Source organism: Salmo salar, chromosome ssa18, assembly GCF_905237065.1.
Source record: "Salmo salar chromosome ssa18, Ssal_v3.1, whole genome shotgun sequence".
NCBI classification, from domain to species: Eukaryota; Metazoa; Chordata; class Actinopteri; order Salmoniformes; family Salmonidae; genus Salmo; species Salmo salar.
The window spans coordinates 68931507-69003595 of record NC_059459.1 but is presented as its reverse complement, the minus strand read 5'-3'; the positions used below and the strand labels follow the sequence as shown (position 1 = coordinate 69003595).

General features: G+C 45.2%; 1 protein-coding gene across 1 annotated transcript; it reads right to left on the bottom strand.

Moving 5' to 3' along the window:
• Window positions 1–13536: 13536 nt before the first annotated feature.
• On the bottom strand, window positions 13537–33162 carry LOC106577836 (coagulation factor XIII A chain). Its single transcript, XM_014156198.2, has 15 exons — window positions 32967–33162; window positions 29048–29235; window positions 27775–27963; window positions 26245–26493; window positions 24222–24340; window positions 23847–23954; window positions 23256–23430; window positions 22630–22768; window positions 21771–21874; window positions 21467–21555; window positions 18812–18968; window positions 17561–17836; window positions 17185–17345; window positions 16621–16757; window positions 13537–14311 (listed from the first exon to the last, which is right to left on the bottom strand). The coding sequence occupies exons 2-15, from the start codon at window positions 29202–29204 to the stop codon at window positions 14170–14172; spliced, it is 2202 nt and encodes a 733-aa protein (XP_014011673.1). The 5' UTR covers window positions 29205–29235; window positions 32967–33162; the 3' UTR covers window positions 13537–14169.
• Between the last annotated feature and the right edge of the window lie 38927 nt (window positions 33163–72089).

Below are 72089 nucleotides of genomic sequence, written 5' to 3'. Positions count from 1 at the left end.
TTAAAGTTGCCCAGATGCCACGTACATCCACTTATATCAATACATTCTAAAAACCTAACCATTATGAAATTTAAATTTGATCAAATAAGACTCACTTAGCAAATTAGCAATCCCATTTTCTGCAGACCAAATCTGACACTCTCATAGGCCTATATACAAAAAATCCCTACTTGGTCTGCTTATTGCTGTATTCTTGCATGAATAGACTTTGATGGGAGAGGAGCCTCTCGCTTAGCTTCTTCCTCTCTGCTTCAATTCAGAATGACCCCAACCCATGTATTCAAAATGGGTTCATGACCCATAATCCCTGACCAAAATTTACAGGCAAAAATTATTGCTAACAATTTTTGCATACCTGAATGGTTCATTAAGTAAATATATAATGCTTTATTAATCACAAAAAAAGTAATTCAGTGTCACACAGCAGAATAGGCAACGGAAGAAAATACATAATACAACAAAATATAAAAGTGACAAAACTGACCAACATTTACTGTAATTTATTTTTTGGAAATGGCATACCTAAACGGTTAAATATATACAATATAATGATTTATTGAACACTGAGAAATAATTTCGTTTCACGCAGCAGAATAGGCTATTTAAGACAGTTAAAAGATACATTTTACATAGAGTAGGCTAAGACATCATTAACTTGCAAGTTATGTGAGGAATATTGTCTTCTCTGAACAGTATATTTTGAAAAACGCTTTACCCCTCTGAATACATGTCTACAGTCAACTGTCTCTGAAATAAATCCCACTCATTAGAAATCGACAGGTTCTTCATCCAGAAGGAAGCACAGATCATGTCAAACATAACTGGAGTACTGGACAGAGTGGTGTCCTATTCCGGTTGAGGTCGGAATCCTTAATTACACACCAGCCTGCTCTGGTCAGGATGTCTTCTCTTCCAGGTCCTTTACCAGGAAAGGATCTGCTTCTTTCAGAGCCTGGTAGAAGTGGTCTTGGGCGCAAGCTCCCTTCCACACAAACATATCCAGCAGGGTTTGCTTCTGTTTGGTCTTGGTGGGTTGGCTGACCACCTCCTCCCTCTCCTGGTCCTTCAGAAACCTTTGATGGTGGAGATACATGAGTATGGGCTGCAAAAGTCCAAGGCGGGTCTCAGCATTAGAGTGAGTAGAAGGGTCTGTGTGGTCCAGTGGTTAAAGCCGTGGGATGAACAGAGTCGGCATTGGTTCAAGTCTGACCCATGCACTGATGACTCGCAAACTCCCCTAGACCTTCCATATGCAATATTTTGAACTGATATACATATTCCTACATAACTGTTATACACATTAGACACACGCAATTATATTAATGTATTATTTTAATGATTTGATTTTGCATTGAAGTCAAAAGAGACAACAAAAAATGACATTTAACATTTAACTAATTTTATAAATGATGCATTTTATGGTTAATATTCTTATTTCACAGGTATAAAGTGAAAACAAAACAATTACATTGAACTACACTAAATGTTGCATAGTTAGAAAATGTTGCCTCTTTTATGAAGCTCCATGATCCATGTACTAAAGTTAAGAAAAACAACCCCAATCTCTAAACTGTTGCTAGCTGGGCTGGATCCTGTGTTGCTCAGGGCTTGACCTGGGCGCACACACACAAAGACCTACTTATTTATGTTTACATTTTAGCAGACACTCTTTTACAGAACAACTTACAGGAGCTAGTAGTGTTAAGTTCCTTGCTCAAGGGCACATATGTTTTTCACCTAGTCAGCTCTGGGTTTTTTATTCCATTTTTTATTTCACCTTTATTTAACCAGGTAGGCTAGTTGTTCTCATTTACAACTGCGACCTGGCCAAGATAAAGTAAAGCAGTGCGACACAAACAACAACACAGAGTTACACATGGAATAAACAAACATACAGTCAATAATACTGTAGAAAAAATGTGTATATATACAGTGTGTGCAAATGAGGTAAGATAAGGGAGGTAAGGCAATAAATAGGCCATAGTGGCGAAATAATTACAATTTAGCAATTAAACACTGGAGTGACAGATGTGCAGAAGATGAAAGTGCAAGTAGAGATAAAGTGCAAGCAAAAATAAATGACAGTATGGGGATGAGGTAGTTGGATGGGCAATTTACCGATGGGCTATGCACAGGTGCAGTGATCTGTGAGCTGCTCTGACAGCTGTTGCTTAAAGTTAGTGAGGGAGATATGAGTCTCCAGCTTCAGTGATTTTTGCGATTCGTCCCAGTCATTGGGGGCAGAGAACTGGAAGGAAAGGCGGCCAAATCAGGAATTGGCTTTGGGCGTGACCAGTGAAATATACCTGCTGGAGCGCGTGCTACGGGTGGGTGCTGCTATGGTGACCAGTGAGCTGAGATAAGGCTGGGCTTTACCTAGCAAAGACTTATAGATTACCTGGAGTCAGTGGGTTTGGCGAAGAATATGAAGCGAAGGCCAGCCAACGAGAGCATACACACAGTGGTGGGTAGTATATGAGGCTTTGGTGACAAAACGGATTGCACTGTGATAGACTGCATCCAATTTTCCAATAGAGTGTTGGGGGCTATTTTGTAAATGACATCGCCGAAGTCAAGGATCGGCAGGATAGTCAGTTTTACGAGGGAATGTTTGGCAGCATGAGTGAAGGATGCTTTGTTTTGCGAAATAGGAAGCCGATTCTAGATTTAATTTTGGATTGGAGATGCTTAATGTGAGTCTGGAAGGAGAGTTTACAGTCTAACCAGACACCTAGGCATTTGTAGTTGTCCACATATTCTAAATCAGAACCATTCAGAGTAGTGATGCTGGACGGGCGGGCAGTGATCGGTTGGAGAGCATGCATTTAGTTTTACTTGTATTTAAGAGCAGTTGGAGGCCACGGAAGGAGAGTTGTATGGCATTGAAGCTCATCTGGAGGTTAGGTAACACAGTGTCCAAAGAAGGGCTTGAAGTATACAGAATGGTATCGTTTGCATAGAGGTGGATCAGAGAATCACCAGCCGCAAGAGCGACATCATTGATGTATACAGAGAAAAGAGTCAGCCCGAGAATTGAACCCTGTGGCACCCCCATAGAGACTGCCAGAGGCCTGGACAACAGGCCCTCCAATTTGACACACTGAACTCTATCAGAGAAGAAGTTGGTAAACCAGGCGAGGCAATCATTTGAGAAACCAAGGCTGTCGAGTCTGCCAATAAGAATGTGGTGATTGACAGAGTCAAAAGCCTTGGCCAGGTCGATGAATACGGCTGCACAGTAATGTCTCTTATCGATGGCGGTTATGATGTCGTTTAGGACCTTGAGCGTGGCTGAGGTGCACCCATGACCAGCTCTGAAACCAGATTGCATAGCGGAGTGGTCGGAAATGGTCAGTAATCTGTTTTATAACTTGGCTTTCGAAGACCTTAGAAAGACAGGGTAGGATAGATATAGGTTTGTAGCAGTTTGGGTCTAGAGTGTCACCCCCTTCAAAGAGGGGGATGACCGCGGCAGCCTTCCAATCTTTGGGAATCTCAGACGATACGAAAGAGAGGTTGAACAGGCTAGTAATAGGGGTTGCAACAATTTCGGCAGATAATTTTAGAAAAAGAGGGTCCAGATTGTCTAGCCCGGCTGATTTGTAGGGGTCCAGATTTTGCAGCTCTTTCAGAACACCAGCTATCTGGATTTGGGTGAAGGAGAAATGGTTGGGGCTTTGGCGGGTTGCTGTGGAGGGTGCCGGGCAGTTGACCGGGGTAGGGATAGCCAGGTGGAAAGCATGGCCAGCCGTAGAGAAATGCTTATTGAAATTCTCAATTATAGTGGATTTATCAGTGGTAACAGTGTTTCCTAGTCTCAGAGCAGTGGGCAGCTGGGAGGAGGTGCTCTTATTCTCCATGGACTTTACAGTGTCCCAGAACTTTTTTGAGTTTGCACTACAGGATGCAAATTTCTGTTTGAAAAAGCTAGCCTTATCTTTCCTATCTGCCTGTGTATATTTGTTCCTAACTTCCCTGAAAAGTTGCATATCACGGGGGCTATTCGATGCTAATGCAGAACGCCACAGGATGTTTTTGTGCTGGTCAAGGGCAGACAGGTCTGGAGTGAACCAAGGACTATATGTATTCCTAGTTAAAAATAAAATTGAATGGGGCATGCTTATTTAAGATGGTGAGGAAGGCACTTTTAAAGAATAACCAGGCATCCTCTACTGACGGGATGAGGTCAATGTCATTCCAGGATACCCCGGCCAGGTCGATTAGAAAGGCCTGCTCGCAGAAGTGTTTTCGGGAGCGTTTGACAGTGATGAGGGGTGGTCGTTTGGTCGCAGACCCATTACGGATGCAGGCAATGAGGCAGTGATCGCTGAGATCTTGATTGAAAACAGCAGAGGTGTATTTGGAGGGGGAGTTAGTTAGGATTATATCTATGAGGGTGCCCGTGTTTACAGATTTGTGGTTGTACCTGGTAGGTTCATTGATCATTTGTGTGAGATTGAGGTCATCAAGCTTAGATTGTAGGATGGCCGGGGAGTTAAGCATGTCCCAATTTAGGTCACCTAGTAGCACGAGCTCTGAAGATAGATGGGGGCAATCAATTCACATATGGTGTCGAGGGCACAGCTGGGAGCAGAGGGTAGTCTATAGCAAGCGGCAACAGTAAGAGACTTGTTTTTGGAAAGGTGAATTTTTAGAAGTAGAAGCTCGAATTGTTTGGGTACAGACCTGGATAGTAAGACAGAACTCTGCAGGATATCTTTGCAGTAGATTGCAACACCGCCCCCTTTGGCAGTTCTATCTTGGCGGAAAATGTTACAGTTTGGGATGGAGATTTCAGGGTTTTTGTTGATTTTCCAAAGCCAGGATTCAGACACTGCTAAGACATCCTGGTTGGCAGAGTGTGCTAAAGCAGTGAGTAAAACACACTTAGGGAGTAGGCTTCTAATGTTAACATGCATGAAACCAAGGCTTTTACGGTTCAGAAGTCAACAAATGAGAGCAATTGGGGAGTGGGAGGGGAGCTAGGCAATGCAGGACCTGGATTAACCTCTACGTCACCAGAGGAGAAGTAGGATAAGGGTACGGCTAAAGGCTATACGAACTGGCCGTCTAGCACGTTCGGAACAGAGAGTAAAAGGAGCAGGTTTCTGGGAACGATAGCATAGATTCAAGGCATAGTGTACAGACAAAGGTAAGGTAGGATGTGAGTACATTGGAGGTAAACCTAGGCATTGAGTAATGAGAGAGATATAGTCTCTAGAGACGTTTAAACCAGGTGATGTCATCACATATGTAGGAGGTGGAACAACATGGTTGGTTAAGGCATATTGAGCAGGGCTAGAGGCTCTACAGTGAAATAAGACAGTAATCACTAACCAGGACAGTAATGGACGAGGCATATTGATATTTGAAAGAGGCATGTGTAGCCAATTGAACATATGGGTCCAGTGATTGGTTGGGCTGGCTGGGGACACGGCGATTCAGACAGTTAGCAGGCCGGTGCTAACGAGCTAGCAGTTAGCAGGCCGTGACTAACAAGGTAGCAGTTAGCAGACCGGGGCTAGCAAGCTAGCAGTTAGCAGACCGGGGCTAGCAAGCTAGCAGTTAGCAGACCGGGGCAAGCAAGCTAGCAGTTAGCAGACCGGGGCAAGCAAGCTAGCAGTTAGCAGACCGGGGCAAGCAAGCTAGCAGTTAGCAGACCGGGGCAAGCAAGCTAGCAGTTAGCAGACCGGGCTAGCAAGCTAGCAGTTAGCAGACCGGGCAAGCAAGCTAGCAGTTAGCAGACCGGGCAAGCAAGCTAGCAGTTAGCAGACCGGGGCAAGCAAGCTAGCAGTTAGCATACCGAGGCTAGCAAGCTAGCAGTTAGCAGACCAGGCTAGCAAGCTAGCAGTTAGCAGACCGGGTTAGCAAGCAGTTAGCAGACCGGGGCAAGCAAGCTAGCAGTTAGCATACCGGGGCTAGCAAGCTAGCAGTTAGCAGACCGGGGCTAGCAAGCTAGCAGTTAGTAGACCGGGGCAAGCAAGTTAGCAGAAGGGCCTTTGGGGGACGTTGCGATGGAGGTGAGTCTGTTTTTGCCACTTCGTGCGGTGACGTCGATAGACCAGTCGTGGATTAGTAGGGTTCCAAGTAGCTCTAGGTAGCTAGCAGGCCGCGGTTACGCAGAATGGGCCTTCACCGGACGTCGCACCTGAGGGGCCTGTTGGAATCCTCGGGCAGATTATGTCGGTATTCCAGTCACAGAGGATCGGTGGGGTTCCGAGCCCCGTACCGGAAGTAGAAGGGGTCCGGATATTGTAGCCCAGGAGTGGGCTTCGGTGGTAGCCCAGGAGCCCTAGCCAGGCTAGCTTCAGGCTAATTGGTGCTTGCTCTGGGATGGAAAACGCTAGCCAGGAGTAGTCACCCGGGATTGCGGTTAGCTAGTTGCGAAGATCCAGATGAAAATGTTCAGAGTTTGCGATAGAAATCCGGGGTTATGGAGAGAAAAAAAATAGGTCCGTTATGTTCTGGTTTGAGTCACGTTGTACGAACTGGCGAGAGCTTTCCGAGCTAAAGGATAGCTGATGACCGCTAGCAGTGGTTTCCTGACTGTTAGCTGGTAGGTGGTTAGCTGGCTAGCTTCAATTGAGGGATTCCTGATCTGAAGTAAATAGAAATACTTTAGGAAAAAAAAACTGATCCACGCCACATTGGGTGAGGCGGGTTGCAGGAGAGTATTTAGAAGTTGAGGTTTAGGAAAATATTTTAAAAAGATATAAAAAGATTTATACAAGGGACATCTTGGATCTAAGAAGGCCTATGCAACTGCAGGCCTAATTAAAAATGTACCTACAGTCTGTCATCACTATTATGTTGATTGATTAATTCCAGTTAATAATTTGATTGAAAAGGTCTCGGCAGTCTAGCCAGCCCAAGTTTGCATATTAATCAAATTTGATCCATTTCACATTTTCTCCTGACACACAAATAGACTATAAATACATAACGCTATCAATTAGTTTACCCTGACCAGATGGACAGGGTGCATAGGCTGTATGCAGCTGCTATTATTAGTAGCCTACAGTTGATCAGACTGAACAATTATCTTGTTTTCATCCCATACAGTATTTCCCCTACAGACTAATGTTTAGGTGTAGCCTAGGCTGTTGCAACATTTATGTAAATAGTTTTTGCCTGTGCCTGTCCGGAGTGATTTTGTGTTATCACCTTTGCTAAATAAATACCGGTGGAAAGTAGAAAGCCTGCTTGAGCGTGCGTGAAAAAATGCCTACGTCAACCTCTCTTTTTAATCTCACAATTAATGGATGATGCAATGAAAGCGATCAAATCATTCTGAATTGATAAAACATCCCAGAGAAGACAGAAACTTCCATATATTCAGCAAGCATCATAATGTGCAATTATCTCTGCAAGCTCCTTGTTGTTACCCTTGTTAGCTGAACTGTCCCTCTCGTCGTGACCCTAAGTAAAAACCAACTCTTGCCAATAAGCTGCCTGTGACCTTGTTTCTTCTTACCTTCACGTTGTGTTGCACAGTTTGAATACGCAGACATTCATCCATTACATGATCGATGCAAATCTTTCCAAGAAGCTTGAATCTGATGTGGGCAATGAAACGGGTTCTTCAACAAAAAAATCCACTACATTATTGTTAGCATTAGCTAGCCATTCTGGCGGAGAAAACTGCACTCTGGTAGCTAGCTAGTGACTTGCTATGAAATTGCACTAACTCAACACAAAAATATATAAATATCTAATCTACCTCCTCAGTCTCCTGTAGTTTGAAAAAACTAATTGGAATTGAATAATATCCCAAAAATGCTAAACTAACACGGAAACCAAACCGGCTGCGCACGTGCGCCATTGTGCATACATTTATTTTTTCCCACCACACCAAATGCGATCACAACACGCAGGTTAAAATATCAAAACAAATTCTGAACCAATTACATTAATTTGGGGACAGGTCAAAAAGCATTAAACATGTATGGCAATTTAGCTAGCTAGCTTGCACACGCTAGCTAATTTGTCCTATTTAGATAGCTTGCTGTCGCTAGCTAATTTATCATGGGATATAAACATTGAGTTGTTATTTTACCTGAAATGCACAAGGTCCTCTACTCCGACAATTAATCCACACATAAAACGGTCAACCGAATCGTTTCTAGTCATCTCTCCTCCTTCCAGGCTTTTTCATCTTTGAATTTATATGGTGATTGGCATCTAAACTTTCATAGTATTACCACGACGACCGGCAAAACAGTTCGTCTTTCAATCACCCACATGGGTATAACCAGTGAGGAGATGGCACGTGGGTACCTGCTTCTATAAACCAATGAGGAGATGGGAGAGGCAGGACTTGCAGCGCGATCTGCGTCAGAAATAGGAATGACTTCTATTTTAGCCCTTGGCAACTCAGACGCTCGTTGGCACGCACGAGCAGTGTGGGTGCAATAATTGAATAACATGGATTTCTAAATTTATTTTGCAACGCTCGCGCACACGCCGTGTCCAATCTGGTCAGCATGTGACACTCTTCACTCTCAATCTCTATCTAATATGTCACCAACTCAGCAAACTTCTCAACACATAGAACCCCCATAATGCTCTTTGGCACAACCCCAATACACCACACTTTTTTGTTCTCTGATCCTCATCCTATGATTGGATAGACAACATGTCAGTTCATATTGCAAAAGCTTTAATTGGTTGGAGGACGTCCTCCGGAAGTGGTCATAATTACCAAGAAGGTCTATGGAAGGGAGTATGGCCTACGGACCTCCTAGGTTTTGTATGGAAGTCAATGTAGCCAGCCAGAGGACAGAAATAGCTGTGCTAATAATAATGTGCTAGCCTAGAGTGTGTTGTTGAGACTACTGTGGACCTTTATTGCAAAACAGTGTGTTTTAATCAGGTATTTGGTGACGTGAGAAAATTTGGGTGTGTTCGTAAATTCAATCTGGAGTGCCAGAGTGTGCTCAGAGCGCACTGGACACTCTGCCGTGGAGTAGGGTTGATCCGAGCATTCTGACCTCCCAACGGCAGTAAAGCAGCCAAGCTAACTGGGTAATGCTGGCTAGCTTGCTAGCTACTTCCAGACACAAATGAGAGAACACCTTATTCTGACCGTTTTACTCGCCATAGCAGAGCTGGTTAAGCTGTTTTCATGTTATCTAGAGCGTTGGTGACTGTGACTGTGCTGATGGCAACAATTTAATTACTTTTTTTCCAACATTTACTTACACCGTCATATTCAACGGGGGTTGAGCGTAAGTAAATTCATCAGTTATTCTGCCCTCTGGCACACTCAGACGAGAGTGCTCTGAAATCGAAGTAGATAACCAGAGTAAATTTACGAACGCACCCTGTGACAAACAGAACACAGAGCCAGATAGAACACTTTGACAAACAGAACACAGAGCCAGACAGAACACTTTACAAATCAGGTCAAACAACACTTTGACAAACAGAACACAGAGCCAGACAGAACACTTTGACAAACAGAACACAGAGCCAGATGGATCACTGAACCAAACAAGTAGAACAGATACAAAAAAAGTACTGAACCAGTTTGGCAACACAATACTCAGAAGGGTAAAAGATTTTGGGGACATTATTAAAACTTATTGCAGGTGTTTCAGACAATCCACGTCCATTAAGAGATGTTAATGGGAGTTGAGCATCCACAGTTATGTCTGTCATTTGTAAGTATGCATTTTGGACATAGATACCATAGATAATACTCTATTGACTACAAGGTTGAGACATTGTCTACAATTTCCATCCTATTTCTCTCAATCACGACATACAGGGCTTCAAGCGCCAACCTCAGCTCTTTCCTGATTTGTTTTATTTCAGTGTCATACACCGATTACTTCCCAGCCTATATGGGCTTTTAGGACACTATTTCTTCAAGTATGTGTGCACTTAAATAATAAAATGCATAATTAATAAATAAATGGAAGTACAGCTACCGCCTTTTCACATTAGGGCAAACAAATTCTTTGCGGATAGTCCAGAAACTTTAATTGAGTATAAGGTCATGGAAACAGATCACGCTAGGCAGAAAAAAATTATTGATATGGTTTATTACAATGTAAAAAAATGTGCAGTAAGTTATGACAAGAAGGGCTGTACCACAAATTTCTGCCTGCTCAAGAATCTTGCTGAGAAGCCAGTACAATGCAGCTGGGTTAAATACACAATCTAGTTAGAAGGATATCACACACTTTATATAACTAATAAGGTAAGGCACAGCAAACGGAACAGAAGCCACGCAATAGTTACAGGTGAATATTACAGCAAACAGTGCACAGTGAGAAGCCCATACGGGGCTGCAATAGTTAGTTACACTAAGCGGAGCTATAAGCAAATGTTCTATACAAATGTTAGCCTTCCACCTTTTAAAGAGTATATGTTAAAATACAAGCAAATCAACAGGTTGTGCTTTACCTTGTTGGGCTTGAGAGCTGCCACACTAATACACAAACAATTAGTCATTGTACTATGACAAATCAAATAATGATAAGTGTATTGGATTTCTAAAAAAATACAACTTTTACATTATCGTGTAGTTTACCAGTACAATGGTCCAACGGTGAAGTGGACATACTTTGTAGTCATATCCCGAAAGAAAGAAATTCTCACCACAACACATTTTTATAGCAAGTTAGCCAAATGAGATAAGATTTTGCTACCATGGAAAGGCCGACACCTGTGTGATGGAAATGTTATGGTTGTGCTGTTCTAATAACCAATTTTTGTGTTCATGCAAGTGACTGATTGAACGAATTCTCACTATCAGTATATGCAATTTAGCAGTACGCCCACACCCTTGTTTTGAAAACGAAAGATATCTCAGTTTCAAGGTCTCAGCTTTGAGAGAAGAAGCCTTGTGAGGTATTGGTCTGTCACATGCATGGACCAGTATTGGTCGGTCACATGAATGAAGCAAACGTTAATGATGAATTAATTATGAATTATGAATAAGCTAAATAATGCAAATATGACTTTTCTGGAGTATATAAGAGATCTAACAGCCCAGACAAAATCAAACAGGCCTATTTATATAATGAATATTAATTCAGAGGGCAGAAATGAAATATTAAAGCATTGGACCTCTCACTAAAGGCTTCAGTCATACCAAAACTATACTTAAATCTGAACTGGTTCTGTACCAGATTAGTAAGAATGTCTCCCCCCGTGTTCAAGAATGGCCCTTTTCCCTTCATTCAGATTACATCCTCTCACTTTCAGTTATTTGAAAATGAAATAATCTCCAAAATATCACTATTTTTAAAACAAGCCATAGAAAGCTGGTTGCAATTTCAGTTTAATCCACCAGAAAAGACAGAACAAATATTATGGTTACACTCAAATATACTAATTGATAAAAACTTAGGCCTACTTAAAATAAATATATATATATTTGTAATTGATATCATAAATAGGACTAGTGTAGTTGTCACACATGCAGTTAACAAAATACAAACAAAATGCTCTAATCAAAATTACAACCAACAGATTAAAGCATTGCCGCAAAAATGGAGAAGGCAAGTGGAAAGGGGAGAAGGTAAGGAACTTGACTGTCATCCCTGCATTAAAGAACAAAATTGGCTAAAGAAATTGTGAGAAATAAAAAGTTTACCAATACATTTATAGCTGCGCCATACAGGTTACAAAATAGTTGAGAGATTTTTGATGTACCAATTCCATGGCACATGGTTTATGACCTGATATGACCACAGCAAAATGACCACAGATTCAAAACTTTGAGTTTAATTTACCCTCTCTGGGCTAGGCGGGACGAATTCGTCCCACCTACGCAACAGCCAGTTGAATCCCGTGGCGCGATTTTCAAATACCTTAGAAATGCTATTACTTCAATTTCTCAAACATATGACTATTTTACAGCATTTTAAAGACAAGACTCTCGTTAATCTAACCACACTGTCCGATTTCAAAAAGTCTTTACAACGAAAGCAAAACATTAGATTATGTCAGCAGAGTACCCAGCCAGAAATAATCAGACACCCATTTTTCAAGCTAGCATATAATGTCACAAAAACCCAGAAGACAGCTAAATGCAGCACTAACCTTTGATGATCTTCATCAGATGACACACCTAGGACATTATGTTATACAATACATGCATGTTTTGTTCAATCAAGTTCATATTTATATCAAAAACCAGCTTCTTACATTAGCATGTGACGTTCAGAACTAGCATACCCCCGCAAACTTCCGGGGAATTTACTAACAATTTACTAAATTACTCACGATAAACGTTCACAAAAAACATAACAATTATTTTAAGAATTATAGATACAGAACTCCTTTGTGCAATCGAGGTGTCCGATTTTAAAATAGCTTTTCAGTGAAAGCACATTTTGCAATATTCTCAGTAGATAGCCCAGCCATCACGGCTAGCCATTTAGACACCCACCAAGTTTAGCCCTGACCAAAGTCAGATTTACTATTACAAAAGTTTGATTACCTTTGTTGTCTTCGTCAGAATGCACTCCCAGGACTGCTACTTCAATAACAAATGTTGGTTTGGTCCAAAATAATCCATCGTTATATCCAAATAGCGGCGTTTTGTTCGTGCGTTCAAGACACTATCCGAAATGGTAAATCAGGGTTACGAGCATGGCGCAATTCGTGACAAAAAAATTCTACATATTCTATTACCGTACTTCGAAGCATGTCAACCGCTGTTTAAAATCCATTTTTATGCCATTTTTCTCGTAAAAAAGCGATAATATTCCGACCGGGAATCTCCGTTTAGGTAAACAGAGGAAAGAAAACAAAGCATTCGGTCGACGCGGGCACGCGCCTGAGTCTCACAGTACTGTAAGCAGCCACTACCCAAACGCGCTACTTTTTTTCAGCCAGAGCCTGCAAAGCCACGATTCAGCTTTTTGCCGCCTTCTGAGAGCCTATGGCAGCCGTAGGAAGTGTCAAGTAACAGCAGAGATCCTTTGTAATGGATAGAGATGGCAAAGAAGGCCAAGAAATGGTCAGACAGGGTACTTCCTGTACAGAATCTTCTCAGGTTTTGACCTGCCATTTGAGTTCTGTTATACTCACAGACACCATTCAAACATTTTTAGAAACTTTGGAGTGTTTTCTATCCAAAGCCAATAATTATATGCATATTCTAGTTACTGGGCAGGAGTAGTAACCAGATTAAATCGGGTACATTTTTTTATCCAGCCGTGTCAATACTGCCCCCTAGCCCTAACAGGTTAAGTTATTATACAAAATTTGTGCAACCAATAGAATGTTATATATTACATTACATTTTAGTCATTTAGCAGACGCTCTTATCCAGAGCGACTTACAATACAATTTATTAAAAAATTTTAAGTACTGGTCCCCCGTGGGAATCGAACCCACAACCCTGGCGTTGCAAGCGCCATGCTCTACCAACTGAGCTACAGTGAGCTACAGAAAGGATCTTTCACTTTGCCTCCCATCATAAAACTGCACTTTACACTATGATGAATCACTTTGTTGCTTCATTTGCATGTGTACATCACTGTTTTACAAATAGAAGTGCACAGAATATTGCCAAACCATTGTGTATTCTTTTATTTGGGTGATATAAAAAATGTTGTGCTAGAAGTCAAAAGTTAAAACAAAAAAATGACACTTAACTTGTCCTTAACGTCATTACATTACATACTGTAGTTCTATTTTGTGAAACAACATGATCATAGATGCATTCATTAATATTTAACAACAAAGCAACCCAATCTCTAAACTGTTGGTAGCTGGGTTAGAGTAGCTACATGTATTATGTAGTTGTCTTTTAATTGTAGGCTATAGAAGTCATGTGAAAACAAAACAACAGCATTGAACTACACTAAATGTTGCATAGTTAGAACATATATATATTTTGTGAAGCTACATGATCGGTGTACTAAAGTTAACAAAAGCAACAATTCAACCCTAGAGCTCTATTCAATCTGTATTGCTGAAGCGATATCGATTCCGCGATAAGGTCATTTCCGATTGAGCCGACATATGCAGCGTTTAACGTGATTGCAGACTGCGCTAAAGGGGGAACATTGCCTTTAAATTTTAATCACTCAGTAAAGCTGAATTTCCTCGATGCGGATTGAATAGAGCCCATAATCTCTAAACTGTGACAAGCTGGGCTGTAACAAGGCTGTAACAGGGCTGTAGATGTGTTGTCTCCTGTGTTGCTCAGGGCTTGACGGTGAGCTGGGCCTGTCCGTACACCTGTCTGAGGGCAGCACAGTCCAGAATGGCCATCAGCTTAGTTGGCCCCGCCCTACGGGGGGTGAAACCCTCCGTCCACATCAGGGACGAGCCTGCTGTGATCATACTGGAATAGAAACATACATACAGTACATGAGTGCAATCCCACACAAGCCCACACATACACATGCACACACACACACACACACATGCACACACACACACACAGGTAAGCTAAGGACCCTGGGACTAAACACCTCCCGCTGCAACTGGATCCTGGACTTCCTGATGGGCCGCCTCCAGGTGGTAAGGGTAGGCAACAACACATCTGCCACACTGATCCTCAACACTGGGGCCCCTCGGGGGTGTGTACTTAGTACCCTCCTGTTCTCCCTGTTCACCCACGACTACGTTATCAAACACGATTCCAACACCATCATTAAGTTTGCTGATGACACAACAGTGGTAGGCCTGATCACTGACAACGAAGAGACAGCCTATAGGGAGAAGGTCAGAGAACTGGCAGTGTGGTGCCAGGACAACAACCTCTCGCTCAATGTGAGCAAAGACGAAGGAGCTGATCGTGGACTACAGGAAAAGGTGGCCCAACAGGCCCCCATTATCATCAACGGGGCTGTAGTGGAGCGGGCCAAGAGTTTCAAGTTCCTTGGTGTCAACGAACTAGTTTGTGTTACCAACAAACTATCATGGTCCAAACACACCAAGACAATCGTGAAGAGGGCACAACCAAACCTTTTTCCCCTCACGAGACTGAAAAGATTTGGCATGGGTCCCCAGATCCATGTATCACCGCCTGGTATGGCAACTGCTCAGCATCTGACTGTAAAATGCTACAGAGGGTAGTACGTGCAGCTCAGTACATCACTGGGGCCAAGCCTCAACGTCAACAGTGAAGAGGCAACTCCGGGATGCTGGCCTTCTAGGCAGAGGTCCTCTGTCCAGTGTCTGTGTTATTTTGCCCATCTTAATCTTTTCTTTTTATTGGCCAGTCTGTGATATGGCTTTTTCTTTTCAACTCTGCCTCGAAGGCCAGCATCCCGGAGTCGCCTCTTCACTGTTGACGTTGAGACTGGTGTTTTGTGGGTACTATTTAATGAAGCTGCCAATTGAGGACTTGTGAGGCATCTGTTTCTCAAACTAGACACTCTAATGTACGTGTCCTCTTGCTCAGCTGTGCACCGGGGCCTCCCACTCCTCTTTCTATTCTGGTTAGGGCCAAGTTTGCGCAGTTCTGTGAAGGGAGTAGTACACAGCATTGTACGAGATCTTCAGTTTCTTGGCAAATTTTTCGCATGGAATAGCCTTCAATTCTCAGAACAAGAATAGACTGACGAGTTTCAGATGAAAGGTCTCTGTTTTTGGCCATTTTGAGCCTGTAATCGAACCCACAGATGCTGATGCTCCAGATACTCAACTAGTCTTAAGAAGGCCAGTTTTATTGCTTCTTTAATCAGGACAACAGTTTTCAGCTGTGCCAACATAATTGCAAAAGGGTTTTCTAATGATCAATTAGCCTTTTAAAATGATAAACTTGGATTGGCTAACACAATGTACTATTGGAACACAGGAGTGATGGTTGCGGATAATGGGCCTCCTTACGCCTATGTAGATATTCCATAAAGAATCTGCCGTTTCCAGCTACAATAGTCATTTACAACATTAACAATGCCTACACTGTATTTTCTGATCAAATTGATGTTATTTTAATGGACAAAAAATGTACTTTTCTTTCAAAAACAAGGACATTTATAAGTGACCCCAAACTTTTGAATGGTAGTGTATATAATAGGCGGTGTCAGAGGAAAGCCCATAAAGTTGTGAGACTCCAGTCACCCAAGACACAGACTGTTTTCTCTGCTACCACACAGCAAGCGGTAGCGGAGCGCCAAGTCTAGGTCCAAAAGGCTCCTTAACAGCTTCTACCCCCAAGCCATAAGACTGCTGAACAATTCATCAAATGGCCACCAGACTATTACATTGACCCCCCTCCTCCATTTGTGTTGTACACTGCTGCTACTCACTGTTTATTATCTATGCATAGTCACTTCACCTCTACCTACATGTACAAATGACCATTTACTAACCTGTACCCCCACACACTGACTCGGTACCGGTACCCTCTGTATATACCCTCATTATTGTTATGTTATTGTGTTACTTTTAATTATGTTTTACTTTTGTTTATTGGTAAATATTTTCTTAACTCTTCTTGAACTGCACTGTTGGTTAAGGGCTTGTAAGTAAGTATTTCACAGTAAGGTACCTGAATACCTGTTGAATACCTGTTGAATACCTGTTGAATACCTGAATACCTGAATACCTGTTGTATTCAGCGCATGCGACAAATAAAGTTTGATTTGATATACACACACACACACACACACACACACACACACACACACACACACTGCTCACCTGTAATGTTTATACTTGGGTGGCATGACTCCTGGCCCCTCCACACGAACATACACATCCTCCAGGTTAAACTTGAATGGGTTTGTGAACTCCACGGTCACCATCATCTCCTCACTCACCTTGGCCAGACCAGACACCTACAGGGGGGCGGATGACAGTTTAGAACAGTCCTGACCCTAGTCGCGAAGACCCAGCTAAGATCGAGAAATGCAGCATATTTGTAAAATCCACTGTACTTTATATACAGAACAAATTGATTCATTTTGTGCTTTCCACGATGTTCAAAGTTACCACCAGGTGACCAGACCAGGAAAAAGTCCATCAAACCAGGTCAGGTCACATGGTCAGGTCACATGATCAAATGGTCAGGTCACCATATGGTCAGGTCACATGGTCAACAAAAATTCTTAGCCTCAGATGAGTGTCAGCAGCCTCAGAAGAGTGTCCTCCTATGTGGATGAGTATGTTTTTTTATTGAATGTAATTTCATTTAATACAATATAAATTAATGGTTGAACATTAGTTGGATGGAGAGTTTGACGTATGTAGCATTATATGACCTACCTCTACAGAGAGTTTGGGTGTGTGTAGGGTGACGACCCTCATGCTGGTGATGATCTGGCCGGTCTCCTTGACCTTCCCGGTGGCAATGAAGTGGAGGTTGGCCTGCTCCACCAGTTTTCTCATGTAGTCCTGGGAACGCACCGCCATCACCTGCTTCTCAGCTGGGAAAACACACAGGGAAGACTTAGGATGTGCTTGTCTCCTTGAGTTTTATTTTCTTTTTCATGTTTTTTTCTGGGGCTCCTGCTTAAGAAATATTGTAGAGCAACTAGCTTGCTCCTAGTAGAGAGAATGTTGATCTTACATGCACCCCTTAACACATACGGACATACACACACACACTCCTCAGCCCCTCCTCTTCCCTCAACCCGCCTACCTTTCTTGGGATCCAGAATCACTCTAGGTGTCTTGAAGAGGAACTCAGAGCTGGTGACTCCAGTGTAATACACCACGTTGCCACTGACGTACACGTCCACGGTACGCGCCTGGTCACTCGTGTTGTTGAACTCCAGCTTCAGCTCAAAGTCGTCCCCCACCCTCACCTCCATCAGGGGCATGTCCAGCTCCACGTCAGCCTCCGGAGGGGTGGCCTTCTCACGATGACAGCCGTACTCCTCCGCCTTCTCCAGCACCGTGCGCTCCTCGGGACTACCTGTTGACGTGGCGAGAGGGAGAGATTATAAGGTCTCTCTCAGAAGTTTCTAGAGTGGTGGTACCCCATTTACAAAGAGACAAAACCCCTTCTTTTTCCATTTTGTTACCTTCTTTAGTGGGTGTCAGAACAGAAATGACAAGATTATGTTGTAATTCTGTTATTGCATCAAATGCTTGTTTTATGCAACAGAATAAGGGGTTGTTAGAACACTGATCTGTGTGTGTTCTACTGAGGAGGGGCCTCTGGAAGATTTACGATGTCTTTGGGTGATATCGCATTCCAGAGCATGAGTTAATGTTTCTGTTCTATAAAGTAACAGGGAGAGATGACTCCAGGGCCAGACCTTGGTCTCTACACAATAAGAACTGTTTTTGCAGCAGCTGGGAAGCTGTGAATTATAAGTATCTTTCATACAAATCTTAACCTTGTGACCCATTCCAAACAGCTGTTGTTCATCATGTAGCCTGAAGGGCGTGTATCTTGGCTATAAAATACCTTTGTACTTTTGTCTCGGGGTTCTCAACGAATGATTCGTCGACCAGCCATCGGTAATGTATAGCACTCAATCGATTCTCTTTATATGTGTGTGTTGTATTGACCTGCTCCCTTATTAATACGTGAATACAGATTTAGTTCAAGTATAACTCTGACTTGTGTGATAAGTTTGTCTCTCCTCATTTGATAGTAAAGAAATTAACCATCACAGGGGTAAGATTCACGTGATGGAAAGTCAGATATGGCGGGGTGTTAATACTTTTTATGGCACTGGAGTAAGCAGGAACTGACAAAGACTGACACTTTTTGAGCCGGTATCCTAGACAAAGCCTAGTTCTGAACTTTAAAACACTGGAGATTCTCCATCGAGCATGCCTTTTAGTCCAGGACTATAGGCTTAATCTGTGTCTGGGAAACCGGCCCTTTAAGTGTTTGCTCTGTGACTCTCCCTCCATCCCTCCACCCCTCCTCTCCTACCCTCAGGGAACTTGTACTGATCAGTGATGTCACGGCGAGCATCCTGGCCGGGCACTTTGGTCACCACCATCCTGCCAACATGGCTGCTGTTGACCTTGACCGGCTCCAGAGTTCCGTCCCTGGGGTTCCGTGAGTAGAACACCACATCACTGTTCACCTACAGCACAGGAAGAATGGAACACGTTCATCATGTAAAACCACTCATTAGTCAATTAGTCATATATTTGGTCATATATTTTGTCATTATTGTAATGACGTAATATATGGTAATATACAGTGCATTCGGAAAGTATTCAGACCCCTTTCCCTTTTCCACATTTTGTTATGTTACAGCCTTATTCTAAAATGTATAAAATAATCTTTCCCCTCATCAATCTACACAGAATACCCCATAATGACGAAGCAAAAACTGGTTTTTAAATTATTTTGAAAAAAATAAAAAAACGGAAATATCACATGTACATAAGTATTCAGACCCTTTGCTATGACACTCGAAATTGAGCTCAGGTGCATCCTGTTTCCATCGATTATCCTTGAGATGTTTCTACAACTTTTGATAGAGTTCACCTGTGGTAAATTCAACTGATTGGACATGATTTGGAAAGGCACACACCTGTTATATAAGGTCCCACATTTGACAGATCACGTCAGAGCAAAAACCAAGCCACGAGGTCGAAGGAATTGTCCTTAGAGCTCTGAGATAGGATTGTGTCAAGGCACAGATCTGGGGTTGGGTACCAAAACATTTATGCAGCATTGAAGGTCCCCTAGAACAGAGTGGTCTCCATCATTCTTAAATGGAAGAAGTTTGGAACCACCATGACTCTTCCTACAGCTGGCCGCCCGGCCAAACTGAGCAATCGGGGAAGAAGGGCCTTGGTCAAGGAGGTGACTAAGAACCCGATGGTCACTCTGACAAAGCTCCAGAGTTCCTCTGTGGAGATGGGAGAACCTTCCAGAAGGACAACCATCTCTGCAACACTCCACCAATCAGGCCTTATGGTAGAATGGCCAGACGAAAGCCACTCCTCAGTAAAAGGAACATGACAGTCTGTTTGGAGTTTGCCAAAAGGCACCTAAATGACTTCTCAGACCTTGAGAAACAAGATTCTCTGGTCTGATGAAACCAAGATTGAACTATTTGGCCTGAATGCCAAGCGTCACGTCTGGAGGAAACATGACACCATCCCTAAGTTGAAGCGTGGTGGTGGCAGCATTATGCTGTGGGGTGGTGCACAATTGGCCCAGCGTCGTCCAGGTTAGTGGAAGGTTTGGCCGGGGTAGGCCATCATTGTAAAATATGTCTTCGTTCTTAACTGACTTGCCTAGTTAAATAAAGGTTCAATTAAAAAAATCTAAATTCAAACGGCAGGGACTGGGAGACAGGATCGAGGGAAAGATGAACGGAGCAAAGTACAGAGAGATCCTTGATGAAAACTTGCTCAGGACCTCAGACTGGGGCAAAGCTTCACCTTCCAACAGGACAACGACCCTAAGCACACAGCCAAGACAACGCAGGAGTGGCTTCGGGACAAGTCTCTGAATGTCCTTGAGTGGTCCAGCCAGAGGCCTCACCATCCAACGTGACAGAGTTTGAGAGGATCTGCAGAGAAGAATGTGAGAAACTCCCCAAATACAGGTGTGCCAAGCTTGTAGTGTCATACCCAAGAAGACTCAAGGCTGTAATCTCTGCCAAAGGTGCTTCGACAAAGTACTGAGTAAAGGGTCCGGATACTTATGTAAATGTGATATTTCAGTTGTTGCTTTGTTATACATTTGCCCATTATGCGGTAGTGTGTGTAGATTGATGAGAAAAAAAAAAGATTTAATCCAGTTTAGAATACAGCTGTAACATAACAAAACGTGGAAAATGTCAAGGGGTCTGAATACTTTTTGAATGCACTGAATATGACCATATGTATTTCCATATATATAACCATATGTATTACATATATATTACCATATATATAACCATATGTATTACCACATATATAACCATATGTATTACCATATATATTACCATATATATAACCACATGTATTACCATATATATAACCACATGTATTACCATATATATAACCATATACATCTATATATGTTGCACCCTCGACAACCGCTATGATTATTATTATTTGACCATGCTGGTCATCTATGAACATTTGAACATCTTGGTCATGTTCTGTTATAATCTCCACCCGGCTCAGCCAGAAGAGGACTGGCCACCCCTCATAGCCTGGTTCCTCTATAGGTTTCTTCCTAGGTTCTGGCCTTTCTAGGGAGTTTTTCCTAGCCACCGTGCTTCTACACCTGCATTGCTTGCTGTTTGGGGTTTTAGGCTGGGTTTCTGTACAGCACTTTGTGACATCAGCTGATGTAAGAAGGGCTTTATAAATAAATTGGATTGATTGATTGAAATATTACCATATAAATAACCATATGTATTACCATATATAGATAACCATATGTATTACCATGGTAATAACCCCCCAAATATGTATAGGTACTGCATATTCACTGTTAGACTAAGAGTTCAGTGATTCAAACTTTAAATGAGCTTTCTTGGTAAGTGGCCAGTAGGGGTTGTAACATTTTGTATACTGTCCTGTGCAGTTAGTGTCCTGCTCCACTAGGATGGTTCATCGTTGTAGTCTTTACCTCGGCAAACACGAATGGTGCGTCGAACGGGAAGCAGATCTGTCCGTGTTTGATGGCCTGGACGGATGCAGGACCACACCTGTACATCCCTATAGAAAGACACATTAGGTATTTTATTACAAATAAGTATCAGTACAGTATAACATAGCACCTCTTAAATTAGCGAACAAAATGTAGAAATTGTATAACATGGTCAGCAAGGTCAGTAAAAGTGTACACGCGCATGTGTGTGTGTGCGCATGTGAATGTGTGTGTGGGCACGTGGGTGCACTTGCATGTAAACGTGTGTGTAGGAACACCTCACCATCGCTGGTCTCCTGGGGTGTAGCATCCACAGCCTGCCAGCCCCCAAACCCTTGAGGAAGGTCCGGCCTGCTCATGTAGCACTCGTTCCAGCAATGGTAGTTCCTACGACAACACAACCATCCCATCATTTCACTGTAACATCCAATGATTTTAAATGCAGTGTGTGTACTCTTTAAATGCAGTGTGTGTACTCTTTAAATGCAGTGTGTGTACTCTTTAAATGCAGTGTGTGTACTCTTTAAATGCAGTGTATGCACTCTCGTGGATGAATTGTGTTTTTAAATGGTCAATTCAAATCAGAAGGTTATTTCAAGCATTGTCTGTCACTAAATCAGTTCTACCAAATGAAGTAGTGCTGAGCGATTCACCAAAATGTTGTTTTTTGGGAGGGTTACTTGAATTCCATTTACAATAGTTCACAAAAAAATTAAGTTGAACTATGTGGGACGCTGGCTGAAGGGAGTTGAGGTGTTCATTAAGCAAATATTCAAACTAGTTCAGCGCAGAAACGTGGTAATGAACTACTTAAGCAATAATACATGAGGCCATGTGTTATGACATTTTATCATGACTGTGATGTGGTCATAGCCACGAGGCGAAGCCGAGTGGTATTTGTTATTTTATTAGGATCCCCATTAGCTGTTGCAAAAGCAGCAGCTCGACCACCACAGCCATGATAAAAATGTCATAACACATGGCCTCAAGTGTATTATTGCTTTTATACAACGGGTTACCAGCGTTAGAAATCAAGATTATTTCTCAAACTATCAATTTTTACACCGAATATGATGTTACATTCACTAACACTGATTGTCAAATGATTTCAATTATCGTCTGTCGCTCTGAATCAGTTCTACCAGATGGAGTCCTTGGTGCGGTGCTTGTCAATTCTGCCATTCTCATCCAGGATAACATCAGTCTTCAGGTTGCCGTCGTTGTCGTGGGCAGAGTAGAAGTTGGTGACAACCCTGGCGGGGATGCCCAGACAGCGCAGGACTGGGGAGTGGGAAGGGAAGGAAAATGATTTAATCAGCAAATACAAAGAAATATAAGGAATTCTGCACATCAAAGAGGGGAATAAGTTATTTCAATTCTGTTTGTTACAATAAACTAAACAGCAGCAACTTGTCAATCCAAACCGTAGACTACTACTGAACCCCACCCACCCCTATTCAAACACTCTTCATTCTCTAATAATGGGTGGTATAGCCATTCATACTTAGGCAATGTCTCCCAATCCTAGTCCTGGGGACCCAAAGGGGTGGACATTTAAGCTTTTGATCTAGTACTAAAACAGCTGATTCCACTAATCATCTCATCATCAAGCCTTTGATTAGAATCAGGTGTATTAGTGCTAGTTGCAAAAACAAAAATGTGCACCCCTTTGGGTCCCCAGGACCAGGATACCTTAGTATGAATGTCTTGGAAAACACTGGATTGGAAAACACTGTACTAAGGGATGAACGGTGGTGTTGTGTCTCACAGGTGTTGAAGACGGCAGCATAGACCCAGCACTGGGCGTAGCAGACGGGTGTCTTGCTGCTGGAGTAGTTGAGGAGGATCTCAGTGCTTCCTGTCCAGGAGGTGGGGGCCACTCCGTAGGTGTAATCACCGCTCCAGTTCCCCACCAGCACCCCGTCGTCGTCATGAGAGTTCAGCTGGGAGACAGAGAGGTAAATATGCTGTAGTTTGAGTCTGAAATGGCACCCAATTCCCTTTATAGTGCATTAGTTTGACCAGAGCCTTATGGGCCATGTCAAAAGTAGTGCACTATATGCTAAGAGTGGCATTTTGGATGCAACAGTAGCCTTTTACATGCCTACATTGAGTTGTAAGTACAAATCTGTCTTCCGTACAAATCTCTCTTCTGTACAAATCTGTCTTCTGTAAAATCTCTTCTGTACAAATCTGTCTTCTGTAAAATCTCTTCTGTACAAATCTGTCTTCCACGTATGGCTTTTTCATTTCTCCATTGAGTTTTACTTATAAATGTACTATGGGAAAAGTTTGTAAGAATGTTATCTGAAAGGGTTCTCTGCGTTGTATTGACTGGTGGTAACCACGTAACCCTCACCATGGCGGAGGCCTTCCGGGCTACTTTGATGGCGTCGCCCCGGTTGGTGATGGGCATGGCAGCTTTATCCATGATGAACAGACAGGCATCCAGCACCCCATAGTCAAACTGCAACAAGCAAAGTTTAAAATTGAGGATTAACTTGTAAATATACGTATGAGGGTTTTATGGCCAGTCTTTGTATTCAAAGCAATACATGAGTGGAAAACATCTCGTGTGGAACATGTGTGGAAAATCTCTGCTGCACGGCCAACCAACCCCATTTATCTGTGACTATATTCACGACACAGCATGGCCTCTTGGGCTTTATTAACAGACATAGTCGATGAAATTGTGTTCGAAATGATTGTCCAAACAATGTAAAATGATTTGTACCTGACCAAAGTTCCAGGGCCGCTCAGACATGTCGTCATACGCCCCGTGGTAGATGACCCCCACCTCGTTGAGAACACACTCCTCCCTCTCATCGTCATCATCCAGGAACACAGAATCGCCTGATGGAAGGGAAAACAGAACGCTAGAATGGAATTCAAAATTCTATGATCAGAATGTACAGTTGAAGTCGGAAGTTTACATACACTTAGGTTGGAATCATTAAAACTCGTTTTTCAACCACTCCACAAATTTCTTGTTGACAAACTACAGTTTTGGCAAGTCGGTTAGAACATCTACTTTGTGCATGACAGAAGTAATTTTTCCAACAATTGTTTACAGACAGATTATTTCACTTATAATTCACTGTATCACAATTCCAGTGGGTCAGAGGTTTACATACACTAAGTTGACTGTGCCTTTAAACAGCTTGGAAAATTCCAGAAAATGATGTCATGGCTTTAGAAGCTTCTGATCGGCTAATTGACATCATTTGAGTCAATTGGAGGTGTACCTGTGGATGTATTTCAAGGCCTACCTTCAAACTCAGTGCCGCTTTGCTTGACAACATGGGAAAATCAAAAGAAATCAGCCAAGACCTCAGAAAAAAATTGTAGACCTCCACAAGTCTGGTTCATCCTTGGGAGCAATTTCCAAGCGCCTGAAGGTACCACGTTCATCTGTACAAACAATAATGCGCAAGTACAAACACCATGGGCCCACGCAGCCGTCATACCGCTCAGGAAGGAGACACGTACTGTCTCCTAGAGATGAACGTACTTTGGTGTGAAAAATGCAAATCAATCCCAGAACAACAGCAAAGGACCTTGTGAACATGCTGGAGGAAATAGGTACAAAGTATCTTTATCCACAGTAAAACGAGTCCTATATCGACATAACCTGAAAGGCCACTCAGCAAGGAAGAAGCCACTGCTCCAAAACCGCCATAAAAAAAGCCAGACTACGGTTTGCCACTGCACATGGGGACAAAGATCGTACTTTTTGGAGAAATGTCCTCTGGTCTGATGAAACAAAAATAGAACTGTTTGGCCATAATGACCATCATTATGTTTGGGGGGAAAAAGGTGGATGCTTGTAAGCTGAAGAACACCAGCCCAACCGTGAAGCACGGGGGTGGCAGCATCATGTTGTGGGGGTGCTTTGCTGCAGGAGGGACTGGTGCACTTCACAAAATAGATGGCATCATGAGGAAAGAAAATTATGTGGATATATTGAAGCAACATCTCAAGACATCAGTCAGGAAGTTAAAGCTTGGTCGCAAATGGGTCTTCCAAATGGACAATGACCCCAAGCATATTTTACCTTTATTTAACTAGGCAAGTCAGTTAAGAACACATTTTTATTTTCAATGACGGCCTAGAAACAGTGGGTTAACTGCTTTGTTCAGGGGCAGAACAACATATTTTTACCTTGTCAGCTCAGGGATTCTATCTTGCAACCTTTCGGTTACTAGTCCAACGCTCTAACCACTACGCTACCTGCCAAGCATTCTTTCAAAGTTGTGGCAAAATGGCTTAAGGACAACAAAGTCAAGGAATTGGAGTCACCATCACAAAGCCCTGGTCTCAATCCTATAGAAAATTTGTGGGCATAACTGAAAAAGCGTGTGCGAGCAAGGAGGCCTACAAACTTCACTCAGTTACACCAGCTCAGGAGGAATAGACCACAATTCACCGACCTTATTGTGGGAAGCTTGTGGAAGGCTACCCGAAACGTTTGACCCAAGTTAAACTATTTAAAGGCAATGCTACCAAATACTAATTGAATGTACGTAAACTTCTGACCCACAGGAATTTTTACTAGGATCAAATGTCAGGAATTGTGAAAAACTGAGTTTAAATGTATTTGGATAAGGTGTATGTAAACTTCCGACTTCAACTGTATGTTTTTAAACAAGATAGAGGTAGCTTGATCAATCAATCAATCAATCAATTAATCAGCGCAAACAACTGATGTGGGACCAGACTAGTGGGATAGCTGTCATCAGTCAGTGTCGATCACAGACCTGTTGCCCATGCGTTGAAGAGGACGTAGAGGTCTCGACTCTCGTCCCTCCTGGTCCTGCGGATTCCGTAGGGCGTCACCACCGCCACGTACGTGCGCCACTTTCCCACAATGCAGTCTGGCGCGGGGGTGATGCCCACTGTGACTACGTTGTCGGTGCTGTCCACCACCCGGCCGGCCCACGGGCTCTGGCGGTCCTTGGCCACAGACACAGGGATGTAGGTGCCCTTACTGAACTGGGGACTGCCCCCTGGTGGATTGGTGGAACAAGAGGAATGACATGTCTTGCTAGCTTGCTAACACTGTGACTTCCGCTCCGGGGATGAAGTTTCATCTAGGATCAGCTCCCCCTTCCCCAATCGTAACCATAAAGGCCAGGTGCAGTCAAAAACTAGATTTTATTCTGTTTTATATTTATTTCCATGCTATGAGGTTGGAATAATACTGTGAAATTATGACATTTATGATAACGTCCTTATAGTGTAAGAGCTGTTTGAAAATGTTTGAAATTTCAGCCTGTTTTGCTGGGATGGGGTTTTGGCCTTCCATGGTAGCATCACCAGGTGTTAAATGAGTTAATAAACCACTAAGAAAGAGAGTTCCAAACCTCTCTACCAAAAACAACTCATTTTCAGTTTTCCCCTCCCCACTCAAACCACTCCCAGACAGTTCTAGCAAAATTCTTGTTTGAGAAATTGCTCTTTGCTGAGAATCTATTTTGTATTTTTTTTTACCATTTTCATTGAAAACAATCATAGTATGGTACTTCCTTGTTACCCAGAAATTATTTGATATTGAGATACAAATGGCTGCTTTGGACCTTTAACCATTAGTGGGGAGTACGCAAAACTGACCCCAGATCAGCAGCATCACCTTACACCGAGCCTTCGCATTAAGCTATGGTAACACCCTGAACTAGAGATGTGGTACTAGAGACATGGTAACACCCTGGACTAGAGCTATGGTAACATGGAGCTATTGCAACACCCTGGACTAGAGCCATGGTAACACCCTGGGCTAGTGCTATGGTAACACCCTGGACGAGAGCTATGGTAACACCATGGACTAGAGCTAGGGTAATACCCTGGACAAGAGCTACGGTAACACCCTGGACTAGAGCTACGGTAACACCCGGGACTATAGCTTCGGTAACACCCTGGACTATAGCTTCGGTAACACCCTGGACTAGAGCTACGGTAACGCCCTGGACTAGAGCTACAGTAAACCATGGACTAGAGCTACGGTAACACCCGGGACTAGAGCTACGGTAACACCCTGGACTAGAGCTATGGTAGACCTAACCACTGATTCAATAAAGAAAGATAGATACAGTACTACATGCACACTGTTGAATCCCTCCTTAGTTTGATTATGTTTCAAGCTGTTAGATTAAAAACTGCAGGAGCATTTAACAATGTACATTTCTTTCATGACATTACTTTTGAACTCCTTCTAAACTAGTAACTATGGATACAGAGTGAGATGTTTTTGATTCTGGGAAGCTTTTTAGGTGGGGGTTTATTTATCTCACCAATGATGAACTCCACAGCGAACTGATCATCGGAGGGTTTGTAAGGACGGTCAAAGGTCACCTTGAGCTGGAACTCCTGGCCCCTGCGGACAATGAGGTGGTCACTGGCATACAGGTGTGTGCTGTGCTGTGGCGTATTGACCTCATCTGGCCTCCGCAGCATGTTCACGTCCCAGATGTCCAAGAACTCTGGAGGGAGGGAGAAGGGGAGGGAGGGAGAGCGAGAGAGGGAGAGCGAGAGAGGGAGAGCGAGATGGGGGAGAGCGAGAGAGAGGGGGCGAGAGAGAGAGAAAGGGCGCAAGAGAGAGAGAGTGGGCAGGAGAGCGGGAGAGAGGGGGCGGGAGAGAGAGCGAGAGAGGGGGCAGGAGAGAGAGCGAGAGAGCGAGAGAGAGGGGGCAGGAGAGAGAGAGAGTGGGAGAGAGAGGGGGCAGGAGAGAGAGAGAGTGGGGGAGAGAGGGGGCGGGAGAGAGAGAGAGAGGACGGGAGAGAGAGAGGACGGGAGAGAGAGGTGCGGGTGAGAGAGAGGGAGAGGGAGAGGGATAGAGACAGGGGCGGGAGATAGAGGGGGCGGGAGAAAAAGCGAGAGAGGGGGCAGGAGACAGAGAGAGAGAGAGAGAGAGAGAGAGAGAGAGAGCAACCTCTCATCATTATCTGGCTCCAAGGAGCATTCCTCGGAGACGAGGCCATACCCCAAATTATTCAACCTTTGTTGTCATTCAGTTAAGCCTGGACTTGATTGAAGTGCATTTGAGATTTAAAAAGGCTTCTGAAAGTTTGTAATTTCCAAAATGTCAATTACTTATAATTCACATTTCCTGTTGCTGCAGGATTATTTTCCTGCAGTAGCAAATGTACTCAAATTAAGACCCCACATTAAGAATGGGAAGCATTGTTCGAAGTGGTCCGAAGTAGGGCTATGACCCCCCCCATCCATACATTTGAGAATGTTTCATTTTTCAAACACCTGAAACAGCTTTTTTCCTGTAATCTAGAGCCATAATCGTTATGCTTAATTCTAAGTAAAAAAGATGTATATTTTTCAGCATATCTAAGCATACCTCTTGTGCTGTCTGTATCCTCCTGACTGCTGGTTCTTTAAAAAAATATATAAAAAAGAAAAGGCTTTTCTGCATCTCTGCTAAAATCTGGGTAAAATATTGAAAGGAATATGAGTTTTATTCAGTATATTTATTTATTGCTTTTCTAAAGTCTACCAACCTTGCCAGCAGGCATGCCAGCTAAGATAGTTAGACAAGCTCATTCTCCTCCTCACCCCTGAGTGGAGGAGGTCCTCGGGGCCCAATTATGCCGAAGGAATCAAACTCAGGCACCTCCTCCCCCTCTGCATTGGAGCTGGCGATGGGGGCGGCGCTGCGGCCGCGGTGGGACACCTGGGGTAGCGGCTGGGCTGCGGGCTCCAGGTTAGACATGGTACTAGCGCTGAAATGTCACCTCACAGGCCTTGGACACAGACAGATGGACGGACAGACAGACAGACAGGCAGGCAGGAGGACAGACAGACAGGTAGACAGGCAGACAGACATACAGGCAGAAGGACAGACAGGCAAGCAGACAGACAGACAGGCAAGCAGACAGACAGAGTGATAATGATATACGATACCGCAGAACAGTTCAGAAGTTCATAAAGAATAATATGAAATGGGCAGGAGGGGATCTGATCCCAGATCAGCAATCTGAGATGCTTAATGAACACCGGTCCTAAATTCCATCGATGGTAGCATATCACTGACAACTCCATTCATATTCAGGATGCTAAGGGATGAACTGTTCCGACAACCATCTGTTTCACATTGAGGTATGGCAGCAGTAGTGAGCGTGAGTACGGAGCTGGATGAGACACACGTAAACTTTAACACAAGCCACATGTATATATATCAAATAAATATTTGCATATCAGTGACTAGATCAGCAAACTTACGTATGAAAGGCTTTGTGGTTTCACTGAGAGGAGCCTGTGTTTGTTTTTTTCTTGTTTAATTATGTGCTGTATAAAGGAAACGAGGGCGCAATTCCAAAAAGCGGTTGGCAAAGTCAAACATTTTTGTGTTGTTTGTTTTGGCGTTGTGTTATTCTGAGTGCCATTAAACTGTGCAGTTCAGCTGAATTAAAGAGAAAAAGGGTTGTTAACGATCAAGGAATTCTAAACTTGAATCATCCCTGATTTTGTGTCAGCGGGGGTCACAACAGTGATGTCATCACATTTCTTTGTTTAGAATCAACATGTTGGATTCATTTAAAAAAAAGTAAAAACATTCCATTTGCGGTGGGTCATTTTGATAATTTGGGCACGTAGCGAAAAAGACTATGTACCAATACAAATATGCCAGTATTTGTGGTAAAATTAAGTAATATTATGGAACAGATTTACAAGTAGGAGGTAATAATAGTAAGTAGGGGTTAAAATATAAATGAAGAAACTATATACTCTGTATCCAAGTCCAAACCTGGCAGTTCACGAAATAGGCTTTGCATTTAGCGCAGGTCCAGCAGTCATAAAACAACAAGCTATTAGACCCCATCATAAACTACAAGCAGTGGTGCAAAGTTACTAATGTTGGATTAGTTCAAACTCCATTGAGCCACAAGCTTCCATCTTATAGGGACTAACATCAAAACCATGGAAGTAAATTAAGTCTCTAGACACATACTGCAAGTCGATCATCCACAGATGATGCAATCTCTATTGCACTCCTCACTGCGCTTTCACACCTGGACAAAAGGAACACCTATGTGAGAATGCTATTCATTGACTACAGCTCAGCGTTTAACACCATAGTGCCCTCAAAGCTCATCACTAAGCTTAGGACCCTGGGACTAAACACCTCACTCTGCAACTGGATGCTGGATGTCCTGACGAGCCGCTCCCAGGTGGTAAGGGTAGGTAACAACACACCCGCCACGCTGATCCTCAACACAGGGGCCCCTCAGAGGTGCGTGCTCAGTCACCTCCTGTACTCCCTGTTCACTCATGACTGCACAGTCAGGCACGACTCCAACACCATCCTTAAGTTTGCCGATGACACAACAGTGGTAGGCCTGATCACTGACAATGACGAGACGGCCTATAGGGAGGAAGTCAGAGATCTGGCCATGTGGTGCCAAGACAACAGCCTCTCTCTCAACGAGATCAAGACAAGGAGATGATTGTGGACGACAGGAAAAGGATGACCGAGCACGTCCCCATTCTCATCGACAGGGCTGTAGTGGAGCAGGTTGAGAGCTTCAAGTTCCTTGGTGTCCACATCACCAACAAACTAACATGGTCCATGCACAACAAGACAGTCGTGAAGGGGGCACGACAAAACCGATTCCCCCTCAAGAGACTGAAAATATTTGTCATGGGTCCTCAGATCCTCAAAAGGTTCTACAGCTGCACCATCGAGAGCATCCTTACTGGTTGCATCACTGCCTGGTATGGCAAATGCTCGGCCTCCGACCGCAAGGTGCAATAGAGGGTAGTGCGTACAGCCCAGTACATCACTGGGGCCAAGCTTCCTGCCATCTAGGACCTCTATACCAGGCAGTGTCAAAGGACACCCTAAAAATTGTCAAAGACCCCAGCCACCCCAGTCATAGACTGTTCTCTCTGCTACCACATGGCAAGCGGTACCGGAGCGCCAAGTCTAGGTCCAAGAGGCTTCTAAACAGCTTCTACCCCCAAGCCATAAGACTCCTGAACATCTAATCAAATGGCTACCCAGACTATTTGTATTGGCCCCCACCTCTTTTACGCTACTCTCTGTTATTATCTATGCATAGTCACTTTAATAACTCTACCGACATGTACAGGTGACCTCAATTACCTCTACTAACTAGTGCCCCCCCGCACATTGACTCTGTAGCCCCTTTCATATAGCCTCGCTATAGTTATTTTAACGCTGCTCTATAAATATTTGTTACTTTTATTTCTTATTTTTTTAGGTATTTTTTTCGTAAAACTGCATGGTTGGTTAAGGGCTTGTAAGTAAGCATTTCACTGTAAGGTCTACTACACCTGTTGTATTCGGCGCATGTGACAAATAACATTTGATTTGATTTGATAAAGCAACACTAAGCTAAAGATCACCTCACCCAACCATCCCCCCTGGGGGTCTTTACTTTCACAGCCTGTTTATTATAGGTAGGGAGGAGGGAGGAGCGGGGGGGGGGGGGTTTATTGAAACGAGTATGTAAGAGTGTGGTATCACTGTTTTAATAATTCAATACACAATGGTTGTTTTCATAAAATGTAAGTATGGCACATCATACGTCATGCAGCTTTGTGGCACAAACACCTATTTGAGAATGGAGTCGTTATGTAATGGGCGTTTGCTGTGCTGGTCCAGGAGACAGGTTTGGGGTGTATGTCAACCAAACAGCATCTGTGTCAACCAAACAACCCAGCATTTTTTTAGAGTGCACACAAACGTGCATTCTGTAGAAACAACATCACCACAGGTTTTTATAGATGTTCTTTGGGACTGTGCCTATTTGTTGTGGAAATGCTGCAGGGTATTACTATTTTACTGTACAGGGCTACATTTTCAGAGTGCAAAAAATACCGGGAACCTCCTTATAATCTCGCAGTGTGATTTAGTTTGAAACTTTTCTTCTACAATGTGTGTTATAAGGAGCTGATTATTAAAAAATTGTTTTAACGAAGCAATACATCAAGTCTTCTCTTTACATTGTTGAGGACATTTTTCAAATGTAACCATAGCTTTATATCATTTTTTCCACTTTGCGCAATGCCTTTGCACTACAAAAATGTCCCCATACAGTTGCATGTAGTGTGGTGTGAACATGCATTAACATAAATATACACACTTGTGCAAACGTGACTCCTGCATTAATAGTTTAACAGCATTTTACAACCAAATGCTGAAGTAAAGGAAAAGAAAAAGATGCAGAAGCATCAAATAATCCTGATTCTGAACCAGATCACAGTGTGGAATAAACTGAACCAGATCATGGTGTGGAATAAAGAACAATTCAAACCAGCACTCTGTTCACATGCTGGAACTGGAACATTCCATTTAGAACTTTCATAAGCCCCCAGGTACCCACATAAAATCTGCTTTTATTAGCGTTTAGAATTTTTTTTAAAGGTGCTGTAGTATGTAACAAAATGGAGAGATGGATACATGGGCCGAATTAAAGGGCTTGCAGTGACCAGTGAAGACTAAACTCACCTCTGTAGAAGTTGAAGAGGGGAAGGCTGCAGTAGACTGGTAGAGTTGTTCCTCCGTGGGCTGTTTGTCTCTCTCACACAGACAAGCTGCTACTGGCTCTCTGTATGGGGACCCTCTGCATCCACTTATATATAGGGGAGGGAAGGGCCCTCTCCATGGCAGAGATAATGTTGTGTGTGTGTGTGTGTGTGTGTGTGTGTGTGTGTGTGTGTGTGTGTGTGTGTGTGTGTGTGTGTGTGTGTGTGAGAGAGAGAGAATGTGCGAGAGAGCCAGTCTCAGTGTTAGGATGGGCTGTGTGAATAAGGAGTTTAGGTTGCATTGGGCTCTTTGAGTAGGCGGTTCGGCCAATTTGGGATGAAGGTGTGGAATGTGTCATCTCTGTTTGACAGACAGTGAAAGATGGGCAAGTACTGGAGACAAGCCAACTTGACTCATAATCAGAGTGTGAATGTCACTCTGATGTTTTGTTGTCAGACTGTCAGAGATAAAATAGAATGACGTAAACTAAACACACATTTACACTGTAGCCTCAGCGTGCACAATTAGTTACATTATCTACTGTACATCTACATTGCCTACATTACCTACATTATCTACACTACTTACATTGACATTACATGCATTATCTACAGTATATACATCTACATTTTCTACATTATCCACATCTAGAGTTCCTACATTTCCCACATGATCTACCTTATCTGCATCTACATTATATACATTACTTACATAATCTACATTATTATACTAGCATTAGGGGGTCACAGTGATCTTGAGGAAATAGAGTCACACTCAAAAAAAAACGCTGGGCTGTTTGGTTGACCCAATCGCTGGGCTGTTTGGTTGACCCAACCACTGGGCTGCAGGCATTGGGTCACTCAGTTGAGTCGTTTTCTTTAAAACCTCTACAGGATCGGTGGGTCCCCTGTGGGATGGTTGAGCTAACGTAGGCTAATGCGATTAGCATGAGGTTGTAAGTAACAAGAACATTTCCAAGGACATAGACATATCTAATATTGGCAGAAAGCTTAAATTCGTGTTAATCTAACTGCACTGTCCAATTTACAGTAGCTATTACAGTCAAATAATACCATGTTATTGTTTGAGGAGAGTGCACAGTTATGAACTTGAAAAGTTATTAATAAACCAATTAGGCACATTTGGGCAGTCTTAATACAACATTTTGAACAGAAATCCAATGGTTCATTGGATCAGTCTAAAATGTTGCATATATACTGTTGCCATCTAGTGTCCAAAATCTATATTGCAAATGGGCTGGAATAATACATTATGGCCTTTCTCTTGCATTTCAAAGATGATGGTACAAAAACATACAAAAAAACATTAGTTTTTTTCTTTGTATTATCTTTTACCAGATCTAATGTGTTATATTCTCCTACATTCCTTTCACATTTCCACAAACTTCAACGTGTTTCCTTTCAAATGGTATCAAGAATATGCATATCCTTGCTTCAGGTCCTGAGCTACAGGCAGTTAGATTTGGGTATGTCATTTTAGGCGAAAATGTAAAAAAAGGGGCAGATCCCTTAAAAACTGCTGGGTTATTGGTGCTGGGTTATTGAGATATAACCCAGCAGGTCAGATCAGATGACTGGAGGTGTAGTTTAGTAGGGGCGTGGCTTTCAGATAGTTATTTTTAGCCACCCATGAGAGTAAATGTCATACCTGTTCATCTGTTCTGCTGTATAGTTATCGCATGTTAAGATTGAACATTTACATTTTTGTAGCTTCAATGAGGCTACAGAAGTGTATGTGTTCCCTCAAAGCCTATGGGAATCCCATTGTTGGGACACAATTAGGTGGTATACTTTATGATGCAATAAGTTGGTACAGTATACCTTATTATAATATGTAGAAAATAATCTTAATATTATAGAAGAATGTGTATAATGCAACAACAGAAAATAAGGAACATTTTAATTTTCATTATGTAAAATGAACAAGAAATAGATGGGTGACCAATAAAATCGAGCTGAAAGACACACCCCTAATATTCCACGACTTCTGAAAATAACCTTAAGATTACATTCAAAAAGACCCAGCTGCTAGGTCAACCCAGCACCCTTTAGGTGCCTTTTGGCAAACTCCAAACGGACTGTTATGTGCCTTTTACTGAGGAGTGGCTTCCATCTGGCCAGTCTACCATAAAGGCCTGATTGGTGGAGTACTGCAGAGATGGCTGTCCTCCTGGAAGGTTCTCCCATCTCCATCGGGTTCTTGGTCACCACCCTGACCAAGGCCTTTCTCCTCCTATAGCAGAGTTTGTCCCGGGCAGTCAGCTCTAAGAAGAGTCTTGGTGTTTCCAAACTTCTTCCATTTAAGAATGATAAAGGCCACTGTGTTCTTGGGGACCTTCAATGCTGCAGAAATGTTTTGGTAACCTTCCCCAGATCTGTGCCTCGACACAATCCTGTCTCGGAGCTCAACGGACAATTCCTTCGACCTCATGGCTTGGTTTTTGCTCTGACATGCACTGTCAACTGTGGGACCTTATATAGACAAGTGTGTGCCTTTCTAAATCATGTCCAATCAATTGAATTTACCAGAGGTGGACTCCAATCAAGTTGTAGAAACATCTCACGAATGATCAATGGAAACAGGATGCACCTGAGCTCAATTTCGAGTCTCATAGCAAAGGGTCTGAATACTAATACAAATAAGCTATTTCTGGTATTTTTTAGCAAAAATGTCTGAAACCTGTTTTCGCTTTGTCATTATGGGGTATTGTGTGTAGATTGATGAGGAATTTTTTTTCTTTTATCAATTTTAGAATAAGGCTGTAACGTAACAAAATGTGGAAAAAGGTGAAGGGGTCTGAATACTTCCCGAATGCACTGTATATGCATAAGTATATACGCAAGTACAGTTCTCTCTAATATAGTTTGTACCATTCAGAGAGAAAAACCTGCATGTTGAAAGCAAACAGGAATGAGATGTTACTGCTGCTTACAATATTGATTAAATCAGTTTTTTCAACATTCCCAGAGTCACAAAGAACCCACTAACATGAGGAAACAGCCCATAATGGTAAAAAGAAAATATAATTAGTATGTATACAATACAGCAGAATAACAAATGTTTATCAGCAATATAAAAAGGTTCCCAACACATTAAGGTCTGTGTGCAAGTATTTGAACAACCAATCAGTCAAAGCACAACGCAGGTTCTAGGTATTTGTGAGAACATACAGTCATAAAACACACTGGTGTGTAAGTACAAAACACACCACTTCTTTCTGATCTCTCCATCACGCTTGCTCATGGGAGATTTATCCATTTATACGACAGCTCACCCTAGATTGTAGTCATCCTTGAAAGCTACGCTGACGACTTACCTAAACAAACTTTGTGAGTGTAGAAAACATTAATATAGTTATTAAAGTCCTTGCCTTTCAACACTCTCTTTTTGTCAGGATTTTTTTCTCGATTTTACATTTTTCTGTCATGTACTCTTCTGTCGAAGTGTGTCCAAAATGGTTCTTTGTAACGTATCCTGTCTACCACAGGAGGTTGGTGGCATGATAATAGGGGAGGATGGCCTCGTGGTAATGGCTGGAGCGGAATTAGTGGAATGGTAGCAAATACATCAAACATGTGGTTTCCATGTGTTTGATGCCATTCCATTTGCTCTGTTCCACCCATTATTATTATGAGCCGTTCTCCCCTCAGCAGCCTCCACTGCTGTCTACCTGATATGTGATATCCTGATATCCTGATTTGTGTCCAGAGAGGTATACTACAAAGGAAGATCAATGACAGCCAGCTATCTTCCCAAAATATTCTGAAATAACTTTTACTTTTTTAGAAAGAGAAGCTTGAAATGGGCATTGTCTAATTGACTCAACAATATAAAAGAAGAAGACCCAGTACAGTAGGTGGTGGCCATAAAACTTTAAAAAGAAGAAGTTATCTGATCGTGTCTACCTTATATTTGCCACTTCCTGATTTGTGGAAAGGGAGTAGTCATCCAACACCTGCCTCCCCTCTACCTCTCTCTCTGTTGATGTTGTAGGGCACCAGTCACTGTCAACACTGTCTGTGTTCATAGGGTGCAAGTTACTTATCAGTAATGTCCTAATACATTTTTTGTAGAATTATCTACATACAGTGCATGTTCATTTAAGTACAAATAATGCTACAGTAATGTCATAAGGAATCTGGTATTGAAGTCCAGTAGAGGGCACAATTTACCCAAAATGGAGGAGCCACCCTTGCAACCACAGGGCAGTGTTGTAGCAGTCCCTGCTCTATACTTCCTATAACTGGAAATAGAAAATATACTTACAGTATATGTATGAAATATAGTAGATTAATAATCAAGATAAATAGGTTCACAACAAAATGAAGGTCTGTATACAAGCATTTACATAACCAATTTTAAAGGGAAATAAAAAAAAATCTTCAACTTTATATTCATCATCTCCAGCACCACCCCAACATCATTTGTTAAAATGGCACATTTCTATGTTTTGTAGTAAAAAAAAATTGAGGAAGACAAGTGTTTTTGATTTCATCATCTGGTGTGTATTGTGTGATTTTAACAATTGAGGAAGAGAAGGAGAATTATAAGGAAATTTAAGACATTAACAGGTTATCGCCAAGTGGCAGGTAGCCTAGTGGTTAGAGCATTAAGCGAGTAACTGAAAGGTTGCTAGATCGAATCCCTGATCTGACAAACTAAAAATCTGTTGTTTTACCCCTGAACAAGGCAGTTAACCCACTGTTCCTAGGCTGTCATTGTAAAAAGTCAGTGGCTCCTGGGACAACTTGGGGGTACATACAGTACTATGTTCTGGCTAGCAGGAAGACCGAGTCCCAAACAGCAGAGCTGATAGAGAACCAGTGACTATCAATACAATGGAGACTGATCTTCAGTTTGGATGAGAGGGGGGACTGGGATGAGAGAAAATCCTCACAAGCTGTTTGGAAAGAAACCTTTGTGAAGAGATCAACGGTGGGATGAGTTGTATTTAATGTGTTTCTTTTTTTTAATGAGATTTAAAAAAAGAATTCACTGATAAACAGATATGTTACAGATACCAAATACAGGGCCAAACAACAAGAAGGAAAGGAAACACCGATTTTTCATGCGGGTCGTTCACAAATGTCACAAATATTCCAAATGTAATTATTAATTCCTCAACAATACTTTTACATACAAATTTCAAATATGTAGACTACCAAACAATCTTGCTCCAAAATATGTTTTCATGTAAAAAGAAAATAAAGATCCTAATTATTTTTGTTCCAGTTTCATGCAGAATTACCCATATGACCGCTTATAGTTTTACCACAAGATGGAGATCTTGTGTCACTTTCTGTAGATGACAGACCTGGGCACAGTTTCCCAAAAGGATCTTGAGGCTAAGTTCATTTTAGAACCATAGGAATCCTATGGCTCTAACGATGAACTTAGCCTTAAGCCTTAAGATGCCTCTGGGAAACTGGGCCTAGTTCATGAGTGTTGAAATGTGTCCAGCACCAGTACAGGTGTAGAAATGTTTGACATGGACATATATAAGGTAGTATACAGGGTTAAATATAAAGTAGCATACATGCACAAAGTATATCAAAGGTGGAGTGCTGATCAAGGATCGGGTTCCCCCTCTCCATGACGTCTTGTTCATTATGATCGAAAAGGTTCAACTGATTCTAGATCAGCACTCATACACTGAGCTGCTTTGTGAGTACAGGCACAGATATCCAATCTTTTTTTAAAGCATTTAGAAAAATATAAGAAACTGTACAATCTTAAGATGTGAATGATTAAATATTACTGAATTGTTGCAGTGACTCTTCCGAGATGTTATTCTACTGTGCTTTGTTGGTGTTGAAGCAAACAAGGCACTGTTGCAGTATTTACAGACAGGATTGATAGGCCTATAACTTGTGAGCTACATCGATCTTTATTTGATAGGCCTACCAGAGAATTGAACATGTTTCCACAGAAATAAAAACGACATATTGGTCGGGGAGAGCGTTAGACAGGCTTTCATAGAATTTAAATTGCTCTCTATAAAGAATGTTGACTAATATTTTGTCATGAGGAGGGCAGGGGAGCCAACCCTTCCGCCGCAATTATCACCGCAGGGAATCGCCCTCTCACTGAAGACAGCTCAGCCATTGACAGGTAAATTATGAGTCTAGATGAGGAGGTTCTAGTCTATATGGCTTTTAAAAGCATCAAGCTTTTATGCCAAAGTAAAAGATATGAAAACAAACTGCTTTTCTTGCTCACAGACCGCTAGGAGAGCCAAAACACTCACGCGCAATCAGCGGTAATTGTGGAGTGGTCGACTCCTCGTTGCTGCGAATGTTGCCATTTCTGTAACCAATCATCGTACAATGCCAGCTGTCTGTCATGGCGCAAGGAGTGGACGCGCGAAATGCTCTTTCAAAGAAGTCCATTTGTGTTTGAACATCGCTGCAGGGGGCAAACATCTTTCAGATAAATGTTTTGTTTTAAATCAACCACTTATTGAAGATTTAAAAAAAGATACATGGCTTGTCCTCATCTTCCAACTCTTTCAATTTCCAATTGAAATGTATGTAGAGGCTAATACAGGCCTACACTGTAATTGCTCACTAAACTTGCAAATATTGAATGTGTGGTGAAAACAATGCTCGCGTAGGTCGAAATGTCCACTTTGAATCATTTACTTAAAGTCCACTCACCGCTGCACCAATGTCGGATAGCCAAGTCACCCACTTATAGTTCACCACCTTGGTCGAAAAAAAACAAGTAGGGCTGATGCTAGCTTAGAATCGCTGTCACCAGCAGTCTCTAACCCTAATTTCTATATGTAATTATCTATCACCTTCTCTAATGATAAAAAGTCGGGTTACAACAAAGTGGCTTTCTACAGTTTTTAATGCATCCAAGTAGCAGCAGCACAGACTTTTGTGGCACAACAGGGCCCGGTTTCCCAAAAGTATCTGGAGGTTAATTCACTGTTAGAACCAGATCATATGGTTCTAACGATTAACTTAGACGTAAATATGCTTTAGGGAAACCTCTAACGATGAATTAGCCTTAAGATGCTTTAGGGAAACCTCTAACCATGAATTAGCCTTAAGATGCTTTAGGGAAACCTCTAACCATGAATTAGCCTTAAGATGCTTTAGGGAAACCTCTAACGATGAATTAGCCTTAAGATGCTTTAGGGAAACCTCTAACGATGAATTAGCCTTAAGATGCTTTAGGGAAACCTCTAACGATGAATTAGCCTTAAGATGCTTTAGGGAAACCTCTAACCATGAATTAGCCTTAAGATGCTTTAGGGAAACCTCTAACCATGAATTAGCCTTAAGATGCTTTAGGGAAACCTCTAACCATGAATTAGCCTTAAGATGCTTTAGGGAAACCTCTAACCATGAATTAGCCTTAAGATGCTTTAGGGAAACCTCTAACCATGAATTAGCCTTAAGATGCTTTAGGGAAACCTCTAACGATGAATTAGCCTTAAGATGCTTTAGGGAAACCTCTAACCATGAATTAGCCTTAAGATGCTTTAGGGAAACCTCTAACGATGAATTAGCCTTAAGATGCTTTAGGGAAACCTCTAACCATGAATTAGCCTTAAGATGCTTTAGGGAAACCTCTAACGATGAATTAGCCTTAAGATGCTTTAGGGAAACCTCTAACGATGAATTAGCCTTAAGATGCTTTAGGGAAACCTCTAACCATGAATTAGCCTTTAGATGCTTTAGGGAAACTGGGCCCAGGTTATTTCCAATTTTCCATCACTTCACTTATCTGTCACTGGCACATCCCAACATAAATGATCTATGGCGATACCACAATGAAAGTCTTAGATATAGGCCTACATTACATCTGTTTACTTAACATATACTGTACAGTATTTCTTATTCAAAACTATGGCAACACTACCTTGGAGCTTTTCAGCTACACATTAGCTTTGACTGTATTTTGAGAAACATTAGGACCATAGCATGGGCTACTATCGTTTTGCACCAAAATGCGGTTGTTTTTTGAAAACCTCATATAGTGACTCATGGTATGTGATAGAATCCCATTGCACTATATCATATCGCTTTCTCCCTGCCTTCTATCCATTCAGGCTTACTCTCATGGCTTGCATCCCAAATAGCACCCAAATCCCTTTACAGTGCACTACTTTTGACCAGAGCCCTATGCTCTATAGGAGGAATAGGGTGCCATTTGGGACACAAACATGATGTTAATGTAGGGAGACAAAGATCATCTTTACTCACATCAGTGTAGGCCTACTTGTACCTGTATCCCTGGTGTGGTGGGAACAATAGTGGCTGATGGAACCATAGTCTGCTTCCCAAATAGCTCTCCAAATAGCTCCCTATTCCCTATTTATTGCAGTACTGTTGACCAGAGCCCAGGGAATTAGGGTGCCATTTGGGATGCCCACATAGAAATAGATGGAACCACTTTGAGGCAACCTCTTACTGGTTCCAGGTGGACTGAGCTTAGATTGGTCCACGATGACCTTTCACCTTTTTTAGAGCTCTTGTGATTGTAAAGCTGCATTTACATAGACTAGATCAGAACAGTGCACCCAATGAACACTCACTAGCCTACCTACCATCCACAAGTGGTGCTGTAGTAAAAATATATATACCTATGTGTGTGTCCTAAATGGTACCCTATTTCCTTTATAGTCCATAACTTTTGACCTGAGCGCTTTGGGAGGTAGTAAAACTATGTAGGGAATAAGGTGCCATTTGGGATGCATTTTATGGCTTTGTTAACACAGGAGTTAATGGTTTGGTTGATTTCTATTAAAGAAAATGCACACAAAAAAACTAATTTGAATAATGGCTTTTGGAACAATGGAGTTTTTCCTCCACTCGACCCAAGAGGAGAAACATAGTACTGTTTTCCAATTGGCACCCTATTCCCCATGTAGTGCACTACTATTGAACAGAGCCCACAGGGAATAAGGGAATAGGATGCCATTTGGGACGTGGACGGTGATGCTGCTTCAACGTTCCCATTAGTATTCAAGTGGTTTTAATAGCTTATATTCCAACACAATTAGCATACCTTTCACCGTGTTCACCGCATGCATTATTCAAAACCATGTAGCTTTCCAAAGAAATAACTAGTAGCTTACTGTACCACATGATAGACAGTAAAGATAATAAAGCCTACTTAGTCTGTCGGATGCTCAAAGGATGAAGAACAGATGCTAGATTTTAATGAGCCTTTCGGAATGGCGAATTAAAGTACATTTTAGCCATGGTCGTTTTATTTTATTTACATCTATAATATAAAATATTTATTTTTTTTTAAATGCATGAAATGAAATGATATATATGAAATCTATGCATTCACTACTGTTAGTCGCTCTGGATAAGACCGTCCACTAAAATGTATATGCTTTTGAAAGCCTTTGGAGTGTGGAAGTTGTGGCGAGGTAGTATTCTAATACCCCCCCCCCCCAAAAGAAAAGGTGAGCTATTGATTAAAGCTTGTTTTGAAAGCCCTAGGTTTGGGCATTGGAGAGTTAATAGTTTTGAAAGCCCTAGGTTTGGGTAATGGAGAGATAATTGTTTTGTAAGCCCTAGGTTTGGGCATTGGAGAGTTAATTGTTTTGAAAGCCCTAGGTTTGGGCATTGGAGAGTTAATTGTTTTGAAAGCCCTAGGTTTGGGCATTGGAGAGTTAATTGTTTTGAAAGCCCTAGGTTTGGGCATTGGAGAGTTAATTGTTTTGTAAGCCCTAGGTTTGGGCATTGGAGCGTTAATAGTTTTGAAAGCCCTAGGTTTGGGAATTGGAGAGTTAATTGTTTTGAAAGCCCTAGGTTTGGGCATTGGAGAGTTAATTGTTTTGAAAGCCCTAGGTTTGGGCATTGGAGAGTTAATTGTTTTGTAAGCCCTAGGTTTGGGCATTGGAGAGTTAATAGTTTTGAAAGCCCTAGGTTTGGGAATTGGAGAGTTAATTGTTTTGAAAGCCCTAGGTTTGGGCATTGGAGAGTTAATAGTTTTGAAAGCCCTAGGTTTGGGAATTGGAGAGTTAATAGTTTTGAAAGCCCTATGTTTGGGCATTGTTAATGACTTTTAATCTTATTAACACTTTGTTCTAGCTACCTATTTGTGTAGGTAGCTATCAAGTAAACACAATGAAAAAGCCCTAGGTTTGGGCATGGGAGAGTTAATAGTTTTGAAAGCCCGAGGTTTGGGCATTGTAGAGTTAATTGTTTTGAAAGCATTGGTGGAAGGGATAGATGTGAGTATAGTGGAAGGAAAGATGGGAGATCTCTGGCGGGAAAGGTCAGGTCTCATGGGGGTACAGGATGTTTTAAAACTGGTGGACCATGAGGTAGGGGCTCATCTCCCCTATCTCTCTCCCCCCCACCTAACTATGCCACCGCCAAGGGGCATCTCTGAATTAGGTAGCTCGCTTGGCTTGGGCTACAGGTGGCTTCTTTCATGGCTATTTAAACCCACTCACCAAGCCCTCTCTTCTCTGTCCTCTCTTCCCCTGCCAGGTCTTAGGTTTGGTCCTATCTAAAAGCTCAGAATAGAGCATCCAAAAATATACAGTGAGGGAAAAAAGTATTTGATCCCCTGCTGATTTTGTACATTTGCCCACTGACAAAGAAATGATCAGTCTATAATTTTAATGGTAGGTTTATTTGAATAGTGAGAGACAGAACAAAAAAATCCAGAAAAACGCATGTAAAAAATGTTAGAAATTGATTTGCATTTTAATCAGGAAAATAAGTATTTTTTGTTTTTTGTTGTTGTTGTTTTAGGTGGCGTTCGGAGTCCGCACCTTTGGGGGGGTACTGTCACGTCCTGACCATAGAAAGCTGTTATTTTCTATGGTAGAGTAGGTCAGGGCGTGACAGGTTTATTTTTCTAGTTTAGATTTTCTATGTTGTTATGTTCTAGTTTTTGTATTTCTATGTTGGGCTTTTTTGGGATGATTAGAGGCAGCTGGTCATCGTTGTCTCTAATTGGAGATCATACTTAAGTAGTTGTTTTTCCCACCTGGGTTTGTGGGAGATTGTTTTTGAGTAAGTGTATGTTGTAACGCTTTGTCACAGTTTGTTGTTTTTGTTCATTCAGTTTATTTGTATGTATTGCATAGTTTCAGTTTAATAAAGAAAATGTGGAATGATATACACGCTGCGCTTTGGTCTGCTCCTTCATCCTACGACAACCGTGACAATCACCTACAGAGAAATGAACCTGGAGAAGAGCCCCCTAAGCAAGCTGGTCCTGGGGCTCTGTTCACAAACACAAACAGAACCCACAGAGCCCCAGGACAGCAGCACAATTAGACCCAACCAAATCATGACAAAACAAAAATATAATTATTTGACACATTGGAAAGACACAGAAAATTAGAATGCACAGAGCAAACTAGAATGCTATGTGGCCCTAAACAGAGAGTACACAGTGGCAGAATACCTGACCACTGTGACTGACCCAAACTTAAGGAAAGCTTTGACTATGTACAGACTCAGTGAGCATAGCCTTGCTATTGAGAAATTGAAGGCAGACATGGCTCTGAAGAGAAGACATGCTATGTGCACACTGCCCACAAAATGATGTAGAAACTGAGCTGCACTTCCTAACCTCCTGCCAAATGTATGACCATATTAGAGACACATATTTCCCTCAGATTACACAGACCCACAAAGAATTCGAAAACAAATCCAATTTTGATAAACTCCCATATCTATTGGGTGAAATACCACAGTGTGCAATCACAGCAGCAAGATTTGTGACATGTTGCCACAAGAAAAGGGCAACCAGTGAAGAACAAACACCATTGTAAATACAACCTATATTTATGTTCATTTATTTTCTCTTTTGTACTTACTATTTGCACATCATTAGAACACAGAATATAGACATAATATTACATTTGAAATGTCTTTATTCTTTTGAAACTTTTGAGTGTAATGTTTAATGTACATTTTTTATTGTTAATTTCACATTTGTTTATTATTTATTTCACTTGCTTTGGCAATGTAAACATATGTTTCCCATGCCAATAAAGACCCATAAATTGAAATTGAGAGAGATGGACATGAATAAACAGAGAGTGTTTGGCCTGGATGGCACAACTTCTCTTATCTCTTCTCCCCTCCTCCCCTTTCCTATCCTCCCTCTCCTCTCTTCCCCACTCCTCTACTTTCCTCTCCTCCACTCTCCTCTCCTGCCGTTTCCATCTCCTCTCCTGCCGTTTCCATCTCCTCTCCTGCCGTTTCCTACAGAAGGAGATGATGCAGATGATGTCGGCCCCTCTGGAGCGCATCTCTTCCAACTGAGCGCGTGCAGTGGGACTGAGCCAGGTCCTGGAATCTAGCTAATGAGACACACCCCTGAGGGTCTGCCGAGCTCCCATTGGCTGAGAGGGCTGAGAGGGGGCGGATGGGGTGGGCGGGGAGACCGTATTGTATGTCCAGCTCCAATACAGCTTGCATCTAAACCAGAGAGAAACTATACTCTGGCTATCTCAAAATATGGTAGGCATTTTACAATGAAAAGCTACATCTGTCTGGATTTGTCCATGTTGATATACAGGTTGGAGTGACTACTAAAATCCTTGTGTGCAATTGTCTGTGAGCCTAATTCATATCTAATGAATACTATTGGATTGGTTTGAGCTGATAGCAAAGAATGGCTGAGTTTGTTTTTAGTCAACAATATTTGCCTGTTTTCGAACAGATCTGTGAAAGGGGTTGGAGGAGATTATTTTGGGTTTCATGGTTTGAAATGCAGTGACTGTTGTTGTCCATAAGATGGTGTCATGGAGACGGATCGTTCCCTTCACTCTCACTTCTCTTCAATAGATTGTTCAGCTTGCTCTTGAATCTAGAATATGTTTATTCAACACTTTTTATTTCATTTTATTCCCCACTTCTGTTCATTCTTGTATTGAGATTCCATTCATTATATTAAAAAAACAACTGTGCTTTAAATACTTAAAATGTTTATTTCAGGACGAGTGACTCTGTCCTATACAGCACCACTGTAATTTATTTATTTATTTTTATGACCATGCATATTTCCCCGTTCATCAACCCAAACCCCAATACACTCTTAGAAAGTGTTTGACCCCACTGTGTCCACAGCGTCTGCTTGTGGAAGAAGAAGAAGGAGGAGGAGGAAGGGTGAGGTGCTGTTTCTCATCGCTCGTCCTCGCCTCCCGATCGGGACGTTACCCCTGGCGACAACGCTACGGTTGACGGAGAGGTCAGGTGGCAGGGCGGGAGGAGTGGTTACGCAACGTGACAAGCGTGACATGACACCGCCGGGTCCCAGGTGAGCTTCCCCAAATGAACAAACGATGTCATCGCCACAGACGCCTCTGAAGCCTTGAGAGGGAGCGCTGGGACAAGGGAGCTGATGAGAGGACCCAAGGCTAGATAGAGAGGTCAACAGAACTCACCTACCTGGGTATTTAAAAAATATATATATTTTAGGCAAGTCAGTTAAGGACAAATTCTTATTTACAATGACAGCCTACCAGGGAACAGTGGGTTAACTGCCTCGTTCAGGGGAAAAACGACAGATTTTTACCTTGTCAGCTTGGGGATTCGATCCAGCAACCTTTCGGTTACTTGCCCAACAGTCTAACCACTAGGCTACCTGCCGCCCCATAACCCTAATCCAGAGAGAGAGGGGGAAAGGGGAAGGAAAGAGGGGGCAGGGAAGAATTCGTCGGATCTACCTGGGTTCAAATCAATTGAGCTTTTGTTACATTACTTTTTTTTGTATTTTATTGATCTTGTTCTTGAGTGCCAGATAGACAAGATTGATTTGCACTTTGAGGACTAGTCCATTGGTTCTATTGCACCAGGCAAGCGCCTCTTATGTATTTTAACTTGTTTCATATACTGTTTGAACCCAGGTCTGGAATGCATAGGGGTCAGGTCAAAGCCAGGCAGGCATTGCGATTCTGAATTCAGATCATCGCTTCTCTCAATGTCAGGCTGGATCAACAGACGAACACATTGGCATCTATAAACAAATACCGATGACAGACTAACAGAGAATTAGATACACATACACACAGACACACACAGACAGACATGGATGCACACACACGTGGACACACATAAGCACACACACACATGGATGCACATACACACACACATGGACACTCATAAGCACACACATGAATGGATGCACACACACACGCACACACCACGGTGCCCTCAAACCTAGATCTGAACAAGATTTCCTCTGTATGTTTTTCTGTGTGTAACGGTAAAATAGTCCAAACATTAACAAAATATTTATTGAATATTTTACATTTATCTGCAGTTCTTGGAGGGATGTCAGTTTGTGAGAATCCAAGCCAGAATATTAGAATATTCAAGAAGGGGGACAGGAGGATTCTGCTCAGAACAATGAATTTCACACAGTGGTGTGTTTCTGTGCCAGAGTGCAGCTTATGAATGTGTTATGTATGGATTATGAATGTGTTATGAAGCTCTTATGTAGGTACTCTTCAAATATTAACAAGTTTTACCAAAAAAATCCAAACTCTAAGAGCGCTGTCTGGCACTGTCTGACACCCTGTGAAAGTTCTCTCTCTTTTTTTGGTGGGTTATGGAAGGGAAAGTTATTCCATTTTGGTTTTATCTCGATTACCGCCATTAAAATGTAATGGTTGTGCAGAGAGTGTGAAAAGCAACGTCAGGTTCAGGAGAGGAGATTAAACATTGATTATGTATAATGAAGGTACTCTTGCCTGGTCTGGCCTGGCAGCCTGGTCTCATAGACTAGACGTAACATAGTAAATGTACTGTAAGTCCAGGACACTCAAATTAGTATGATATGTTACGTTTAATATGATTAAATAAGACCGATGGTTAGTAGGATGGTTGGCCGGGGTGGATGGGTGGGCGTGTAATGCGAATGGCTAGCAAATCTCATCTCAACATGGACAACTTTAGCCTTTTTGCTAATTAGCAACTTTTCAATTACTTACTACTTTTTAGTTACTTTGCAAATACTTAGCATGTCAGCTAACCCTTCCCCTAACCTTAACCCTTTTAGCTAATCCTTCAGCTAACCCTAACTTAAACCTTTTAGTGGACCCTAACCCTATCCTTAACCCTTTAACCTAACTCCTAAAGTTAACCTTAACCCTAATCCCTAATCTTAACCCCTAACCTAGCTAATGTTAGCCAGCTAGCTACCGTTAGCCACCTAGCTAGAATTTGTAATATATCATACGCTTTGAAAAGTCATAACATATTGTATGTTTTGCAAAATCGTAACATAGTTTACATTTTGAAAATTCTTAACATATAATACTAATTGTATTTCATAACATATCATACGAAATGGGTGATGGACATCCACAAATTAATACATACCATATGAAACGTAACATATCATACTAAATGGAGTGTCTTGGATTGACAAACAGAATAATACAACATTTTCTGAGACTAGTCTTCCTTTACCTTGGGACTGGGTGAAGTCGGAGAGGGAGAGAGAGAGAACGAGAGAGAGAGAGGGAGAGAGAGAGCAGAAAGCAGCAATGAGCAAACGGACCAGAGGCAAATACAGTAGGCTAACAGGGAGGGAGAGGGAGGGAGGGGGATGGAGGGATCTCATTGGCTCGGTGGCAAGGCCGTGAAGAAGGATCTGAGTGTGTCTGCTCTGGTTGTGTTTGTTTTGATGTATCCGTGGCAGGGCTTGTATTGCCTAGTCTATAGCCTGGCAGAAAGTAGAGTAGAGTAGAGTAGAGTGGAGTAGAGTAGAGTAAGAGGCTTGGCGGCTTGGGGCTCCAGCCGGCCAGGGCAGAAATGGCTTTTGGCAGTGAGTACCCCCTAGCTCCCTCCACCACAGTGGATTTTCATTAGTGATTTCACAACACATAGTCCCAGTGAAAACAGACTAATAGACTACACTCTTAGAAAAAAGGGTTCCAAAGGGGTTCTTCGGCTGTCCGCATAGGATAACCATTTTTGGTTCCAGGTAGAACCCTTTTTGGTTCCATGTAGAACCCTCTGTGGAAAGGGTTCTATATGGAACCCAAAAGCATTCTAACTGGAACCAAAATAGGTTCTTCAAAGGGTTCTCGTATGGGGAGAGCCAAAGAACTCCTTTAGGTTCTAAATAGTCTAAGAGTGTATACACACAGTGAACAGAAGAGGAATCTAGTGCAGAGAAGAGCAGAGCTATATCCCAGCCAAGTCAATTTAAGAGTTATAGGAAGATGGTGCCTATAGGAAGATGTTCTCCAAACTACAGCGAGTGCACCGACACTACAATGGCCTGTAGGTTATTTTCTCTATAGCTTACTTAGACAAAAATTCTTTGCCTGCTTGAATACTATATCATAGTCACAGTTGGATAAAAATGATTGTTTTCTGTCTATGAAGTAAGCTAGTAAGCTATAGGCCTATAGCCTATATCATCCTGTCCCTGCTTGGAAAGAGATCTAATGTAAAATAGACACAGTGACATATGGTGTGCCAAGCTGTGGCCAGGAGAATAGTCATATACTCATAAAACCAGATCCATTACTGGGGGATTTTAACAGCGAGGTCAAGAGTTCACATCACACGAAGAGAGAGAGAGAGAGCTTGACATTTGCTGCTGTTACCATGGTGACTGCTGCCTAGCCTATGGGCTGGTCTGGTGAGAGAGAGAGAGAGAGAGAGAGAGAGAGAGAGAGTGAGAGAGATGCATAGCAAAGCTATCTTTCAGCCCATGTCCCAGCCCAGGTGCAGATCATGTGCTCTGACGGAAAACGTGCACACTCTAAAACTACTGGGTTGTTTGGTTGACCCACCTGCTGTGCTGGGTTGCAGGCATTGAGTCACTTAGTTGGGTTGTTTTCTTTCAAAACTGCTGGGTTATTAATGATGGGTGCTGGTTTATTGGTGCTGGGTTGTTAAGATATGACCCAGCAGGTCAGATCAGAAGATTGGAGGCCTAATTTAGTAGGGGCGTGGCTTTCAGATAGTTATTTTTAGTCACCCATGAGACTAAATGTCATTCCTGTTCATCTGTTCTGCTGTATAGTTATCACATGCTAATGTTGAACATTGGCATTTTTGTAGCTTCAATGAGGCTTACAGATGTGTAGGAGTTCCCTAAAAGCCATGCAACAAGATGGTATACCTTATTATAATATTTAATAAATAATATTATAGAAGAATGTGTAAATTTAATATGATGAACAAGAATGACATTTACTCTCATGGGTGGCCAATAATATCTAGCTGAAAGACAGCCTCTAATAAGCCACGCCTCCTGAAAATAACCTAAGGATTATATTCAAAAAGACCCAGCTGCTAGGTCAACCAATCTTGAGAGTAAAAAATAAATGGTTAAATTGACCCATGTTTGAGTTATCCCAACCTGGTCTACTACTATTGTTTTCACAACATTTCAAAACATGTTGTATGTCTGCAGGCGAAATGGGGGGAATGCACTTCACAGTCTGAACTTCACGGTCTGCATTCTAAACGCTCTGTGCTGTTGTTGAGTTTATGCCTTCCGTATCGGAATAAAATGCTGCATTCGTTTTGCCTGCATCATGCTAGGAAAAATGAAGACATTCAATATAAACGTGTGTGTTTGTGTGTGTGTTTTTGAATGCTGTTGCCCTCGTTATTCCATCACATAGACCGAGGTCTGATAACAAAATGAGACAGATGCATGAATAGTGACTATGCTTGTCGCCATGAATGTTCAATGTAGTGAAGCTAACATTAAAATGTGTTTTCATCTTTGCACCGATGTGCAAACTCGCCCTCCCCGGGCCTAAATATTTTGGCAATATGCGTTTATGAAGTATATAATCCTCCATGAGGTTAGGATGACTATTGTGCTGTGTTGTAACAACATGTAGCCTCGGTTTCAACGTTTTGGGACAACTGCCATCGCTGTTTAAAGTGGAAAGGTGACATGGAATTTTAGGGGCAAAAAATAATTTCTCCTCCATGCGCATTCTGTCTCTAGGCTCGGCTGAACCCAAGTATGTGCAGTAATTCTATATTATGTTACTCTAGCCTACTCGTGTGAGGAAACTACTTAATTAGAAAGACAGATTCAATTATAGACTATACTATCATTAAAATAATATAAAATTAGCCCATATTAGCTCCATATCACAATTGTAAAATATCTCAATATTCCATCTCAATAATATTTTTGGATTGTAAAAACAGAGGTTAGGGAAAGATGTATTTTGTGTTACTTGACATTTTAGGATTACACTTTGGGAAGCGGATTGTGGTTTTGCAATTATAATAATTATTAGCTACTAAATAAACAGATGCCGTTTTTCCTGTTAGATAGTCAATTGATACGCTATAGGCCTGTTAATAATGAGTATATATATGTTATTATAGTAGCCTATATAATAGTACAATGCCTGCACAATAATATTTTTATAAAAGTTCTTGAGTAAATCAACGGTTAAATTGAAAGAGATAATCTACCGATATTCTCCCTATACACAATTTGAAATATGCTACAATTGTAGGCCTAATGTTAAAACTGCAATATAATTGTATAATTAATTTAGCTCGTACAATACTGTACAATTCAATTTCATTTGCAATAAAATCCTGTTTTCATAGCCTATGAAATGAATGCAATAGCCTACATATTTATTTACCGGGTATTTTACATGCTTCTTTTGAGATGGATTAGATTCCATTAGTTTGATTATGATTCAAGGAGAGGGATACATTTGAATCATTTATTACATCAGATGAAAATAGAAAGGAGAATGAAATGATGAAACCTGCCCACTACTCAAGAAGGACTGCCACGAGACTCCAGCTACGTTCTTCCTAGAATGCGGTCGGACAATCAACCACGTGCGGGCGCGCTACGTACATGCTGATCAAACTTGCAGTCTGTTAGGCGGACAAAACCGCAGAAAACCAGGTATATTTTAATAATAATAACAATAGAACATGTATTTTATTATTGTAATGTTTTTAAATAAAAATAAAAATATATAGGCTATTGAAATGTATAAAATAAGATTAGACTTCAATCAATTTCATTTTTGAGTGTGCTGAGATGAATAGTCGTGTTGCATGCATACAGATTTATGTCCTGTACTTTACGACAATATCTATATTGGATTAATCACAATATCCCTTTAGATGCAATTTGACTAAACTTCTGTTAATCGACTAGTCCACATAATGCCATTTTATTTGGGTTATTATTATTTTCACATTTATATTTAGGTAACTAATTAACTAATTCATTCAGCTGGTTTTGTTTTATGTTTTACGCCTTTCGACAAGAAAGGAGAACGTTTCTAAATAGAACATGAGGGAATCACTTGAATCCGACGGAGCCAAGGACCCAGGGCGCGATGCAAGGCAGGCACCTTTGCACAACCCATGTCCCTGCGCGCGGTGCATTCACAGTTCACGGAGTCCTCGACCTAAATGTGATGTGACGGGAGAACCTTTACTGAAACTAACGGGAATATAGTATCGTGGAAGGCTGACCGAGCTGTGAACCGAGGCCCTAACACGGAGCAAATTAACATCAACGAAAATAGCACTGCGTTTTAAGATCGCTATATGCGCGAAGCAGCAAATGCAGCCAGCGGTGTCAGGTCTCCTTAGCGCGCGGATGCATAGCAAATAGCCCCCCCGCTTCAAGTTGCAGGGCGCGGGCGGGCGGGCGGGCAACTCAGTGAACGTCTTCTGGTTTAGGTCTTCGAACACCAGACATTGAGATGGAACTGGAAGAAGTAATATTTGCTCAGCCTGCGTCCTTTTGGCAAGCAAGCAGTACAATAGCAGGCTACTACATTATCTCTCATAATGGCATCGGCTGAACTAGTTGCCAGGATGATAACGCTGTCTCTGCCACTTATCGGTGTCTGTCCAAGCCCCTGCCATCCTTGGCACATAGCCTGCCAATGCAACGGCTGTCCAGTTTCATAGGACAAGTCAGGAAATATATATATATGATAGCACACTATAGCCTGCATGTGTTACCTGTTCACAAGGTCGCCTATACACCTGTTTAGATGGTATGCACAATAAAAACCAGTTTGGGACCTATACTATCCAACATCGCCATATTCAACCCTGTCACAAATATTCAGTCACAATTCAGAGGTCTGGATAAGGCTACAGGGACCTCGCAGGAGTAGTGAGCAGAGACTGGGTCTGAGACAGATTACCATCATGCTGTATGAATGGCTGAGGCAGAAATGTATTTTCCGGTTCAATGGAATATCTAGGCTGAAATGGTACCCTATCCACTACATAATGCACTACTTTGAGCAGGGCCATGTACAATATTACGGCTGATTCTAAAATGGTTCTGGTCAAAAGTAGCATACTACATAGGGAATAGGGTGCCATTTGGGACACAAACCCTAGTGTGCTTGACCTCTCATTGACCTGCATCAGGCAACAGCAGCTAAGAAGCAGCAGCGTATACACCACTGTGTCAGATGTGGGTTCAGTTACTATTTGAAATCTTTCAAATACTTTTGCTATAGGCTGCCTAAAGTGCCGGTGGGATATACAGACTTGGGACTTTTCTATTGGTCCATTAAGCCAGACAAACTCAATCAAGCACAGATAAATAACTTGAAATAATTGCAAATAGTATTTGAACCCAGGTTGTATGTTAGAGGCCTGCAGCTGAACAAAGTTGGTTCGACATTCATGATCATCAGAAGGAGTTACATACAGCCGACTGTCATTAAGAAAATGCCTTGAAGTGCTTTTAAACCAATTATGTATGCTATCAGCTAATTAATTCCACTGCTGGCAATCCAGGCTGGGGCATAGGAGGAGGAGGAGGGGATGAACTGTTGACTCTCTGTTGTTCATCCTTTCAATAACTTGCCTCTAGGCCTATGTGTGCGTGCGTGCGTCTGTGTGTGCGTGTTTGTGTGAGCGTGTGAGCACATGAGTGCTCCCCTGAAACCCTGCCACCTAAAGTTTGCAAACTGCAGGATGGCTTCATCCCAACATGTAGCTTCAGTCCATTAGCTAGAGTCAGTTCAGTCAGACTCTGCCACTAACACAATGGGGCTGTTACAACACATCAATGGAAAGGTCGAACGCTTTCGCAATCAAGCTGGATGGATTACACAGGATTCACCTTTGTTACACATTATTTGAATACACAAAACTATATTTTACTTGAATGAGAATTTGCTTGACTAAGTGGTAGTAATCAAAGGGAGGAATTTGAAGATAAAAGACTAAACGAGAGGGAGGAATATGGAGAGTGTGAGGTGAGGAGCATCGCTTAAAAGCAGGGATGGGCAACTGGCGGCCCCCTTTTGAAGGTCCTTGGATCAATTTCACCCCCCACCCCAACAAAAAACAACAACTGTGGCCCGTCATGATGAGTCTCAGATTTTTTGTGGCCCCCACCCCAATGAAAGTTGCCCATCCCTGCTTTAAAACAAGTCAAAAGCAAAAGGGAGGGCGGGAGAGAAGTCATTCATCATTGCAAAAGGAAAAGTAATAGATGTTTTCTGCTGTAAAACAGAAGGCAAGAGGGACGGGTATGGGAGAAAGAGAGAGAGGTCCCCTTCACGTGCATGCTTTAAAGGTCCAATGCAGCCATTTGTATCTAAATATCAAATCATTTCTGGGAAATAATTAAGTACCTTACTGTGATTGTTTTAAATTGAAATGGTAAAAAATTGACAAAAATTGCTTCTTAGCAAAGAAAAATTCCCTGATTTTGTCCCCCCACACCAGACGGGATCAGGACACGCATGTTGATTTTGTCCCCCCACACCAGACGGAATCAGGACACGCATGTTGATTTAGTCCCCCCACACCAGACGGGATCAGGACACGCATGTTGATTTTGTCCCCCCACACCAGACGGGATCAGGACACGCATGTTGATTTAGTCCCCCACACCAGACGGTATCAGGACACGCATGTTGATTTTGTCCCCCCCACACCAGACGGGATCAGGACACGCATGTTGATTTTGTCCCCCCACACCAGACGGGATCAGGACACGCATGTTGATTTAGTCCCCCCCACACCAGACGGGATCAGGACACGCATGTTGATTTTGTCCCCCCACACCAGACGGGATCAGGACACGCATGTTGATTTTGTCCCCCCACACCAGACGGGATCAGGACACGCATGTTGATTTAGTCCCCCCACACCAGACGGGATCAGGACACGCATGTTGATTTAGTCCCCCACACCAGACGGGATCAGGACACGCATGTTGATTTAGTCCCCCCACACCAGACGGGATCAGGACACGCATGTTGATTTAGTCCCCCCACACCAGACGGGATCAGGACACGCATGTTGATTTTGTCCCCCCACACCAGACGGGATCAGGACACGCATGTTGATTTAGTCCCCCACACCAGACGGGATCAGGACACGCATGTTGATTTAGTCCCCCCACACCAGACGGGATCAGGACACGTATGTTGATTTAGTCCCCCCCACACCAGACGGGATCAGGACACGCATGTTGATTTTGTCCCCCCACACCAGACGGGATCAGGACACGCATGTTGATTTAGTCCCCCCACACCAGACGGGATCAGGACACGCATGTTGATTTCGTCCCCCCACACCAGACGGGATCAGGACACGCATGTTGATTTTGTCCCCCCACACCAGACGGGATCAGGACACGCATGTTGATTTAGTCCCCCCACACCAGACGGGATCAGGACACGCATGTTGATTTAGTCCCCCCACACCAGACGGGATCAGGACACGCATGTTGATTTAGTCCCCCACACCAGACGGGATCAGGACACGCATGTTGATTTTGTCCCCCCACACCAGACGGGATCAGGACACGTATGTTGATTTAGTCCCCCCACACCAGACGGGATCAGGACACGCATGTTGATTTTGTCCCCCCCACACCAGACGGGATCAGGACACGCATGTTGATTTTGTCCCCCCACACCAGACGGGATCAGGACACGCATGTTGATTTTGTCCCCCACACCAGACGGGATCAGGACACGCATGTTGATTTAGTCCCCCACACCAGACGGGATCAGGACACGCATGTTGATTTAGTCCCCCACACCAGACGGGATCAGGACACGCATGTTGATTTAGTCCCCCCACACCAGACGGGATCAGGACACGTATGTTGATTTAGTACCCCCACACCAGACGGGATCAGGACACGCATGTTGATTTAGTCCCCCCACACCAGACGGGATCAGGACACGCATGTTGATTTAGTCCCCCCACACCAGACGGGATCAGGACACGCATGTTGATTTAGTCCCCCCACACCAGACGGGATCAGGACACGCATGTTGATTTTGTCCCCCCACACCAGACGGGATCAGGACACGCATGTTGATTTTGTCCCCCCACACCAGACGGGATCAGGACACGCATGTTGATTTAGTCCCCCACACCAGACGGGATCAGGACACGCATGTTGATTTAGTCCCCCACACCAGACGGGATCAGGACACGCATGTTGATTTAGTCCCCCCACACCAGACGGGATCAGGAAACGCATGTTGATTTTGTTCCCCCACACAAGACGGGATCAGGACACGCATGTTGATTTTGTCCCCCCACACCAGACGGGATCAGGACACGCATGTTGATTTTGTCCCCCCACACCAGACGGGATCAGGACACGCATGTTGATTTTGTCCCCCCACACCAGACGGGATCAGGACACGCATGTTGATTTAGGCCCCCCACACCAGACGGGATCAGGACACACATGTTGATTTAGTCCCCCCGCACCAGACGGGATCAGGACACGCATGTTGATTTAGTCCCCCCACACCAGACGGGATCAGGACACGCATGTTGATTTAGTCCCCCCACACCAGACGGGATCAGGACACGTATGTTGATTTAGTCCCCCCACACCAGACGGGATCAGGACACGCATGTTGATTTTGTCCCCCCACACCAGACGGGATCAGGACACGCATGTTGATTTTGTCCCCCCACACCAGACGGGATCAGGACGCGCATGTTGATTTTGTCCCCCCACACCAGACGGGATCAGGACACGTATGTTGATTTAGTCCCCCCACACCAGACGGGATCAGGACACGCATGTTGATTTAGTCCCCCCACACCAGACGGGATCAGGACACGCATGTTGATTTAGTCCCCCCACACCAGACGGGATCAGGACACGCATGTTGATTTAGTCCCCCACACCAGACGGGATCAGGACACGCATGTTGATTTTGTCCCCCCAAACCAGACGGGATCAGGACACGCATGTTGATTTAGTCCCCCCACACCAGACGGGATCAGGACACGCATGTTGATTTTGTCCCCCCACACCAGACGGGATCAGGACACGCATGTTGATTTTGTCCCCCCACACCAGACGGGATCAGGACACGCATGTTGATTTTGTCCCCCCACACCAGACGGGATCAGGACACGTATGTTGATTTAGTCCCCCACACCAGACGGGATCAGGACACGTATGTTGATTTAGTCCCCCCACACCAGACGGGATCAGGACACGCATGTTGATTTAGTCCCCCACACCAGACGGGATCTGGACACGCATGTTGATTTTGTCCCGCCACACCAGACGGGATCAGGACACGCATGTTGATTTTGTCCCCCCACACCAGACGGGATCAGGACACGCATGTTGATTTAGTCCCCCACACCAGACGGGATCAGGACACGCATGTTGATTTAGTCCCCCACACCAGACGGCATCAGGACACGCATGTTGATTTTGTCCCCCCACATCAGACGGGATCAGGACACGCATGTTGATTTAGTCCCCCCACACCAGACGGGATCAGGACACGTATGTTGATTTTGTCCCCCCACACCAGACGGGATCAGGACACGCATGTTGATTTAGTCCCCCCACACCAGACGGGATCAGGACACGCATGTTGATTTTGTCCCCCCACACCAGACGGGATCAGGACACGCATGTTGATTTTGTCCCCCCACACCAGACGGGATCAGGACACGCATGTTGATTTTGTCCCCCCACACCAGACGGGATCAGGACACGTATGTTGATTTTGTTCCCCCACACAAGACGGGATCAGGACACGCATGTTGATTTAGTCCCCCCACACCAGACGGGATCAGGACACGTATGTTGATTTTGTCCCCCCACACCAGACGGGATCAGGACACGCATGTTGATTTTGTTCCCCCACACAAGACGGGATCAGGACACGCATGTTGCAATATCCCAAACCAAACTCTGAACCAATTATATTAATTTGGGGCAGGTCAAAAGCTTAAACCATTTGTTGGATTTTGTCCCCACACGGACGGGATCAGGACACGCATGTTGATTTAGTCCCCCCACACCAGACGGGATCAGGACACACATGTTGATTTAGTCCCCCCACACCAGACGGGATCAGGACACGCATGTTGATTTAGTCCCCCACACCAGACGGGATCAGGACACGCATGTTGATTTAGTCCCCCCACACCAGACGGGATCAGGACACGCATGTTGATTTAGTCCCCCCACACCAGACGGGATCAGGACACGCATGTTGATTTTAGTCCCCCCACACCAGACGGGATCAGGACACGCATGTTGATTCAGTCCCCCACACCAGACGGGATCAGGACACGCATGTTGATTTAGTCCCCCCACACCAGACGGGATCAGGACACGCATGTTGATTTAGTCCCCCCACACCAGACGGGATCAGGACACGCATGTTGATTTTGTCCCCCACACCAGACGGGATCAGGACACGCATGTTGATTTAGTCCCCCACACCAGACGGGATCAGGACACGCATGTTGATTTAGTCCCCCCACACCAGACGGGATCAGGACACGCATGTTGATTTAGTCCCCCACACCAGACGGGATCAGGACACGCATGTTGATTTAGTCCCCCACACCAGACGGGATCAGGACACGCATGTTGATTTAGTCCCCCACACCAGACGGGATCAGGACACGCATGTTGATTTAGTCCCCCCACACCAGACGGGATCAGGACACGCATGTTGATTTTGTCCCCCCACACCAGACGGGATCAGGACACGCATGTTGATTTTAGTCCCCCCACACCAGACGGGATCAGGACACGCATGTTGATTTTGTCCCCCCACACCAGACGGGATCAGGACACGCATGTTGATTTTGTCCCCCACACCAGACGGGATCAGGACACGCATGTTGATTTAGTCCCCCCACACCAGACGGGATCAGGACACGCATGTTGATTTAGTCCCCCCACACCAGACGGGATCAGGACACGCATGTTGATTTAGTCCCCCCACACCAGACGGGATCAGGACACGCATGTTGATTTAGTCCCCCCACACCAGACGGGATCAGGACACGCATGTTGATTTAGTCCCCCCACACCAGACGGGATCAGGACACGCATGTTGATTTAGTCCCCCCACACCAGACGGGATCAGGACACGCATGTTGATTTTGTCCCCCCCACACCAGACGGGATCAGGACACGCATGTTGATTTTGTCCCCCCACACCAGACGGGATCAGGACACGCATGTTGATTTAGTCCCCCACACCAGACGGGATCAGGACACGCATGTTGATTTAGTCCCCCCACACCAGACGGGATCAGGACACGCATGTTGATTTAGTCCCCCCACACCAGACGGGATCAGGACACGCATGTTGATTTAGTCCCCCCACACCAGACGGGATCAGGACACGCATGTTGATTTTGTCCCCCCACACCAGACGGGATCAGGACACGCATGTTGATTTTGTCCCCCCCACACCAGACGGGATCAGGACACGCATGTTGATTTAGTCCCCCACACCAGACGGGATCAGGACACGCATGTTGATTTAGTCCCCCACACCAGACGGGATCAGGACACGCATGTTGATTTAGTCCCCCCACACCAGACGGGATCAGGACACGCATGTTGATTTTGTCCCCCCACACCAGACGGGATCAGGACACGCATGTTGATTTAGTCCCCCCACACCAGACGGGATCAGGACACGCATGTTGATTTAGTCCCCCCACACCAGACGGGATCAGGACACGCATGTTGATTTTGTCCCCCCACACCAGACGGGATCAGGACACGCATGTTGATTTAGTCCCCCACACCAGACGGGATCAGGACACGCATGTTGATTTAGTCCCCCCACACCAGACGGGATCAGGACACGCATGTTGATTTAGTCCCCCCACACCAGACGGGATCAGGACACGCATGTTGATTTAGTCCCCCCACACCAGACGGGATCAGGACACGCATGTTGATTTAGTCCCCCCACACCAGACGGGATCAGGACACGCATGTTGATTTAGTCCCCCCACACCAGACGGGATCAGGACACGCATGTTGATTTTGTCCCCCCACACCAGACGGGATCAGGACACGTATGTTGATTTAGTCCCCCCACACCAGACGGGATCAGGACACGCATGTTGATTTAGTCCCCCCACACCAGACGGGATCAGGACACGCATGTTGATTTAGTCCCCCCACACCAGACGGGATCAGGACACGCATGTTGATTTTGTCCCCCCACACCAGACGGGATCAGGACACGTATGTTGATTTAGTCCCCCCACACCAGACGGGATCAGGACACGCATGTTGATTTAGTCCCCCCACACCAGACGGGATCAGGACACGCATGTTGATTTAGTCCCCCCACACCAGACGGGATCAGGACACGCATGTTGATTTAGTCCCCCCACACCAGACGGGATCAGGACACGCATGTTGATTTAGTCCCCCCACACCAGACGGGATCAGGACACGCATGTTGATTTTGTCCCCCCACACCAGACGGGATCAGGACACGCATGTTGATTTTGTCCCCCCACACCAGACGGGATCAGGACACGCATGTTGATTTAGTCCCCCCACACCAGACGGGATCAGGACACGCATGTTGATTTAGTCCCCCACACCAGACGGGATCAGGACACGCATGTTGATTTAGTCCCCCCACACCAGACGGGATCAGGACACGCATGTTGATTTTGTTCCCCCACACAAGACGGGATCAGGACACGCATGTTGATTTAGTCCCCCCACACCAGACGGGATCAGGACACGCATGTTGATTTTGTCCCCCCACACCAGACGGGATCAGGACACGCATGTTGATTTTGTCCCCCCACACCAGACGGGATCAGGACACGCATGTTGATTTAGGCCCCCCCACACCAGGCGGGATCAGGACACGCATGTTGATTTAGTCCCCCCACACCAGACGGGATCAGGACACGCATGTTGATTTAGTCCCCCCACACCAGACGGGATCAGGACACGCATGTTGATTTTGTCCCCCCCACACCAGACGGGATCAGGACACGTATGTTGATTTAGTCCCCCCACACCAGACGGGATCAGGACACGCATGTTGATTTTGTCCCCCCACACCATACGGGATCAGGACACGCATGTTGATTTTGTCCCCCACACCAGACGGGATCAGGACACGCATGTTGATTTAGTCCCCCCCACACCAGACGGGATCAGGACACGCATGTTGATTTAGTCCCCCACACCAGACGGGATCAGGACACGCATGTTGATTTAGTCCCCCCACACCAGACGGGATCAGGACACGCATGTTGATTTTGTCCCCCCACACCAGACGGGATCAGGACACGCATGTTGATTTTGTCCCCCCACACCAGACGGGATCAGGACACGCATGTTGATTTAGTCCCCCCACACCAGACGGGATCAGGACACGCATGTTGATTTAGTCCCCCACACCAGACGGGATTAGGACACGCATGTTGATTTAGTCCCCCCACACCAGACGGGATCAGGACACGCATGTTGATTTTGTTCCCCCACACAAGACGGGATCAGGACACGCATGTTGATTTAGTCCCCCACACCAGACGGGATCAGGACACGCATGTTGATTTTGTCCCCCCACACCAGACGGGATCAGGACACGTATGTTGATTTAGTCCCCCCACACCAGACGGGATCAGGACACGCATGTTGATTTTGTCCCCCCACACCAGACGGGATCAGGACACGCATGTTGATTTTGTCCCCCACACCAGACGGGATCAGGACACGCATGTTGATTTAGTCCCCCCACACCAGATGGGATCAGGACACGTATGTTGATTTAGTACCCCCACACCAGACGGGATCAGGACACGCATGTTGATTTAGTCCCCCCACACCAGACGGGATCAGGACACGCATGTTGATTTAGTCCCCCCACACCAGACGGGATCAGGACACGCATGTTGATTTAGTCCCCCCACACCAGACGGGATCAGGACACGCATGTTGATTTAGTCCCCCACACCAGACGGGATCAGGACACGCATGTTGATTTAGTCCCCCCACACCAGACGGGATCAGGACACGCATGTTGATTTTGTTCCCCCCCACACAGACGGGATCAGGACACGCATGTTGATTTTGTCCCCCCACACCAGACGGGATCAGGACACGCATGTTGATTTTGTCCCCCCACACCAGACGGGATCAGGACACGCATGTTGATTTTGTCCCCCCCCACACCAGACGGGATCAGGACACGCATGTTGATTTTGTCCCCCCACACCAGATGGGATCAGGACACGCATGTTGATTTTGTCCCCCACACCAGACGGGATCAGGACACGCATGTTGATTTAGTCCCCCACACCAGACGGAATCAGGACACGCATGTTGATTTAGTCCCCCACACCAGACGGGATCAGGACACGCATGTTGATTTAGTCCCCCCACACCAGACGGGATCAGGACACGTATGTTGATTTAGTCCCCCCACACCAGACGGGATCAGGACACGCATGTTGATTTAGTCCCCCCACACCAGACGGGATCAGGACACGCATGTTGATTTAGTCCCCCCACACCAGACGGGATCAGGACACGCATGTTGATTTAGTCCCCCCACACCAGACGGGATCATGACACGCATGTTGATTTTGTCCCCCCACACCAGACGGGATCAGGACACGCATGTTGATTTTGTCCCCCCACACCAGACGGGATCAGGACACGCATGTTGATTTTGTCCCCCCACACCAGACGGGATCAGGACACGCATGTTGATTTAGTCCCCCCACACCAGACGGGATCAGGACACGCATGTTGATTTTGTCCCCCCACACCAGACGGGATCAGGACACGCATGTTGATTTAGTCCCCCCACACCAGACGGGATCATGACACGCATGTTGATTTTGTCCCCCCACACCAGACGGGATCAGGACACGCATGTTGATTTTGTCCCCCCCACACCAGACGGGATCAGGACACGCATGTTGATTTTGTCCCCCACACCAGACGGGATCAGGACACGCATGTTGATTTTGTCCCCCACACCAGACGGGATCAGGACACGCATGTTGATTTAGTCCCCCACACCAGACGGGATCAGGACACGCATGTTGATTTAGTCCCCCCACACCAGACGGGATCAGGACACGCATGTTGATTTAGTCCCCCACAGCAGACGGGATCAGGACACGCATGTTGATTTAGTCCCCCCACACCAGATGGGATCAGGACACGCATGTTGATTTAGTCCCCCACACCAGACGGGATCAGGACACGCATGTTGATTTAGGCCCCCCACACCAGACGGGAACAGGACACGTATGTTGATTTTGTCCCCCCACACCAGACGGGATCAGGACACGCATGTTGATTTTGTCCCCCCACACCAGACGGGATCAGGACACGCATGTTGATTTAGTCCCCCCACACCAGACGGGATCAGGACACGCATGTTGATTTAGTCCCCCCACACCAGACGGGATCAGGACACGCATGTTGATTTAGTCCCCCACACCAGACGGGATCAGGACACGCATGTTGATTTTGTCCCCCCCACACCAGACGGGATCAGGACACGCATGTTGATTTTGTCCCCCCACACCAGACGGGATCAGGACACGCATGTTGATTTTGTCCTCCCACACCAGACGGGATCAGGACACGTATGTTGATTTTGTCCCCCCCACACCAGACGGAATCAGGACACGTATGTTGATTTTGTCCCCCCACACCAGACGGGATCAGGACACGCATGTTGATTTTGTCCCCCCACACCAGACGGGATCAGGACACGCATGTTGATTTTGTCCCGCCACACCAGACGGGATCAGGACACGCATGTTGATTTTGTCCCCCACACCAGACGGGATCAGGACACGCATGTTGATTTTGTCCCCCACACCAGACGGGATCAGGACACGCATGTTGATTTAGTCCCCCACACCAGACGGGATCAGGACACGCATGTTGATTTAGTCCCCCACACCAGACGGGATCAGGACACGCATGTTGATTTAGTCCCCCACACCAGACGGGATCAGGACACGCATGTTGATTTAGTCCCCCCACACCAGACGGGATCAGGACACGCATGTTGATTTTGTTCCCCCACACAAGACGGGATCAGGACACGCATGTTGATTTTGTCCCCCCACACCAGACGGGATCAGGACACGCATGTTGATTTTGTCACCCCACACCAGACGGGATCAGGACACGCATGTTGATTTTGTCCCCCCCACACCAGACGGGATCAGGACACGCATGTTGATTATGTCCCCCCACACCAGACGGGATCAGGACACGCATGTTGATTTAGTCCCCCACACCAGACGGGATCAGGACACGCATGTTGATTTAGTCCCCCCACACCAGACGGGATCAGGACACGCATGTTGATTTTGTCCCCCCACACCAGACGGGATCAGGATACGTATGTTGATTTAGTCCCCCCACACCAGACGGGATCAGGACACGCATGTTGATTTTGTCCCCCCACACCAGACGGGATCAGGACACGCATGTTGATTTTGTCCCCCACACCAGACGGAATCAGGACACGCATGTTGATTTAGTCCCCCCACACCAGACGGGATCAGGACACGCATGTTGATTTAGTCCCCCCCACACCAGACGGGATCAGGACACGTATGTTGATTTAGTCCCCCACACCAGACGGGATCAGGACACGCATGTTGATTTAGTCCCCCCACACCAGACGGGATCAGGACACGCATGTTGATTTAGTCCCCCCACACCAGACGGGATCAGGACACGCATGTTGATTTAGACCCCCACACCAGACGGGATCATGACACGCATGTTGATTTTGTCCCCCCACACCAGACGGGATCAGGACACGCATGTTGATTTTGTCCCCCCACACCAGACGGGATCAGGACACGCATGTTGATTTAGTCCCCCCACACCAGACGGGATCAGGACACGCATGTTGATTTAGTCCCCCCACACCAGACGGGATCATGACACGCATGTTGATTTTGTCCCCCCACACCAGACGGGATCAGGACACGCATGTTGATTTAGTCCCCCCACACCAGACGGGATCAGGACACGCATGTTGATTTAGTCCCCCCCACACCAGACGGGATCATGACACGCATGTTGATTTTGTCCCCCCACACCAGACGGGATCAGGACACGCATGTTGATTTAGTCCCCCACACCAGATGGGATCAGGACACGTATGTTGATTTAGTACCCCCACACCAGACGGGATCAGGACACGCATGTTGATTTAGTCCCCCCACACCAGACGGGATCAGGACACGCATGTTGATTTAGTCCCCCCACACCAGACGGGATCAGGACACGCATGTTGATTTAGTCCCCCACACCAGACGGGATCAGGACACGCATGTTGATTTAGTCCCCCACACCAGACGGGATCAGGACACGCATGTTGATTTAGTCCCCCACACCAGACGGGATCAGGACACGCATGTTGATTTTGTTCCCCCACACAAGACGGGATCAGGACACGCATGTTGATTTTGTCCCCCCACACCAGACGGGATCAGGACACGCATGTTGATTTTGTCCCCCCACACCAGACGGGATCAGGACACGCATGTTGATTTTGTCCCCCCACACCAGACGGGATCAGGACACGCATGTTGATTTTGTCCCCCACACCAGACGGGATCAGGACACGCATGTTGATTTTGTCCCCCCACACCAGACGGGATCAGGACACGCATGTTGATTTTGTCCCCCCACACCAGACGGGATCAGGACACGCATGTTGATTTTGTCCCCCCACACCAGACGGGATCAGGACACGCATGTTGATTTTGTCCCCCACACCAGACGGGATCAGGACACGCATGTTGATTTAGTCCCCCCCACACCAGACGGGATCAGGACACGCATGTTGATTTAGTCCCCCCACACCAGACGGGATCAGGACACGCATGTTGATTTAGTCCCCCACACCAGACGGGATCAGGACACGCATGTTGATTTAGTCCCCCCACACCAGACGGGATCAGGACACGCATGTTGATTTTGTTCCCCCACACAAGACGGGATCAGGACACGCATGTTGATTTTGTCCCCCCACACCAGACGGGATCAGGACACGCATGTTGATTTTGTCCCCCCACACCAGACGGGATCAGGACACGCATGTTGATTTTGTCCCCCCACACCAGACGGGATCAGGACACGCATGTTGATTATGTCCCCCCACACCAGACGGGATCAGGACACGCATGTTGATTTAGTCCCCCCACACCAGACGGGATCAGGACACGCATGTTGATTTAGTCCCCCACACCAGACGGGATCAGGACACGCATGTTGATTTTGTCCCCCCACACCAGACGGGATCAGGATACGTATGTTGATTTAGTCCCCCCACACCAGACGGGATCAGGACACGCATGTTGATTTTGTCCCCCCACACCAGACGGGATCAGGACACGCATGTTGATTTTGTCCCCCCACACCAGATGGGATCAGGACACGCATGTTGATTTTGTCCCCCCACACCAGACGGGATCAGGACACGCATGTTGATTTTGTCCCCCCACACCAGACGGGATCAGGACACGCATGTTGATTTTGTCCCCCCACACCAGACGGGATCAGGACACGCATGTTGATTTAGTCCCCCACACCAGACGGGATCAGGACACGCATGTTGATTTTGTCCCCCCACACCAGACGGGATCAGGACACGCATGTTGATTTTGTCCCCCACACCAGACGGAATCAGGACACGCATGTTGATTTAGTCCCCCCACACCAGACGGGATCAGGACACGCATGTTGATTTAGTCCCCCACACCAGACGGGATCAGGACACGTATGTTGATTTAGTCCCCCCACACCAGACGGGATCAGGACACGTATGTTGATTTAGTCCCCCCACACCAGACGGGATCAGGACACGCATGTTGATTTTGTCCCCCCACACCAGACGGGATCAGGACACGCATGTTGATTTTGTCCCCCACACCAGACGGGATCAGGACACGCATGTTGATTTAGTCCCCCCACACCAGATGGGATCAGGACACGTATGTTGATTTAGTACCCCCACACCAGACGGGATCAGGACACGCATGTTGATTTAGTCCCCCCCACACCAGACGGGATCAGGACACGCATGTTGATTTAGTCCCCCCCACACCAGACGGGATCAGGACACGCATGTTGATTTAGTCCCCCCACACCAGACGGGATCAGGACACGCATGTTGATTTAGTCCCCCACACCAGACGGGATCAGGACACGCATGTTGATTTAGTCCCCCCACACCAGACGGGATCAGGACACGCATGTTGATTTTGTTCCCCCACACAAGACGGGATCAGGACACGCATGTTGATTTTGTCCCCCCACACCAGACGGGATCAGGACACGCATGTTGATTTTGTCCCCCCACACCAGACGGGATCAGGACACGCATGTTAATTTTGTCCCCCACACCAGACGGGATCAGGACACGCATGTTGATTATGTCCCCCCACACCAGACGGGATCAGGACACGCATGTTGATTTAGTCCCCCCACACCAGACGGGATCAGGACACGCATGTTGATTTAGTCCCCCACACCAGACGGGATCAGGACACGCATGTTGATTTTGTCCCCCCACACCAGACGGGATCAGGATACGTATGTTGATTTAGTCCCCCACACCAGACGGGATCAGGACACGCATGTTGATTTTGTCCCCCACACCAGACGGGATCAGGACACGCATGTTGATTTTGTCCCCCCACACCAGATGGGATCAGGACACGCATGTTGATTTTGTCCCCCACACCAGACGGGATCAGGACACGCATGTTGATTTAGTCCCCCACACCAGACGGAATCAGGACACGCATGTTGATTTAGTCCCCCCACACCAGACGGGATCAGGACACGCATGTTGATTTAGTCCCCCCACACCAGACGGGATCAGGACACGTATGTTGATTTAGTCCCCCCCACACCAGACGGGATCAGGACACGCATGTTGATTTAGTCCCCCCACACCAGACGGGATCAGGACACGCATGTTGATTTAGTCCCCCCACACCAGACGGGATCAGGACACGCATGTTGATTTAGTCCCCCCACACCAGACGGGATCATGACACGCATGTTGATTTTGTCCCCCCACACCAGACGGGATCAGGACACGCATGTTGATTTTGTCCCCCCCACACCAGACGGGATCAGGACACGCATGTTGATTTTGTCCCCCCACACCAGACGGGATCAGGACACGCATGTTGATTTAGTCCCCCCCACACCAGACGGGATCAGGACACGCATGTTGATTTTGTCCCCCACACCAGACGGGATCAGGACACGCATGTTGATTTTGTCCCCCACACCAGACGGGATCAGGACACGCATGTTGATTTAGTCCCCCCACACCAGACGGGATCAGGACACGCATGTTGATTTAGTCCCCCCACCCAGACGGGATCAGGACACGCATGTTGATTTAGTCCCCCCCACACCAGACGGGATCAGGACACGCATGTTGATTTAGTCCCCCCCACACCAGACGGGATCAGGACACGCATGTTGATTTTGTTCCCCCACACAAGACGGGATCAGGACACGCATGTTCATTTTGTTCCCCCACACAAGACGGGATCAGGACAAGCATGTTGATTATGTCCGCCCACACCAGACGGGATCAGGACACGCATGTTGATTTTGTCCCCCACACCAGACGGAATCAGGACACGCATGTTGATTTAGTCCCCCACACCAGACGGGATCAGGACACGCATGTTGATTTAGTCCCCCCACACCAGACGGGATCAGGACACGTATGTTGATTTAGTCCCCCCACACCAGACGGGATCAGGACACGCATGTTGATTTAGTCCCCCCACACCAGACGGGATCAGGACACGCATGTTGATTTAGTCCCCCCCACACCAGACGGGATCAGGACACGCATGTTGATTTAGACCCCCACACCAGACGGGATCATGACACGCATGTTGATTTTGTCCCCCCCACACCAGACGGGATCAGGACACGCATGTTGATTTTGTCCCCCCACACCAGACGGGATCAGGACACGCATGTTGATTTTGTCCCCCCACACCAGACGGGATCAGGACACGCATGTTGATTTAGTCCCCCACACCAGACGGGATCAGGACACGCATGTTGATTTAGTCCCCCCACACCAGACGGGATCATGACACGCATGTTGATTTTGTCCCCCACACCAGACGGGATCAGGACACGCATGTTGATTTAGTCCCCCCACACCAGACGGGATCAGGACACGCATGTTGATTTAGTCCCCCACACCAGACGGGATCAGGACACGCATGTTGATTTAGTCCCCCACACCAGACGGGATCAGGACACGCATGTTGATTTAGTCCCCCCACACCAGACGGGATCAGGACACGCATGTTGATTTAGACCCCCACACCAGACGGGATCATGACACGCATGTTGATTTTGTCCCCCACACCAGACGGGATCAGGACACGCATGTTGATTTTGTCCCCCCCCACCAGACGGGATCAGGACACGCATGTTGATTTTGTCCCCCCACACCAGACGGGATCAGGACACGCATGTTGATTTTGTCCCCCCACACCAGACGGGATCAGGACACGCATGTTGATTTTGTCCCCCCACACCAGACGGGATCAGGACACGCATGTTGATTTAGTCCCCCACACCAGACGGGATCAGGACACGCATGTTGATTTAGTCCCCCACACCAGACGGGATCATGACACGCATGTTGATTTTGTCCCCCCCACACCAGACGGGATCAGGACACGCATGTTGATTTAGTCCCCCACACCAGACGGGATCAGGACACGTATGTTGATTTAGTCCCCCCACACCAGACGGGATCAGGACACGCATGTTGATTTAGTCCCCCACACCAGACGGGATCAGGACACGCATGTTGATTTAGTCCCCCACACCAGACGGGATCAGGACACGCATGTTGATTTAGTCCCCCCACACCAGACGGGATCAGGACACGCATGTTGATTTAGTCCCCCACACCAGACGGGATCAGGACACGCATGTTGATTTTGTCCCCCACACCAGACGGGATCAGGACACGCATGTTGATTTTGTCCCCCACACCAGACGGGATCAGGACACGCATGTTGATTTTGTCCCCCCACACCAGACGGGATCAGGACACGCATGTTGATTTTGTCCCCCACACCAGACGGGATCAGGACACGCATGTTGATTTTGTCCCCCCACACCAGACGGGATCAGGACACGCATGTTGATTTTGTCCCCCCACACCAGACGGGATCAGGACACGCATGTTGATTTTGTCCCCCACACCAGACGGGATCAGGACACGCATGTTGATTTAGTCCCCCCACACCAGACGGGATCAGGACACGCATGTTGATTTTGTCCCCCCACACCAGACGGGATCAGGACACGCATGTTGATTTTGTCCCCCACACCAGACGGGATCAGGACACGCATGTTGATTTAGTCCCCCCACACCAGACGGGATCAGGACACGCATGTTGATTTAGTCCCCCACACCAGACGGGATCAGGACACGCATGTTGATTTAGTCCCCCACACCAGACGGGATCAGGACACGCATGTTGATTTTGTCCCCCCACACAAGACGGGATCAGGACACGCATGTTGATTTTGTCCCCCCACACCAGACGGGATCAGGACACGCATGTTGATTTTGTCCCCCACACCAGACGGGATCAGGACACGCATGTTGATTTTGTCCCCCACACCAGACGGGATCAGGACACGCATGTTGATTTAGTCCCCCCACACCCAGACGGGATCAGGACACGCATGTTGATTTAGTCCCCACACCAGACGGGATCAGGACACGCATGTTGATTTAGTCCCCCCACACCAGACGGGATCAGGACACGCATGTTGATTTTGTCCCCCACACCAGACGGGATCAGGACACGCATGTTGATTTTGTCCCCCACACCAGACGGGATCAGGACACGCATGTTGATTTAGTCCCCCACACCAGACGGGATCAGGACACGCATGTTGATTTAGTCCCCCCACACCAGACGGGATCAGGACACGCATGTTGATTTTAGTCCCCCCCACCAGACGGGATCAGGACACGCATGTTGATTTTGTCCCCACACACCAGACGGGATCAGGACACGCATGTTGATTTAGTCCCCCACACCAGACGGGATCAGGACACGCATGTTGATTTTGTCCCCCCACACCAGACGGGATCAGGACACGCATGTTGATTTTGTCCCCCCCACACCAGACGGGATCAGGACACGCATGTTGATTTAGTCCCCCCACACCAGACGGGATCAGGACACGCATGTTGATTTAGTCCCCCACACCAGACGGGATCAGGACACGCATGTTGATTTAGTCCCCCCACACCAGACGGGATCAGGACACGCATGTTGATTTAGTCCCCCACACCAGACGGGATCAGGACACGCATGTTGATTTTGTCCCCCCACACCAGACGGGATCAGGACACGCATGTTGATTTTGTCCCCCCACACCAGACGGGATCAGGACACGCATGTTGATTTTGCCCCCCACACCAGACGGGATCAGGACACGCATGTTGATTTTGTCCCCCCCACACCAGACGGGATCAGGACACGCATGTTGATTTAGTCCCCCCCCACACCAGACGGGATCAGGACACGCATGTTGATTTAGTCCCCCACACCAGACGGGATCAGGACACGCATGTTGATTTAGTCCCCCACACCAGACGGGATCAGGACACGCATGTTGATTTAGTCCCCCCACACCAGACGGGATCAGGACACGCATGTTGATTTTGTCCCCCACACCAGACGGGATCAGGACACGCATGTTGATTTTGTCCCCCCACACCAGACGGGATCAGGACACGCATGTTGATTTAGTCCCCCACACCAG

Bases quoted from the DNA above. Each gene is read 5' to 3' on its own strand.
- LOC106577836 (XM_014156198.2), bottom strand. From the start codon at position 29,204: ATGTCTAACCTGGAGCCCGCAGCCCAGCCGCTACCCCAGGTGTCCCAC. The intron at 23,955-24,221 runs GTACAAATCATT...TGCTTGTTGCAG, and splicing joins GGCCCTGGAACTTTGGTCAG to TTTGACTATGGGGTGCTGGA. The intron at 21,875-22,629 runs GTAGAACTGATT...GTGTTGTCGTAG, and splicing joins CGCACCAAGGACTCCATCTG to GAACTACCATTGCTGGAACG.